Source organism: Melopsittacus undulatus, chromosome 1 (assembly GCF_012275295.1).
Source record: "Melopsittacus undulatus isolate bMelUnd1 chromosome 1, bMelUnd1.mat.Z, whole genome shotgun sequence".
In the NCBI taxonomy this organism is placed as follows: domain Eukaryota; kingdom Metazoa; phylum Chordata; class Aves; order Psittaciformes; family Psittaculidae; genus Melopsittacus; species Melopsittacus undulatus.
The window spans coordinates 38,815,657-38,887,745 of NC_047527.1; the positions used below are offsets into that span (position 1 = coordinate 38,815,657).

At 37.9% G+C, this 72,089-nt stretch overlaps 2 protein-coding genes across 2 annotated transcripts in view; one reads left to right on the forward strand and one right to left on the reverse strand.

Annotated features, from left to right (window-relative positions):
- The first annotated feature begins 21,555 nt into the window (after positions 1–21,555).
- On the forward strand, positions 21,556–59,696 carry NSMAF (neutral sphingomyelinase activation associated factor). The gene is made up of 31 exons (XM_005152738.3): positions 21,556–21,843; positions 32,730–32,819; positions 32,917–32,995; positions 33,085–33,152; positions 33,233–33,269; positions 34,913–34,963; positions 37,351–37,422; positions 37,805–37,852; positions 37,949–38,001; positions 38,460–38,589; positions 39,539–39,610; positions 40,446–40,554; positions 41,805–41,981; positions 42,753–42,832; positions 44,549–44,639; positions 44,728–44,791; positions 44,913–44,964; positions 46,003–46,123; positions 46,420–46,551; positions 48,219–48,261; positions 48,706–48,869; positions 50,372–50,480; positions 51,947–52,005; positions 52,681–52,748; positions 54,373–54,440; positions 54,674–54,797; positions 55,522–55,605; positions 56,615–56,765; positions 57,148–57,250; positions 58,230–58,339; positions 59,342–59,696. Exons 1-31 carry the CDS (start codon positions 21,791–21,793, stop codon positions 59,434–59,436), a joined length of 2,757 nt encoding a protein of 918 aa, XP_005152795.2. The 5' UTR covers positions 21,556–21,790; the 3' UTR covers positions 59,437–59,696.
- A 3,115-nt stretch (positions 59,697–62,811) lies between these two features.
- The window catches only part of SDCBP (syndecan binding protein), a 15,573-nt gene continuing 6,295 nt past the window's right edge, over positions 62,812–72,089 (reverse strand). The window contains exons 3-9 of the mRNA XM_005152523.3: positions 70,014–70,092; positions 67,897–68,006; positions 67,418–67,576; positions 66,184–66,359; positions 65,044–65,215; positions 64,409–64,500; positions 62,812–63,530 (exon numbers count right to left, since the gene is read on the reverse strand). Coding sequence (XP_005152580.1) covers positions 63,476–63,530; positions 64,409–64,500; positions 65,044–65,215; positions 66,184–66,359; positions 67,418–67,576; positions 67,897–68,006; positions 70,014–70,092 — 843 coding nt within the window. The 3' untranslated portion in view covers positions 62,812–63,475. The remainder of the gene's footprint in view (positions 63,531–64,408; positions 64,501–65,043; positions 65,216–66,183; positions 66,360–67,417; positions 67,577–67,896; positions 68,007–70,013; positions 70,093–72,089) is intronic.

Genomic DNA, 72,089 nt, shown 5'->3' on the forward strand with positions numbered 1-72,089 from the left:
AATCAGAGATATGTCACTGTTGTTTACAAAGTCAAAAATCTGTGTTAACGTATTGCATAGTCTGGTTCTTATTTATGCACTGATTTTAAATAAGACAGCTACAACATTTTGCTGGTGAATATTTTTGCCTACAATTGGCGTGCCTGATTTATATAACCCTGTATGTTGCATAGATATTTAGAGTACCACAATGTGAATATGACTTGGCTGAAATACCATTCTGTTTTGGCTGTGTTTGGCATTTGCTTTCACATCATGTGGTCACAAAGAACAAACCTGATATAGCCCAGGTATTTCTTGCCCATTTGGTCTGTTGGTGATAAGCAGCACTATTTTCCACAGATTGTGATAGAAATATATAGCCATCTGTTGTTCTGAAAGAGACTGCATTTAACTACTGAAGTTTAAAAATTAACTGGAAGTCAACAGACATGGCGTATATTCCTGGTTCAAATAAAGACTTTCTTTGTTGGCAAGTTATGCAATACTTTAGTATGTTGCTTTCTGTGGCTGTAAAACAATAATAGCAGGATTTATTTCAACCACTCTGGAACTGCAAAGATTTATAAAGATCTTTGAGAGCTATCTGTCAAATATTTAAAGGATAATGCTTAGCATTATACTATACTATACATATAGTATGAACATCTGCAGATCCACGCCTATTCATCTGCACGTTTACTAATGCAGGCAGAGCCAAAGAGTTTTTCAGGTCAAAGGACAGAATTATTTCAAAAAACAATTAAATGCAAGAACCTTTTGCACAAGCAAGGTACACAAAAGAAACACCTCATTATACCACTTGCTAGCTGAAGTTTATGCTTTGACTTTTTTCCAAACAGAGGCTGACACAGAGCACGATGCTATACACTGCATACAAATGTATATATGTACATATATATGTATGGGCATACTGAACTGTTCTAAGAGCTGAAAGGAAAAGTTACATTCCCATAACAATAGACCACCATAGTAGTTTATTCTTGTAACTAGAGCTAAAGTACTGGTAACTGGACAGATTTCCTACTTCATTTGCAACAGCTATAGAAAACCACAGCTCAAATTTCACTTCCCTTGTGCCCTTCTGGAACTGCTCTTATCCAGTGAACATCCTGTAGCTCTGTTGCTTGAGTCTTATCCAAGCAATCACTTACCTAGTCTGCAGCCTGAGGGGAGGTTCACTTACACCAAATTGATGTCATATGCATACTGATGGCATCAGCTTTTGAGGGTCTTGTTTAGGTCCTGAGAACATTTCTATATTTACCTGCCTGTGTATCTATCTAACAGACTTTCACAATTCATATCACTGTAACACCTCTAACTTTGTAACACCTGAGCAAACATCCAACTCTAATTTCTACATACTCTTGAAGAAAAGGGGATCTGAAACCATTTTCATAGGTCCAATCATCAATGGTGTCAGAGCAGCTGATGGGCTAGCTTCAGCTGAGATGAACTTCCCTTGCTCCTAAGTAAAAAACCTGTTACTCTGCAGCCATGAAATAGTGTTTCCTAGCTCTCATAAAGTCCCTTGGAAGTTTCAGAAAAGTAACATACTACTGAAGTATCAACATACAGGATCTTTAAAGACTCATTTCTTGTTAAGCTGTCTCAGCTTCAGCCTACCAACTGAGCCAGCCCAGCTTGGGTTATATTTCACTCACTTTTCCAAAATCCACTACTGCTGAGTCCTGGATTATCCCTGTCTAAAAATTCAGTCCCCCTGCATCTGAAGGTGAAATTTGGTTTAGCAGCAGGAAGGTGTTAACACAACCGCATTGTGGAGATTAACGTTACAGTGAATCCTCAAAAGAACCAGAAATACCCAACACACTCAAGATATCTATTTTTGATGAAAGCTTCAAGAAAGTAATAAAAGAATAGGGTTTTATAGTAGGTCAGTTATTAATTTTTCTTGGAACACCAACAAGAGCTTGGCAAGAAGCAACATGTCTGCAATATAATCTTTTACTTTTTATTCAATGAGAAGGTCCATATACCATTTACTTTCTCATATTCAAGCTCAGTGTTTATTATTTCACCTGCTTTGAACTAGGAACTGTGATCCCATTCATAAAAGGTTAGAAATAGTGTTTAGTTTCATTGTATTTCCTGTAAGTATCCCTGTATTAGCACTGAAAAAGGAGCATGTGATACATGGCAGCAGCATTTGTGGTGATTCACAACTTATGCCCCTCTCACATCAAAAGATTTATAACTACCCATACACATATGAGTGAGAAAGGGTGGAGGGGTTCCCCTTTTTCTGTGCTCAGATCCTTAACAGGGACACAGCTACTATCCTGGCACCTTTGAGCAATTAAGATGTTCCTGGCTGTACTTGCTACCCTGCAAAGAGAGTAAGAGCACAGAAGGTGGTAGCATCACCCTCTAACTGACCAGGTTCTACAACTGAATAGCCACTATGCCAAAAAAACTGCTGTGTCCACCATGCATGTCTAAAATGCATCAGCTCTTCCAGTGTGATAGCGTGGCAACATGACAGACAGTATGATTAAATGACTAGCTTTACTCATATTAGCTTTAATGTAACAAAAGCTAAGGTAAAAAGAGCAGTGATACCTGATGAGGGTTCGAAACATGAGCAACTCAGCAAAGGAAGAGCTCATTTCAGACAAGAGTCTATGTCATACCTTATGAAGTGTGGTCTCCCTTTTTCTGCTAACACGTCCTGTGCTGCTACCCCACTACAGTGCTGTCTGCTCAGCTTCTTGGCAATATCTAGTTCTCATAAAGCATGCTTACTTCTTCACTATGCTATCAACAACATAAGCAGTTTTAGTATATAACTACCGTCTCTGGTGAGTTGGTGTGTGTAATGTCCCACTACACTAATGGTGAGTCTGGAAGCATTTCAAGAGAGTCTGAAAATCTTTTAAAGAACCTGTGGCTCCATCATCTTTCCAGTCATTTGAAATAATCCCATTTAAAATCCAGTTGCTTAAAACGAAACCACCAGAAAGAATATACTAGATGTAAACAGATATATTGCTGGGAAAAATAGTAAGCAGCTGATAGAAAATACATGATTTAATAAGGGATATGCTGTCTGTTGTATTAATCTTTGATCCATATGTTTAAAACAAAACAAAACATTTGCATCTGTCAGCTACAGACTGTTTAGCTCTCACTGGCCACACTTAGAGAAGAGGTTCATGCTGTAGAATTACTACCTTTCCTATTTAATCTGTCAGAACTACACGAGGTAGATTGGAGAGGGAAAGATCGTGCATCAACTGCTAGGCAGCAGCCCAAACAAATGGCTGTGCAAAGTGAAGTGGCCTTGCCCACCTAAGGTTTCAGACATACATTTCATTGGTATCTAAACTTCATACATAGTCATCCAGTTTGAAAATTTTCCAATCTGAGCTTAAAGGTTTCACATTAATACTTCTGTTACTGTAAGAAATCAAAGCAGCAAAGAAATAAGCCCCTTTTCCCTAAAGCCTCTCGCAGAGCTATCATTGCTGCTTCACACACAGCAACAAACCAAACTAAGATGTGTTTGGAACCACTGACTTAAAATCTGAGGTATGTGCACTCAAGTATGGGTGCTAGTCATGCATGTGCATAATCATGTTAAAACTGCGAACCCATGAGCCTAAGCTCAGACTCAAATCACAGTTCTCTGAAATGACTCGAACAACATAGGGAAGAGCTTTTCCTGATAGGTTCTAGCTCTTCTACATCTTATCCTCATATACTGTGTTGGGGGATGAAGAAGAGAAATATGATTAAGGTATTTCAAGCCTGACATGAATATTTTTTCCAGTGGAGAGGGTTTTGATAATGTAGGCTTGTGGACTGAATTTGGAATTTGCTTTGCTTCTGTAATTGGGCTTCTAATGCCAGCCAAAGAATCAAGACCTGAGACGCAAACTAAAAATACATTTCAAGGGAATGCACACATCTGTGGTACGGTAAAACTATTAGGTTACTGAATGCCTGTTTTGAATTACATCAAATCACCTGAAGACCATATGGCTAATAGAAATTTTTAAGCTAACATTTACTGCCTTGTACAGTACCAGAAAAGTTTGTTTTGTTATTTTAGCTAAAACTATATATGTAAACTCAAATGCTTTCAACTTTTTGTAATCAATAGCTGAAGGACAAATGCAACCTGCTATAAATGCATAATCTGCAGAACGAGCCGTCTCCTAGTGAAGAAGCATGTCTGCGTTTTTAGAAGTGGGGTGAATAAAGAACCAGTCACCTAATCCCTAGACAGTATCACCGATTCTTCTCAGATTCACTAGGGGAACCAGGACTAAGAATCTTAGAAGCAGATGCTGAACTGACAACTCAGGAACCTAACTTTAGGAGCCAGTATTTGAGAACACTGACCTGTATGTCTGTCCCTATAAGGAGAAAGCTCTAGCAAGTTTAATTTCCCTATGCAGTTTCCCATGTACATCCCACACTGAGGGTTGCAGACCGGGAGAGCAGATAGCAGTCCTAAAACCAGTTTTCTTGCAAAGTGGTATAAGATCTTTGATGAAATGTCAAAGAGAATTTTGTCATTTTCTAAGCACATTCCCACATATACATGCAGCAATTATCCAAATTATTGCCCAAACCAGTTGTTTACCACAGCTAGTGAGTCTTTGTCCTTACACTGGCAGAATATGACTTTGGCTCTGTATTAATGTCAACATCATTTCATCAGACTAGCATGGTGGGGAGCAGTCCCATAGTCTAATTTTTTTTCTGATTCCTAAGAAAATCTGACCCTTTTAGACTAGGATGTCCATCATGATATAGACTAATTTAAAGTTTGCGTTGTATCTCAGGCCATTCTGGATATATATTTCTCATTGCTGGGATGTTTTGTGCCTCTCCTGACAGGATTTGTACTGTTTGTTCACCTCTGCTTGAAGTCGTTTTCTGTAGTGAGTCTTGAGTAGTCTGTCTCAAGAATATTTACTCTCAGTAACTGAACATGAATATGTAAGTGTTGTAGTGCACATCTCAACACTAAATACACATTTAAGGCAATAGGAATTGATGGGTAAGTAATGCCGACCTGAACATACAATTGTACCTAATATTTTCAAAAATAGCCATTTCTTACTTCCAAGATGCTTTTCCTGTTTTCTCCCTAACTTCCACAAGAGAGAAAATGCACCAGTCTCTCGGAGCTACCACTTAGTTTATTATTCATATTCTTGCTTCATCCCAGTGAGAAAAGAGGAACCTCTCTAGACGGAAAAGGTTGCATTATGCATTCTGTGTAATAAAACATGGGGTTTTATTACTAAGTTCTGGTTTGTTAGGAGTAATACAGCATATTAATGAGTTGCACTTGTCTAAAATTGAGGACACTTTTTTAAAGAATCATTATTTAGAAGAATTACTGTAATGAAAAACACATGCCAGACAGATATATACTTTGATACTTTATTTTATTTCTATATCTTTACATTAATTTCCTTACCTAAAGCATGCATAAGATAAAGGCTTTTCCTATGCTTGTACCTGCTGTGTTTTCTGAGGTGGCCTTTCAGTTTGCAGCAGTATGTTGCTCTCCAGCACAAACATTTGTTATTTGAACCTGATACTGCAGTTGCTGTGGCTATGGCTGTAGTGCTGAATAACACCTGTTCAGGGACCATCCTCTGGCCCAGAAGCAAAGAACTGGCCTGATGCTGTCTGCACTAGGTACCACCTGTCCTTCAGGTGTCCTTCAGGCCCAGCATGGTATCCCTGAGACTCTAACGTATAATTATCACTATAGTATGCGCTCAAAATGTCCACAGCAATATAGAAGTGAATCACAGCTTGTCAAAACAGAGATTTTGTAGCATGGAAATAAAATTAGGGTTGCATGCCTTGGGTTTGATATGCTGACATGTTTGAGGTACAAAATCTGCTAGTACAGTTTTGGAGAACTGAAAATGGTGGAGGGAGCCAAGTCTTGTCATTCTTGTTCATATTGCCCTTTTGGGAATGGTCCTTAATGCTCCCAAACCCAAAATCTGAATCTGATCATTATGGCAGAGCACGCTAGTTGGCACAGAAGAAATCACACCAGCAGGCTACTGGGTAATCAAGCAAAGCAGATGATCAGAGTGTAAGTTTCCTCCATGATGCCTGTTACATAGCCAGGTTAAACTCTTCCATGACTTCCAATGGTTGAAGAGTGCAGGGTTCAGATGTGTATGTTTATCTGATTACGTACATCTGCTGTTCAGTTTTCCACCTGAGACTGTTAACTTTAATTATTCCTGACTTGTACCGCTGACTGAAAAGTCAAAACTCACGTTTTGTAATACTTAACCCATGATAATAGGAAAATCACCCCTTTTTCCAGCTCTGAGTTATGGGGCTGTACATGGCCTCATAGACATGCCCAAACCTGCGATCCATAGCTTGGCAGGTCAATTCATCTTACCTGTATAACATTTCCAGGAATATATTCTTTAGAGAGCCTTTGTGCCTGTCTACCCTCAGGCGTGGTCTCTGCTGGGACCCCACAGCCTCCAATAAATCTGGTAGGTGGGGCTGCAGAGGAGGGCTCCCTCAATAAGCAGAGCAGCTGCAAAGGTAGAGAGGATGGTTCTCTAACATCGACACACACAACTATAACTGCACCTTGTGAAAGACTAGGTCTTTCCAAAATTGCACACATTATTCAAGGCTGGAATTAAGAGATTAAAAGGAAAATGAACAGTTAGCAAAGATGGGAACGGAAATCTTAGCTTCTGTTACCACACTTAGCTGCTGAGGGAAGACAGCTAAATTAAGTCTGACTTCTTGAACAGATGATCATGCACACAGCTGTTAATTTGGGATGAAGGAATGCACTTTGCATGAACTTCAAAGCTGTCTTTATTTTAATTACTTTTTTAAAACTTTTTTATTAATTTTTTTTTTTAGAATTTACAACATGTTTCTGTTTCTTTCAGAGAACAATATAAGCACTTTTCAGTGGCCAAAACCAATATGTCTAAATTCCACTGGATTTTAACCAAAGACTGCACAGAACAATGGGTAAAGTGTCTGCCTCGTATTTCAAACTGCAAAGTTCAAATTTAGTAGGTACTTGTATTTTTAAATTTTAACAGGCCAGATTCTCAGTTTGGGTAAACCAGCAAAGCTCTACTGACGTTAAGGGAACTATGCCAAGCTGCATTAGCTTAGTATCTGGCTTCACAACTTTTTTTCTCTTTGTATTGGATTCCATCTTCAGTAGTCACGCACAAATAATTCATTTGAAGCCTATAAGTGGGTTTTTTTTCTTTTATTATAAGTAAAAATATAGTCTGTGAATTTGTGAAAATGAGTAGGATCTGTGAAGGAAAAGTTGTAGGCATAAAAAGATATTAAAGCTGGACTTCCCCAATTTAGACTTTTACTGAAGTCAGTAGAAATGTTGACAGAGCAGAATGAGCAAAATCATATGGACAGAGTGTCTTCTGTCTCTGCAATCCAGAGAGGATGCAATGATTTCCTTCCCTCTTTTACACTCAAACACAAGGCTGTTCAGAATTAGAAGGTGACAGCAACATGATTTTTGCATCAATCTCAATGCCTACATCTCCCAAGACCAGCCTGAGGCTACACCAGACTGCCCGATCTGCCTATTCCCTGTTAACCACCCATGAACAGCTTTCACTGCCAATCCCTTTGCCATCCACTTCCTTGAATTTAATGTTAATGAAATTCTTGTGTTTAATTGTATTTAATGTTTGCATCTAACAAGCTATGCAAAATCCTGTGTATCCTGTGGGAGCCTCTGCTGGGGCCAGGTTTGCTGGACAGATGAGCTGCAAAACTGAGCCTTGCTAAGGCTGTCCCTCAAGAATCAATATGAACCTATCCAGTGAGACCAAGATTTTATCTTTTAGTACTATTATGAAACTTTGATGAGCAAATTCTACAACTATGAAGGACTGTAACTAAAACTGTTTGCAATGAAGAGTTATGTATCTGTCAGATGTATAAAACTTACCATATATGAGTGTACATAATTCTAAGAGAGATGACAGAATTGGATACAGCAGAGCTGTGGGTCTGCCCTGTTAGGTAGCTAATGGCTGTTCAGTGCTAAAAGAGATAAAGAGTGAATGAGTGAACATGAGAGGTCTCCTTAGGAGTCTTCAGGAGTGGTTTTGGTGTCACAGCCATCCCTGCATCTTATTCCATTTTATTCAGGTAGGAATGCAGTGCAAATCTGTCTGCATAAGGATCATGAAGTTCCATGAAGACACAGAGGGGCAAGGCAGGGTGCCCTTGGGCACAAAGGCAGCCCTTAGCCAGGCAGACCCATTGAGTCTCCCTGTGTCCATCTTCCCGAAAGTCTCTCTAGGAGTCCTTTCAGCAAATGCTAGATTTTTTATTCAAATCTTTACAGAACGATTAATTTTGCAATGTTTTTAAAACCCTTTAGAAATTGATAAAAGAAGAAATAACTCAATTTACACTGTGTAACCAAAAGACAATTTGGAAAATGATCACAGTCCAGCAACATAAGGGTATTTTCTGAGTTAGATACAGACAACAATAATTAAACCTTCACATGTAATTGAAATTATGGCTTTTTTTTGCCAGGCTTATAAAAACTTAAGCCATGTGTTATGTGATTACAGTACATGTATGGGAAGCCTAAAAACCCTATGATGTAATAATTGAAAACTTATATGACAGTGTGTGAGATTGAAAGGACGACCTCTTGAGCTTTTTCCCATCTTTATTTCTCTGGCAGTGAGTTTGCATGTCTGAATTTAGTCTTGAGATCCTGTTCTTTTGATTGTAATGTAAACACTAGATCTGCATCTAAAACATAGACCTTCATCTATCATTTTTGAGATCTTCATACTCATTTCTGTATTTTCATAGAGTTTTCAAATACCATTTGAATGGTACTGCACAGATCAGTGTGATTTTTTCACATGGTTTAAATTAGCTTAGCTCACATTTATCCAACTTCATGAACAGATTCAGTTTGTTGTAGCTGGATTAAATTTAGTAAGTACATAATCAGATAGGCATGAAAACAAGGTATTTTTAAGCCAAGAAAGACAAATTTGTCCTCACCTCCTGTGGAAAGCCATTAGTAGAAAGGAGGGCAGAAATTTGCTTTGTGTACTGTGGAAGTCACTGCAATGCTTTGGCCAATCACTTTTCTCCAGCTTAGCATGGTTAAGGACACACAAGATGACAAGTCCAACCAAAATTTTGACAATGGACTCACTGGCTGGCAAGTTGCAAATCTTCCATTTAACTGAAGCCATTGCAAAATCCACAAAAACTCCCAGAAAGCGCCATCCTTCTCAGAAGTTGCAAAATCATCAAAGACAGGAAATTATGAGAACATGGGAAAGTGAAGTTCATCATGACCCTCTCTCTGCAGCAGTTAGAAAACAACAACATGTCAGGCTCAGGGGAGATCTTATCGTACTTTACAACTACCTAAAAAGAGGTTGTAGTGAGGTAGATGTCGGTCTCTTCTGCCAAGTAACAGGTCATAGAATGAGAGGAAATGGCCTCAAATTGCCTACCAGAGGAGATTTAGATTGGATATTAGGAAAAATTTCTTCACCAAAAGGGTTGTCAGTCATTGACAGACTGCCCAGGAATGTTGTGGAATCCCCATTCCTGGAGGTATTTAAAAGATGTATAAATGTGGTAGTTAGGGACATGGTTTAGTGGTGGCCACGGCAGTGTTAGGTTAGTTGGACTCGATCTTAAAGGTCTTTTCCAAACTAAATGATTCTATGACTTTAAAAAAAAAAAAGGCTTAAAGTGTAAAAATTAACAGAAGTGCCTTAACATACAATGACCATGTTTCCTTCCCCATAAGATAGGACAGGTGCATGTGACATCATAGGTCTTCCCATATTCACCTCTATGAAAGCCCCTCTGTGCCAGCACTACTCCATCAGTCACCACAGCTCTCTGGTGACTGGAGCGCTGTGAGGAAGGAGGGAGAGCAGCTGCAATATGCAGCATCATTTCTAGAGCTGCCTGGGAATTTTGTGCCACTAATTGTTGTGTGGACTAATTCATTAAAACCTATTTATGGGAAAAGCTTAAATGTTATCCCTGTTTCAAAAAGAAAATCCCCTCCCAACCTTTTCAAGTGGCTGAAATATCCTTTGTGGTTGGCTTTGGAAGGTGTGAAAAATCTTTCAAAACTTTTGGAGGTTTTGAAGTCTAAATAACTTCCTGTTGAAAAAGAAGCTAAAAACATCCAGAGAAAAGGCATTATTGGAATAAAATACATTCTTTGATCCAACAAAAGTGTTTTGATTGCTGATTGGTGAAAATTTTCAAAAATCTTTGTTTTCCTCCTTTTGCGGGAGGGGAAAATATTTTGAAAGCTTGAAACTTCTGACAAATAAATAAAAATGTTCCTTTAGTACTTGAATCACATCCTGAAAAGTTGTAGAAAAGGCTCCATTTAGCTGAGGATTTCTCAGTTCTGAGATTTCTAACTGTAAATAAATATAACACAGACATTTGATGGACAGCTCATGAGAAGGTGCCTTTATGGGGAGACAGTGGACTGCAACCCCTTCTTCAGCCATCTATCACACCAGGAGCATCCTATTACATGACTAAGACCATCCAAGCAAAGCTCTCCCTGCTTCACCTCTGCATTCACACAACGAACCCAACATTTAGCCTTGAAATACTAGCAATTTCCCTCTAAATAAAGAGACACAGGAAAGGCCAAGCTGTCCACTTGGTCTGCCTCATGTAGGTGGCCATCTGATGGCCACACATTTTAGTGGAAATGCCACTTTCCAAAGTTTGCAGATATTTCTCTGAAATTTGATACTGAAAGGCTTGGTTTGGTCTTTGGTGTGTTATGTTTTGTTTTGTTTTGCTCAGAAATGCTATGTATTCCATTATGCTGTGGTATTTGTAGTATGTCATGAACTTTAACAAGACAGACAGAACACAGTCAGCCAGATTTCACAACTGCTTCTTGGCTTCATGTTTGTTTATTTTTAAATCTCTTTTATGTCTGAAATCTGCCCTTAACAAAACAAAGCACTTTCATCAGGCCAAGCCTTAAAAAAATACACTGGCACAGATGTATTCTTATGCTATTTGTGATTAATATGTATACAGTGTTAGTTTAGTGCCATCAAGTGACCAAAAATGTGAAAAAGCACTTCTATGTGGGGTTTTTGGTTTCAGATTTTTTTCAATCAAATGAAAGCTGACCTGTTATCCTTTTGATATAAATACAGGGCAATAGCTTTCACAGGCTTCTGATGGTCTAATTCTAGGGCATTTTTAGTAGGAATCTCAAGGTTATCTTCAAAATTTCTTGCATACATTGGTAAATCAAGGCCTCCTCTGTTTTGAAGAACCTCACTCACCTCTCTGGCTGAAATCCTTGCTGTATAGAATTCAAAATGAGGTCTCACTTGGGTGAAAACTCATAACAATTTTTATTGTACACTGGCATCCCAAGGCTCTGACAGAGCATTTTTTAATGAGGGATATTATGAGCTGGGTGTATAAATCCTTATTTTGTTTTCTGAAATGCAGAAGCTAGCTCTGTCAGGAACAGATATCCTAAATGGATTGGAATGATATGTCAAGGAAAAAGTTTAGGATTTAGTATGTCCACTTGACAAAACACCATAGGAACAAGCATAGGCAATGTAAATTTCTAAGAAGACATTTCTACCAACTATTTTTCCAGATTTTACCTATCAAAACCATACTTAAATTAATTTTAAACACTCATTAGTGCAGTAGATAAACACATATTAAGTTTCTGATTTTTAGGGTAGGACCAGTCTCAGAAGCATCCTTCTCCAAGGTGAAGAAAACACACTTTCTCTCGAGTCTGCCGTACTGATTTTCCACCAGCAGCGAGAGCTGTGTATCAGCCGCCAGGACAACGTACATCCTACAAGTGGAAGAAAAGCAATGCAAATACTTCATAAAATGCACCTGAGAGCAAAGGGAGAACCCAGGAGAGCCGAGCATCAGCCTACAGGACACTAAATGCAAGCATTTTAAGAATCCCAGGTCATGCCTTCAAGAATACTGGTCTGCCAGGACTTGCTGTGGTCACGAGCACAATATTACTACAAATCATGTTTGTTACCTGGCAGCCCCAAAAAGCTGAAATAATATCATAGGTGCTTTTGTAAAAGACTTCTTGTGATACTTCACCTCATCTCTCCCTTTACAAAGTAATTCCTGTATTGTGTGTAGACAGTTAGCACTTGTGGTTATAGCTTCTGCTGAAATATAAGGAAGAACAAACCTTTGTGGTGTTGCTAATTCAGAAGAGCGTGTGGTTTACAGTTACATCTATTTTGTGATAAGCCTGCAAGAACTGAAAGCTCTGCACATACCCTTTAGCCTTTAAAGTGGTTTCATGTGCTGCCTGGGAGCATCCTAAGTGCACTGGGAGCTGTGTAATCAGTATTCATATATTTAGACACTATCTACAGTTTAAATGCATATTTAAATGTGTGATAACTTCCTGTATTTTCAGTGCATTTCCTCCCACTTTGTTTCTCACTTTCCTGTGAAGCTATAAAAATTTAGAATTAAAAAACTGTTTGCTTCTTAATAAAGTTTCTGCATCCCTCTAGAAAAAGGTTGTGGAGAAAAAACGCTGTTCTATATCTGGAGACATGTGACAGTGACAAGAGCACAGCTAACAGCAGAAACCAGCCAGAGAAACACCTGTACCAGTTGGCAACAGATATGCATCTGCTGGAAAAAAACTGAAAAGCATGTTTGAAGAGACAAACTCACTTAAATAACACTCCTAAATTATAAGGTTTCAGATTCTCGAAGGATTTGGATACTGGTCTAGTGAGTAGTACTGGTCAGAGCAGAGGAAAACGTGAATGTCAACCAGTTTACAGGGTAGAATTTTACCTTGTCCATCATGACACTTCCTTTTGCTAACATGATCTGCTTATAATCTTATAACTTCATTTAGGCTTTTGGGGTCCTGCTGGTTTCCTTGACTTTCTTATGGTTCAGTTGCCATCATCATCATCAACAACTAATGTAGCTCTACTGCTGTAACTGATTTAGTGTCATGGACCACAATATCCCATGATGGAAATTATATACATATTGATATAGGCATATCCAAAATATGCCCTTTCCCAAAAAATTACTGCTTACTTAAAGAGGTAACAAATCCTTACAGTCAGAGGAAGAAAAACAACCAGAGTCAAAACCATCCAACTCACAGATACAACTGTCTAGAAAAAAAGATCCCACTTGTTGGACACAGAAGTTGTGATCTGTATAGCAACAATAAACTGTACGCTTGGCTTTTTTTTTTGTCTTCTGCTCCCTTCTTCCCAAAACCACCACAGCTCATTGCTTCAGTTGTCAACCAAAGTGCTGCATTCTTTAATGCCTGACCATTAGACCAAAATCTTAGAAGCACAGATGCCTTTTGCTTTTGACTGTTAAAAATTCTTAGTTACTTTAAGTATGCCATTGCAGCATATGAGATTTTTAAGCTTAACCACCCAAGAACAACAAGCCAAATACTGCCTCAGTGTCTAAATCATCTTTCCAACATCCTTTCGAAAGAAGTGATCAGGTACATTCAAGTTGAACAGCTTCTTCCATTAGTGGTCTTTCCCTTTAGGAATTTCTTTTTACATGTTTAAATATTGGAAGGCATACAGCATGAGGAGCTGTTCAATTTATTTTCTGCATATTGCTGACTGATTTATTCCTAAGTAGTTTCTCACACTCTATTCTGTTTCAGTTCTTTGAACAGAGGGCTATTGAAGTCAGGCTATTATAATGAGGCAGCAATATCAAGTACTGAATTCTTCTCTTTCATATCATACCAAGTGGGAACTCCGAATGTGATACTGTAAAAATTACCATATGCTTATGAGTACTAAGCAGAAATGTGAGCTTGGTTTTGGAAATTTTTCAGAGCACAGAAGAACCTAGAATTTTACTTCTGTTCCTCCTGAAATGCAAGACTGCTTCTCCTCACTCCCTCTACCAGTCCACTGATAGTGGCTATGTTTCCACAATTAAAAGCACAATTTACACAGTGTGCTTTATGTCTGGTAAACATTCCTTCTGCTATGTTGCCTGGTGGACAGCCTGCCCAAACATGTCTGATCACTTTGACTCCCAAGATCAGCATAGCCACAGAGGTTTTGATACACGTAAAACATGCTGCAAATTACTCCTGCATGCATATTATATGGTAGTTGGTGAGTCTAACCTTTAGGGCAATTTTGGGGTTGCTCTTAGAGAATAATGTAACGCAAACAACGAGTTTTCTTTGAAAAGCACCTCCTGCAGCATACAGTTCATTTTATCCAGCTGTAGTTACATTAAAATTCAGTATCTAACTTAGGGCAAACATCTAGACTCTTTCCACAGTGAACAGAGATCCTACAGAAAGCAATCCATTCTCCTCAGGTCTGATGTCTAAAGTAAGAACAGTAAATCATCCACATCTCTCTATGTTGTACAGTAGAAACATAGAAGACTACCTCAGTCTAGAAGCCTAACTTTCATGGGAATACACCCTTAGTGCCTCAGGTACAATTATTTCCTGAAGAAATTAAATTCTAAACAATTGCTCTGAAAAGTTATTTGCATTCGTCACTTCTCCAGAAGCTCTGAAACAAAATATAACCATTGACTGATTACAGAGAAGGCAGCATTTTCCAGTTCAGAAAAAAAAATCTGCTCTTGCTTTCAGAAATATATTTACAGGACATCTGTATTACACATCATACAAAACACGTCAAGTTTTCTAGATGTGAATGAAGAAGGAAGGGCTTTAACACATTTGTTGTGTGTTCTTCAATATAGGAAAAGCAGTCCAATTTGTTTATTCAGGCTTTGGCTGAGCAGATACTGTATCTCCCCAGTTCACCACACAATATTAGCTTTTATAGAACTTACCATAGGTTTGCTCTTTCTCTTTGCCAAACTGGATTCTGATTTACAGAAAGCAGGATGCAGTCAACTAATAGTTTAGAATACATATCAAAGAAATATTACATGCTGGCATGTATGTCTGAAAATTATGCATTTGTTCTACTGGACTAAAATGGAAGCATGGACATTATTCTAGTCACAGCTCTTCTTTGTAGACAAATGTTATTGGATACAGAGTAGAACAGTTAATAAATAAATGGCCTAACATAACTGGGCCAATTACCTATGGAAAAATATAGGCATTTAAAAATATTTTTAGCTGAAACCTTTTAAAAGTTTTAAAGGCAACCTACCTAAGCAAATGAAACAGTTTAGTCTTGCATCTCAGTTCATCATTCAAGCAAACCACCACCAGCCAGGGCAGGTATTTCCTAGCAGAAGTTGAGCAAAAAAGAGATAGTTGTGATTTTAGCATTTATAGAGTGTGATTTAAACTTCCCTTTGACATAGAGATGTACACACATCTTAAACGTGCAGTCATATGTACTTGCTCTCAAGGAAAGAAATAAAACAGTATTAATCTGCAAACTAATGTTCTGCAACACATACTTAGTAGTTATACAGCAGAGCAGAGTGACTTTTATGCATCACAAGACATGAAGTGGGCATGGTTGTTGGAGGGGAACCAAGCTTCATAGAGTAGCTGGGACACTGAAGGTGTGAGGAGAGATCTTACTTGATGAACATACTCAGCTGTTTCTTCCAGTACAGTTACCATGTGTTCTAAGCCTGTTTAAATAAATACATTCTTTTCTATTTAAAATTTTATTTCCAATCTTGAAATCTTACATGCCTTTAAAGAGACTAAGTTGCATTTCTCAGCAGAGCAGACATATAGAAGTGTACCAGATTATTTTTGTATTACCATATAGTCTGCACTATTTCACATGTCTTATTCAGGACACTTCCAAAATGAAGTGCAGGGATCTGGCTGAGCAGGGTATACCAAACCAGAGGCTGAGAATCCAGCCCTCAAATTCTATATGACTTAACCTATGAAAAAAGCTATTAATATGTCCGTGAAGGAATAGAGAGACATAAAGTTGTATTAGCTACCTAATCCTCCAATGAGTACTAAAATCAAAACAATGTATAGAATCATAGAACAGTTAGGGTTGGAAATGACCTTAAGGTCATCTATTTCCAATCCCCCTGCAGGTGACACCTCACACTACACCAGGATACCCAAGGCTCTCTTCAACCTGGCCTTGAACACTGCCAGGGATGGAGCATTTACCACTTTTTTGGAAACCTGTTCTAGTGCCTCAGCACCCTCACAGTAAAGAACTTCTTCCTTATATCCAACCTGAGCTTCCTGTTTTAGTTTGAACCCATTACCCCCTTGTCCTGTCACTACAGTCCCTCATAGGCCTTCTCCAGAATCCTTATAGGCCCCCTTGAGATTCTGGAACGCAGCCTTTACCATGAAGTCACCACACAGCTTTCTCCTCTGCAGGCTGAACAGCCACAACTTTCTCAGCCTGTCTTCATACAGGAGGTGCTCCAGCCCCCTGATCATCCTCATGGCTGTAGGGATTTCACCAGAAACATTAACTTTACATAAAACTGTTAATTTAAATTACTGTGTAAAATAATTGCATAAAATTCTCTCTTCCTTGTGTTCATGGGTTTACCGACAGAATAGCTTTAAATGCTGACACTGCAAATCTGCCTCTAAGATTGTTTTGCTCCAGGTGAAATGGTAAATTACTCGTTTGTTTATTGACAAAAATTGGTTTAATTAAAATTGATTTAAAATTAAACACTTACAAACTTCTTTGTGTACACACATAAATTGATTTACAACTAGCTCAAAAAAAATTAGAAGAATTTAGTACATAAGAGCTGATTGCAAACTAGTTTAAACGTGTTCACACCGCAGCTTGCAATGGTATGATTAGGTAAACTTTTTACAGTTCTTTTTAAATTAGTGGAATTTCTGCATGCACATCCAAGTCATCATCCAGATCACAGCAACAGGTAAGCCATGCCACATCTAATTGAAGGCACAACATTAAAAGGGACTTTGTTGTTGCTGATGTTGTTCTATTGTTGTTACTGAGGTAGAAGCAGGGAAGGATCTCTTTTTGTAGCCTTTGAGTGCACACACAGTGAAAAGATAGCATATGCCACAAAGAACTCAGAGCTAGCATCTGCTTTGCAGAATTTAACTTGCCCTAAATTTTTCTGAAAGCAAAACTTTTCATTTGTATCTTTAAAAAATGCTAAAACTGCAAACTTGAATAGTTAAATTTTCACTGAAAAACAGGGAGAAGTGACTACGCTATTTTCCATGAATAAAATGTGCTTCCGTTCTCTGACTACCTCTAATTACAATAAGCTAAAATATTTTTCACCAGCTTTGCTTTTAGTTAATGTGTCATGGGCTGGCCATTGACATACCTTGAAGAACAAATATATTATTGGATGATTCCTTGAAATACACCCAGGAGTCTTTTATGCTCCCAACAATTCTGTGGGAACTTCACTACTGACTTCAACAGTTGAGGTTAAGCCTATTCTGAACAAGTCTAAAAATTCTCAGTACAATAAAATGGATTGACATTGAACACTTGAGCATTGTAGTTCACAAGGCTTTTTAGGTATCTGAAAGACAAAGCTTTATCAGACAAATACCCTGAAGAATATCTGCCAGAAACTCACAATTGTAAAAACCTTCCGTAATAAATCTTTGGCACAGTCAGTATAGTACTACACCTAAGACATGAATCTTGTATTCACAATTATATTGATGTATATATTAATATACATTCATATGTACTCCCACATTCCTGAAAGAAAAATGTGCATTTTTAAGCTCGTGCTGATATGTGGGTATTGCCTGAATTAAACCCTTTATTTATTTAAGGTGGCACTACCAGTGTGAAAATATAATAGGTCTAGGTCTTGTCATTCTGATTCTTTCAATTATTTTGCTTTCCAACAATTTCTTCGGGAAAGGGAAAATGAGCAGGGATACTTACCTGGAAAATACAAGCAAAGACAAAGACATCATTAGCACAACACTGGCACAAATCTAGAATGAAGGAAACTAGACAAATTGACATTCTTTATAACAGCATTTTGACAGAAGAAAGACTAACAACTCTATGGGAAGGATTGGGTCCTGACTGCTCAATGACAAGCACTGGGGTTTATGTCCCAGTTTTGTGAATGGTTTGGCAGGGGGTCTGAACTACTTGACCAGAGGGTGTTGTTCCATATTACTGGAGAGAAATTATGTCTATTCAGCAAGGACAGGAAAAAGCATTTGAGGACATGGGGAGGTGATTTTTAACAACAGTAGAAAAGGACTTTGAAAGAAGCCAGTTACACAGAGCTAGAAATAAGGAATCTTAGGGAGGAAGAGAGAATAAAGAACTAGGCATTATGGGAGAAAAGAAAATAATAAAAAACATCTTAGGAAACTTGAAGTCAAATGACAGGGATCTAATTGTATCTACAGGGGAAAAAATGTGGGGTTTGTATCATCCCAGAGATACCGTGGCACACACCAGTGACAGCAGAATACAAGAATGCTAATGAAAACTGGCAGAGAAAATCAGGGGAGGATGATTCATACTGTACCGAATCCAGGGAGAGACAAGAGATACTCTTCTTGGTGAAAATTAACAGGAGGAAGTAAAAGTATGCCATGATTGGGATCTATTTTATGTAATAGACTATAGCTGTATTCAAAAGAAGGAAGTCAATTTTTACTCGTATTCGAAAATCTTGCCCATAAGACAATAGTGAATTTCAATTACTTAAGTACCAGTTAGAAAAATTATATGGCAGGACATAAAAGGTCCATCAAATACTTGTATTTTAAGGATGATCTTTTGCTTCACAGGACAGAGGAAGTTATGAGAGGCATTACCAAGTTGAACTGCATGATAAGTAAGGAGGAGCTCATTTTGATTTTAAAGGCAGAAGGTAAACTGGGTGAAAGTGATCATGACACATTTTACCAAAATAGGCTCTCTACTCTAAGAGGAAGAAAAAGCACGCCTGCACTGCCAGCTATGGATTGCATTGTTATGTAGAAATAGTTAAACTAGCTTTAATGAAGCTAGTCTAGGTCCTAAAAGCAGGCTCATCATAACAGCATGCCATTCTGTACAAATTAATTAACCTCCTTTCTGGTTTAGGCCTGAGCTCATTTAAAGCTAAGCTAGATTTTCTGCAGAGAAGAGACTCATTTTTAATTAAAGGTACAATACCAAGCTATATAGATGTGAACAAAAGGAAGTATGGGAAGAGTAAGTTGACTGTGTTAACATCACGTTAAGAGCTCTTCAAGGATTTGCAAAAAAGAAGTCACAATAAGGGGACATAACTGAAAAGTAACATAAAAGTATACACATAAAAGAATAAAATCATAAAGCCTACAGTACAAAATGAGTGATGGGTAAAAAAGGGTATAAAGGTCAACAAGAAAATTTTCTGGAAATAGATTAGAAGTGCCTAAATACTTAGTTAAATTTATCTTACCATAGAATTTACAGAAGGGATGAGTTCAAAGCTATTTAAATTGTATATATTCAGGTTAATAGGGCCCGAAGAAATTTACTTAATAATATAGCAAAACTTATCTCTGAGTTGCTAAAGGACTTATATGGGTCCAAGAAGAATAGGAAAGTACAAATTGTGTCTATGGAAAGCAGATAAAAAGCTATAGATTAATTTTTATCTCAAGAAGAAATTCCACGATGAAGAAGATAGTGTAAATTTCCCCAGAACAGATGCTCTTACACTAGTCTAATTTCCTTTTTTACAATCAATTTTAGTGACTCAGCAGAAAAAGAGAAACAGTAAGTATCACAGATCTTGAGTTAAGTATAACTTATACACTGTCTCATGACAATTCCATTAAAACAAAGAGCATGGAAATGTAGTTTTCATTAAACCACTAACAATTGGCATGCTCCTTGCAGAAATCAAACCTGGAGAGCATTTGCAGTGAGAATCCATAAGGTTCTGTTAGTCATTTCAATTCTATTCACTATTTCCATTAGTGATCTGTAAGAGGCAACAGAATATTGATATATGTATATATATAAAAAAATGTTTTTCACCAACCTAGGACCTAGAAGACAGAATCAGATTTCAAAACCAGTTTCATAACTTAGATAAATGTCTAAACTTGGGATAAAATCAATACGGCTTAGGCAAAAATATTATACCTGAGAACTTAAAACATATGACATAAATCGTGGAGAACTAGGTGGCAGTATGTTAGAAAAAAAACCCTGAGAAGTTTCTGTCATAGGAAGAAAAGCAAGTTATTTCTGGGATGTATTTATAGATATTCCTCTCATGTGCAATACATGGGACATAACCACTGCACTCTAGTTAGTGCAGTAATTATGGACTGCTATAAGGGGCCTTGAGATAAAAACAAAAGTCATACTGAAAAGAAGCCAGAGTAAAGCTGTTAGAATAAATCATTTATTATGGTGCAGTGTATGACAAAAGTGAACAGAATTGTTTAGTTTAGGAGAAGATTATATGCACATCTGTGAATACAAATAATTGTCTAAATAAATATATATATATTTACACACACGTTTATTAAAACATACGTGAACAACTTAACAAATAGGGTCAACTTCAATTGAGAGTATGACAAAAAGGAACACAGCAAAAAAAAATCGGGTTGGATATTGGACACGTACATATTCATAAATGCTGTCAGACATTTGCACAAGCTGCATGCGAGTATTGCAGATTTCTTTCAAATCACTGCTTTTACAAATCAATCAGACAAATAGCTCTTGAGGATGGTATCACTGTTTTCCAAACTGATCTCTCATCTCCTCAGATTCTGTGAACTACTCTTAAGAGGTCCCTGGAAGACAATCAGCAAAAGCAAAACTCTTGTCAGTACGTACAACACTTCTCAAATTCACGTTTATGGATCCACAAATTGAACTGTTCAGAATTACACAGATCAACATAAACTCAACTCAGCCTCAGCACAGAGATTAGATCAGGCAATCACTTGAGGCCTACAAGCCTATATTTCTTTTTATTCCTATGTGAAAAATCGCACCTCCTCTGTAAATAATTTTTTTTACTTATAAAAATGCAAATAGCAGTATTTTTCTACCTCACAAGAAAATACAACCTGTAAACACATTATAAATTGTTCAAATACAACGGCAGCGATACAAACTAATGGATTTTATTTACTTCAGCCTCCCACAGAGGTTTTAAACACCTGGCAGAACTTCACCTCTGCCACACACAGGGCAGAGGGAATCTCACTGCAATGGCATTATATTTACAAATTTTATTCAAACGCAATAAAAACGCAATAAATTGAGTCTTCCGCGATGCACTGAAGCGTGCGCTTCCCTCTGTGAGCACACGAGGCCGACTCTCGGCCGGGGCATTACTCCGAGCCCCCAGGAGGGCCGCGTTGCCATGCTCAGCCCCCGCTGCCATGAGCCACGGACACGGGTGGCATCTCCGTGACAAACACAATAAAAATCAAACCCACAGAAGCCTTAAGGAAAGGGACGGATGGGGGGAGTACAGTTGGATAGCTGCGTTCCCGTGAGAGGTGGGTCCTACCGCCAAGACCCGCTGAGGCACCTCGGCAGCCGCGGCCCGGCCCTGGCCTCTCCCGGAGGCTTCCCTTCCCCAGCAGTTTGTAACACCTTCCCCCCGCCTCGTATAAACGGGGCGGGCGCCCCCGGCCGGGCCCGCCAGACCGGCTGCCTGCCTGCGGTCGCGGGCAGCCCGATCTCCCCGCCTCCCTGAGGCGAGGCGCGGCCCGGCCTGGCTCGGCCTAGCCTGGCCTACTGTGTCGACGGTACCTCGGCCGGGCGGCTCCATGGCTTTCATCCGCAAGCGGCGGCTGGAACATGAGCTCTACTCCAAGGAGAGGTGAGCTCCCCTGCCCTAAGCTCGCCCTTGGCCTCGCGGCGGGGGCAGGGGGTGGGGACGCAGCCGTCTTCCTCACCGGCGAGCGAGAGCCGGGGGGCGGGGGCCTGGCGGAGCACTGCGGGCGGCGGGGCTGCCACCAGAGGGTCTGCTGGCTGGGACGGGGGGCAGCGGCTGCACGGCGTGTTGCTCACGGGGGTGTTGCTGTTTGAACCAGCTGGCTAATGATTCCCGAGAGTTAAGGCTCGGAAGGCCGTGGAGTAGACCTTGGGAAATACGAATGCTGATCGCTTTTCATAAATAGCGTGGATATAGCGTTTGTAGGTTTCTGTTTATTTGTTTATTGTCAGTTGTGTTCGTGGCATGGAGCTAGAGCTCTGCTTTACTATGAGTGCAGTTTATTTGTTGTTTGTTTTTCCGGATCATTATAATCAGTGTATCGTTAGCCCTTAAATTACAGACTCTCTGCTGGCTCTTTAAAGTGTTACATTCAATAGTCCATTCCTGCTTTCTGACTCTAACCTGTATTTTACGCTCCTGTGGGTAGCTGAGCATACAAGAAAGGCTTCTCACGCGTGCCCTAGTATAACCTGAATCGACTCTCTTATTTGTAGGTAGTGTCCAGCTTTCTTTGATGTGGCTTATCAATATCTGGCTTGTCATGAAGTTTCAAAACCTTTTGCTATGATAGTATTGCCATGTTGGGAAAGCTCTGAGGTGAGAGTGGATAGGTCAGCCTGGGTCAGGCAGTGGAGGGACACGGGCGTCTATTCTGGAGGGACCAAGACTCCCCAGTTGGCTCCCATTGCAGGTACCAAGAAGCCAGCAGGCAGAGGACAAGAGAGACTTGTTCCTGTACAAGCCCTGTGCAGATTCCTGCTGCAGGTTTGCTGGTCACACAGTACTGTTTATTGTTGGTGAGAAAAGCACATGACAAAGAGCTTGGCTCACTTTGTCAATATAATTTCTGATTCATAGCTATTCAGCCTGCGAAGCTACTGTAACTCTTGAGGTATTTTTGGAGTGCAGGCACTGGCCGGCTGGTGTGGCTTCAGTGGTGTATGAAGGGCTGCACGGAGAATGGACAAACTTCCTGCGCAGAAAGAAAAGAGAACAGCTTTTAATTTTGAAATATAACAAGTATATAGAAAGTGAGAATGACTATATTAGCTGTGTTAAGGATTTAATGTAAATAGTCTCCTTTTTTATTGAGAAGCTGAGAAAAAGCCAAAACTCATCAGACTTGTCACAAAAAAGTGGGAACTAAGTCTCTTCTAAAAAGCCCTGAAAACAACCCCAACATATCAATGTGTGTCAGCATTACTGATATGCGGTTATTGAAAGTCTCTAATGAGAAATTATTTTCTTTGCTCATAGTTGGAAACATTTTAGGATAATCTTATTTGAGTTTGTAATATGAGTACTTCATGAAAGTCTTGTTCTCATTTGCACTGGTAGCTTTTTCTATCTAAATATCTGCAATGTCATTTCTGTTTCTTCCACTTGCCAAACAATATCTGTGTGAAATAAAAGTAATTGTCTATATATGTTGTCCCTTATATGAGGTATTTCACTGTCCTCTTTCTATGCTTTTCTGAATTGGGTTATCTTGAAAACACTTAAGTGATTTAAAAGATTTTGGGCTCTGAAGTAGCAAATGAGAAGTATCAAATTTTGTCTCCTGTTTTCCTCATAGTTCTGCTTAAAACAACAGAAAAAAACAACAAAACCACAAACAAAAATCCATCACTTTATCACTTAATTGAAGGGGTAGCCTCAGAGAGCTTTTCTTGTTGCTTACTGGGTAATTGTTACAGACACCAACTCCTGTTTCATAGCTCCTCGTAATTTATGTAACCTTGGTGTAGGTACTTCCTAGTGAGATGACAAGGACTTTTTTAAACTTTGTGGCAACTATTTCTGGTGTAGTTGTTTGTTTGTTGCTGCTACTATAACAATATAAGCTGTAAAAGTTCTGGTTAAGAGTACCATGAAACTTAGTAGGCAAAAGGTAAATCATCTTATGCAGTTGCTTTAGGAGGGAAGCAAGATCGGATTGGTTTTAAGTTATCTGAAAAAAATACTTCCTCTTAACGAATTAGTTGAACTGAATTAATACCTGGTTACATAAACCTGCTTTTCTAACTGTGTGTTAGAAAACAAGAAACTACTGAAATGTCCTGTGTGTGCACACTGAGAACAAGGAGCAGGTTTTACTTTACATTTGATTAAATAAATCCATGTCTATACTGAACAAGGTTTATTCTGGCAGGAATTTTCCTTTCAAATTAATCCGTATTGTGTATCTATTTCGTCTGTGTATATCCCTGTTTACTTTGCCCAGGCGTTCAGAGTAAAGCTAAGATATTATGTCCCTTTGTGTAAGTGGTGTGTGCACACTTACCTAATTTATTTAATACCTAAAATATTTAGCATTCATTAACAGGAATCCTTTTTTACAATCAATTGTAGTTACAAAACTTCAAATTGAATGGTGTGGTGCTTGGCTCAGGAGGTTGTTGCTCTCTTTATAACTGAGTTCTGGGTTCTGTTGGTGGTTTGCCCAAACATGGCATTGATACAGAGACTCTTATAACAGTTCTGCCATTTTGTCTTGTGTGTTGCTTGGCTTCCTGTTTGAGGGGTTTATCTCTTCTGCTGGAAACATCACTCACACAAAGCAACTGCCAGCACTTGTAGGCCCTTGGATGGATCTTTTACATGATAATTGCTTTTGCATTTGGGTATTTCTTGGGAAATCTGTGGCCTTATCTTAATCTCTTGGGACGAAATATGCATAATGAAGGCTTTTATTCAGATGTCAGCAAATGAATCCTACAGCTCATCCTTAGATACTTTGCCTTCATGAGGAAGAGTTTTAATTTTTATACAGCTGTAGGCTGCAGTTGGATTGGGCTAGCACGCTTTTTATCCTTGGCAGTGTCCTTCCATTATCAGGATTGTACTTCCCATATCATGTCAAGTGATTGTGCAGGGTGTGTTGGATCAATCACTTGATATCTTGTGTCCAAGTACATTTCCATCATGCACTTTCCTGAAGTGATGGAAATGGTAAGAATTCAAAGCAGGATCTGTGGGGTACCTTCTCTGAGTGGTATAAACAGGATATTGCCAAGACACCGGCTCATGCACATTCATTCCTGTATCCAGTTTGAGCAAGTCTGGTGATTCAGTTGCTGAGTGACACTGGTATATAAAATGTGGGATTCTTGGAGGTTTTATTTTGTTGTTTAATGTCCCTCCCACCATGTGGTTGGATCTTAGATGAGATCTTTTCAAACTGGAGTATAGAGGGACAGGCACATCAAGCAAAGTAACAGTAAAATTCTCAAGTAGACTAAGCCTGATACAATGCACTCTATTTGGAAGATATTTTTATGTCATCTTGGCAGGACTTGTAAACCCCAGGGTGTAGTTTGTAAAGTGTGATTCTCTTTGTTGCATCCTCTGAACAATGCTAGGATTGTTTGGGTACCATTTGGATTTCCAAACCTTGTGTGTAGGGGATGACATCATAGGAGGTGAAGTTTTGCAGACGTTTTTATGCTACTTAGTGTTGTGCCTAGTTTTCCTGAGTGTCTTGGGTGTGTTCTTGACTCGTATTCATCAGCTCTTTTCTAAGTGGCAGTTATATGGGAGCTTTTTGAAAAAGGCAAAAATAAACAAGTAATTTTCAACTTTGTATTTAGAAGAGAGCAACCAGAGTTCTTCAGTGCTTTGTTCATTTACCAGCCTTTCCCCTGTCACTCTTATCTTTTTGCTGCTTGGCAAGGTGCATGGCTTCTTTGTCTTCCCCTGAAGCTGCTTCTTGAACCAATACCAGCTCACAAGAAAATACCTTTCATACCACTTCCATATAAACTTTTCAGAACTCCTTAGTATAATTTCTCTAGGACAATACATACAGGAATCTGAAATTAGTCTTTAAGCAAAAATGTATTAGCATGCTTTAATATACCTCTCCCCTTAAGTGTAGGTGCTTGCTTACCTCTTGAGCTCAAACAGCTCTGTCACACACTATTAAAGGATTAATTAACTGTACTCTACCAGGTTCTGTATACTTCTAACACTGGGTGGGAACTGAAGATGTTTCAACATAGAATCTGTTAAAGCCTTCATTAAAATTATCCGGAGGAGGGTGTGGAGGTCTATGTGAAAACATTATACTGAGTATCCACTGCCTTCCCTCCTGCCCCCCCCAGCATACATCCCCAGACAGACAGATACAGCAGTGACTGAACAGTCTTTGTTATGTTTCAGGGATATGTTTTTTCCCCCATAGCTTGGGAAGCTCCTTATGTTCTTTAAAGTTGTTTGCTGTGTGAATTGTTATAATAGAAAATGTTCCCTTACTTAGAATGTTGAATTGCATTGATGGAAGAAAGCAAGGATTTATTGTGAAGGTGGTGAGGCACTGGAACAGGTTGCCTAAGGAAGTTGTGAATGCTCCAATCCTGGCAGTGTTCAAGGCCTGGACACTCTGGATGGAGTCTTGGGTGACATGGTGTAGTGTGTGGTGACCCTGCCTGTGGCAGGGGCGTTGGAACAAGATGATTTTTAGGTCCTTTCCAACCCTAACAATTATGTGATTCTGTGTTCTTCTCCCCGCCAATCCCCACCCCGAAGCTGCTGCTGCTGTTGGTTTTGAATACAGGGTTTGAATTACACCTAAGATGAACAGCCTAATTTCCCTTCCACCCACTGTAAAGCTCACGGTCTTGCCCTGGTGGCAGTGGTGATTACCGATTCATTTAATTCTGGAAAGTGCAACTGCCTCTTTCTCAGTGTCTCTTGCAGCAGAGCTGGCCATCTTGTCCTTGTCCCAGACCTCTTCATGTTGTACCATCTCTGGTACTTCATATTCCCTTCCATGGCCTGATTGAGGTTACTAAATCTGTGCAGAACTGTCCTGGAGGGGGACTCCACAGCTCTGAAAAGAAGCTTGTGTTCTGATCTGTTTGCTAATGTGGTGGGTTTTCCAGTCAGAAGTGGATGGGCTCCTCAAGTATAAGTAGTTTTTTGAGGTATAACAATTTAGTGGGCTAGGTTGGACCAGGGAGGCTACCCTTTCCACCCCACACTCTCCCCCCCCCCCCCAACAGCCCCTTAAATTCCAATTTTCAAATTCACATATATTAAGAAAATAACAATCTTCTTAGACATTTTCTGGAAGCTTGTTTGCTGTTGGAGAGACTGAGGATAAAGTTCAGACTGTTAAGAAGCTATAATATAAGGCAGTAAGCATCTTTCAGACTCTTGCCCTTTATAGGTACTCTCATGTAGTTTGAGTTTTCTTTGAAAATCTTGTCTAATTTGTCTTTTATTTTCATTGTCAAAATAATATTTTTTAAAATAGTCTAAAATGTCAAGCTCAATATACAAGAGAAAATGGTAAATGATCCCTGAAGATATGATGTGGCTTACTAACTTCAGTCTGCTGTGAGCCACTAAGACCACAAAATTTGTGAACATAAATCTGTGAAATATGTCTTTATTAGGAGACCAGCATAAAAATATCCTGTAATGCACATTAAGGTGTGAGCTTTATTGCTTATTTTAAAGGATTTTGTGTCAACAGATACTTGAGTTGCTTTCCAAAAGAAGATATAGCATGACCCTTCTCTAAGTAGATTTTTAATAAACACTGATTAAATTATTTATACTTGGGAATTTTCAAGTATGTTGGGATATACATTTTGAAAATAGATTAAAATGAATCACTTGCTGATGATAAGAAAAATATCTCAAATTCGATCTCTTCTATTTGCCTGAAACAATAGTTTCTGGTATTTGATATCAGAATTGACAAAATGATATTTGTGTTGTAGGAATACAAAGTTTGAGAACAACAGGCAAATGTAGAAGATTTCTTTGATTTTTCTTAAACCTACAACTGTTTGTGTTATTATCTGAAAAAGAAAACCAAAAAACAAACAAACAAAAAACCAACAAGACAACCAGTTCTGTTTCTAGTTCTTGCTTATAATTTAAAAGGAAAAAAAAAATCTTTTTCATTTTTGATAATGATAGTTTTTTTTATATTTCCCAGCTAATACTTATGGATTGCTTTTATATATAGACATATATGGGGTTTATCTGGGGGAGGATTCGAAGGGGCCAGTTGCATTATTGAAGTTGTCCATTCATTCTCTCTGGAAGACCAGTTTACCTGACTAATTGCTGAGGTTAAGAGAGGGTTGGGGGGCTATGTCCTGGGGTCAGACTTAAAGGCAAAAGAGGGTAGACTGGGAACAGACTTTCTTGGTCTTACTTGATTTGACACTGGCTTTGTGATCCAGGCTGTTTTTCCAGGGCAGTGTGCGAGTCACAGGTTTACAATATGTGCTGTTAATTACTCAGCACAGGGAACACTGCAGCTCTTCAGTGGCTGAAAACCAAAGTACAATTCTCAACTGTTACAGATTTAATCAGTTTCTCATAGAGGGTATCATGCATTCTCCTCCTACTGTTATATGCTGGTTTTCTGGTTTGTTTTGATTTTGCGGGATTTTCCCTTCTGTCATGTGCATAAGAATTCAATCACTCTTTTAGATCCACACTAAGTGCATACAGATTCCTATTGTAGAACTACATAGCAGTTGATAGTGTATAATTTTTGTATGTCAGTCATCTTGATATCACAAGTGTCTTTGGAATACCTTGTCTAAGCTTTTTGGAAGACAGTCACCCTGAAGTCCAGCTGCTTAGTTGCATGTTGAAGATCCCCACTGCTTTTATTGTATAGCTATTGTGATTGATTTCCTAGTTTTTCAGACCTTCACAACAGTGTTTGCCTGCTCATGCAACATACTGGAGACTGATCTGTTCTCTTGCTATCTGTAAACACTTGTTAAACCTCTTGGCAAGCCTGAAGTATCATCCTGTGTAGTGATGGTTCTCAAGAGGGACCCTGTTGATACAATAGCTATCAGTGGCTGTATTTATTTACATGGAAGAAGTCTGTTCTGTGAAGATAAGAAGCTCTGTCTGTATTCTATCTGATGAAACTCTACTTTTCCTTTTTTTTACAACTCTGTGGATCATTAACAAGACAAATGAAATTTAAATACTTAAGCAATAAGGACTGAGATAAATTGAGAGATTCTAGAAGGTTATACCAGAGATCATGCTTCATAATCTCCAAAGTTCATAATTAGCAGTGACTTGAAGTTGTCTGTCATTGCTAGCCAGTAGTTGAGATGCAACTCTGAAAATTTTTGTTCCGCTTCTGGTATCATAACTAGAACTTGAAAGCATATTTGTAGAAGTGAAGGTAAGAGGGACTATTCTCATGAGCTTCAAAAGAGAACAACAAGAGAAAAGGAGATGTGAAAAGCTCCAGGGAGCTGGAACACACTGACAGTATCATGAAAAAGAGTTAATAATAGACTTGGTATGTGTATGCAAACAGCTGGACTGCAGGAAAATGTATAGAAATATTTCTCCTTAGCTAATAGTATCTTTGATCATACATTCTTTTGTCCTGGTGGAGAAGCAGACATTTCAAATCATGTGTCTTGAGGGGTATGATACTTTATGGCCAAGAAAAGTAGATTTTTGAAAAGTGAAGTTTTTGTGACAGGGTCTTTGGACGGGCTGCAATTTCATCCCAGTTGCAATGGGTGCTTGAGAAAAGTAGAGATAAGTAATTGTACTTGTGGAGATTTGATGTCTGGCTCTGCCTGCAGAAGTGACTCATCAGCCTGAAAATATAGGAAAATGTGGTTAGAGTAAATGGACTTACAAGTAGGAGAGTAGCAATAAGCACAGAAATGCTTGTAAAAGACTGCAGGACCACCTGGAAGGCTCTGCGGAGAATGTGGGGTGAAGGTAAAATGTGGAAAATGTACTTGACCTATATGACATACAGTGTTTGGAGAAAGTGCTTTACTAGCTGCCAGCCTTTCTCAAGATGGCAAAGCAGAGATCAGAAAATGATCATGAGATTAGAGCACAGGAGGTTGCTGGTCTCCAGCAAGGAGCTCTAACTGGATGCTGTAGTAATATGGGAGAGACAGAGTCTAGTAGCAAAAGGGTAAACTGGATGCTGCTACTAAATACTGTATTTTAAAGGGAAGAAACCTGTAATTTCCCATAGAACCTAGTTAGCCTATATGAAGAGCTTATCTTGAGTTTTTGTGTGTAGCTTCATGAAAGCATCTCATTCAGCAGGTGTGAGGAGTATGCCAGGTAAAGTGTACCTCAAATCCTTCCCAGTAGCTCACAGCTTCTGCTTTTAGGAAGGTGAATTGTTGGGTCATGTGTTGAATATAAAGATAGAGTAGTTTCTGGGGGTTGGTTATCCTGAAAACTTTGAAAAAGAGCTCTAGCTTTATGTATTTTGGCTTATGTAAGCATGTTGTAGTTACTGTGAATAACAGAGGCAATGTTTTGATCTAAATGTGACTTATCTTGAATAGATGGATTCTCGCATTTACCAAACACTTAAAAGGGAAGTCTATTAACTACCAGTGCTGCCAACTTGTGGATTTAGAAAGAATATAAAAATATATGGAGTTTGTCAAAAGAATGGGTGGAGACAAAGGAAAGAGACCGAGAATGAAGAACTTTAGAAATTAGTTCTGTTGCCCACATGTTAACTTGGAAGTTACCAATTTCCTTGGAAGAAAAATTGTGTGCCCATGAAAGTCATTGCTGTGAAGCTGATTGTTCCCTATGACAATAGTGTCTGTTCCCTGATAAAAGAAAGCAGAAGAATATATATATATTAATATCTATATGTATTTCATAGATATTTATATATACGTAAATATACCATAGTCTATAGTACATTTACACTATACGCTACTTATATAAATATATATATTTCAAATAAATTTGTATATTACCTTTGTTCCTAACCTTTTTATATTTAAATATTTTGGCTTCTGGCTAATAAGCTGGTTGTATATACTTACACCATCAGAATGTTTTTCTTTCTAGTATATTTCTCTTTATATATCCTAACATAGCTTTACTAAATAGCTTTAAATGAAAATGTGATAGTATTTGCTGGATCTGAGTTTGCAAAATCCCCAAAATTTTAAGTTTATCCCAGATTATTTCAACTGTGTGATGTGTTGAAAAATGGGATTTTATGGTAACCGTGTGAAACATGCTATGGTTTCATACTCCTCTTCCCCCTTAGCTTGTAGACTGTTTCTACCTCCTGTTTTAGTTTCCTGAAGGTGAGTGAGCAAAATAAATATGAAAAGGACAATTTGGCCCCTTCAAAAGCCCCAAGGCCTCAGAAACTTAGAAATTCAGTTTACACCTGTTTCTGAGACATGCTTTCATAGGTGGCAAGAATTTTGAAGAAGAGACTTTGGTGAGAAATAGAAAGCAACTGAAGTTGTTTCAAAAAGGATATGTGAAGGCATGGCCCCTATAACCCTACTTGAAACTGGAGATATTCAAGAACCTTACAATAACAGCAAGATAGAGGGATAGAGGCTGAAGAGACTGAGATTTGTGGTGAATTTTCTGAAGGAGTTTTGTATGGGAGATATTGTTCCAGCTTGTATGTTTTGTAACATTATAACATCATTTGTTTCTTAATGGCATTGTAAAATACCTGTTTTCAAGAAAAAAGAGGTAAAGACAATGCCGTTTTGAAAAAAGCAGCAGAGCATTAGTACAGAATGTCTTGGACACACAAGCAGTTTTGAGTATATTGACCCACTGTTACTTGTATTTACAGTAAACCTTTATTGTTGTGTTCTGTTTAATATAACAGTCACAACACAAATTGTGGTGGAACAAAATGTATTTTCCAATAACCCTGGTTTTTTTTTCTATTATGAAATATGCTTTCTTAACGAGCAGGCTATTAGGTACATTCAGTTCATTTTGTGAACTCTTGACATCTTTACTGCTGTTTGACTACTGCTTTGGGGACATTTGATGTTTACTAGCATTGTCACGGGCATTTCTTGTGAAGCACATCATGAACACAGTACAAAAAGCTCAAAGAGTGGATGTAAGTAAACGCTAAGAGCTTCTGCTGATTGTGCCTCCGCTGCACACAAGCTGGTGTGCTTCCAACTGAAGTTATAGATGTTTCTGGTCCTCCTTCTGTGCCATTACACAGTGCACTCCCCACAGCTGAAAATATAGGTGACCCTGTGTTCACCCTGTTAGTATTGTTGGTGTGTTTTAATCACTTGCAGCAGTTTTTTAAGTTGTTAGAGAACACAGTTTCATGTTGTATCTAATCTAGCCTATTTGCGTTTGCCTCCTACCATGCATTTACCTCCTCCTTACTATGATCCTGCAGTTAAATACTTTAGAAGATTTCAGAGGTTTTATTGTTATTATTTGATGTTGTTGAAGTTTCTTGTCTATTGGATTAGTCCATAAATTTAATCTTCCTGTGGGGTTGAAGAGGCACTGGTACAGAGGAAGTGCAGAAATGTGGTTACAGAGAAAGATATTGTTTCCTCAGAGGGTATCCATTGAGCGGCTCAGACAATGGCTTTTCTTCAGAAAGATCTGATCTTCTCCATTCCAAGCAGTTAGTTTCTGCCTCTTTTTTGTTATTGCATATTTTGACAGGCATATGCTGGTCTGGGCTAAACTAATGTTTAATGGGTGGAAAACCTGGCTGTGTTAGGGCAGTTCCCACCTAAGACATATGCACAGAATCGAATACCTAACTTTATACATATTTGAAGAGCATCAGTCAGTCTTCCTCATGCATATACAAATTTTCCATATGAGTTTGTTGTTTTAAAAAGTTAATGTATTTTTGGGGGATGTGGCACAGCACAGAAATTGGTGAAGATTTCCCAAACACTTTATAAAATTTCTTAAGAACTGTAACTGTTACAGTGTTTTCTTTTTTAATAAATATTTTTATTTATTTGTAGGTTTTCACTGCTTCTTCTTAATCTGGAAGAATATTACTTTGAGCAGCACACAGCTAATCATATTAAAAATAAAGGTTGCAGAGATGAAAGGTACAAAACTCTTAATACATTCATTTACTAGAGTTGTTTTAGTCTCTTGGATCTCTAACACATACACAACTACTTGCTTTTTTATTATTCCTTTTAGAAAATTCAGAGGATCTCTAAAAATCTGTTCAAAGTCAATAATTTTTGAACCTGATGACAATAGCCAACCTATTATAAAGGTAAGTAGTGTGAACTTATAATTTCTTGGTAATTTAAGATTCTCTTTATAAAGCTTTTAAGAGGTATGCATTTTTATAACTTGCTGCAGATACCACTGAGAGACTGCATTAGTATAAAAGCCCCAGAAGATAATGAAGCAAAGAACCCTTTCACACGGTACGTGACTTTGAGTTACATATTTAATTCCTTTTAAAGTTGAAATGGCCATCACTTCAATTATCTTATTTACATTTTAGGGTTACATCTGGAGGGATTTCTGTTGTATGTAATCAGGTAAGACCTGCATATAACAGATTCTTGATGTATAAATGAGCAAGGTTTTGTTCTTTAATGGTATCTTTCTCAAAGCTGGTGTCTTTCTCAAAGTTGGAGTCTTAGGGTGGGGGGTTAACTGGAAACAAAACTAATCAGTGTCAAAAACTTAGCATTAATGTGAAGCTGTTGATGCCAGGAATATTAAACTGTTAATGACTTCATTAAGTCATTAATTTGATAAAGTGAACTTTTCACACTGTGCATTTTATAATGGTGCTTAGGGCAATTTTAGAATTGAATTAAAAAGGAGAATAGATTGAAATAAAACTGGTTATTAATCATCTTTGTCTTGCTATATTGCTTTCTTTTACTTCATGCAGTGTGTAGTGGTAATGGCAAGACCATTTTGATCCTTGTGTTTCAGCTTTGTGGAAACATTGGACTGTGCTGTATGTCCACAAAATAATTTTTGGTAGCTGTCCTGAAATACTGGGTTGACGTTTCAATCATAAGTTGAGATTAATATGGATATATTCATACTTAACCAAGGGAATATATTTCAAACTTTGATAAATTGCAGCTGATAGATATTCCAAAGCTATACAAGTTTCCAAAAAATGTTCATGTTTTCATTTCAGGAAAGAACAGAGATGAGGTGGGAAATATCCTTTTAAATATTCTAGCATCTTTGTAAAATCTATCTTTAGCAGTATCTAAAATTGATAGCTTTGCTTAGTTAAGTACTGCTGCAGTCAGAAATGAACTCAAGCATTTAATATTTTCTATGCTGGAGAAGTTTGTGGACCATGTTAAAGTATTCAATATGTTTAATTTCATCTTGAAACTGCTTCTATGAAGGGTATTGTGTAGTCAAGTTTTCTTGTGTTGCAATTTTTTTGTGTATTGAGTATAATTAGAGAAAGTATTTCCCATATTAAGATACGCTAAGAAACTTACGACTATTCAGCCTGGAGAACAGAAGGCTGTGTGAAGACCTCATGGCAGCCTTCCAGTATCTGAAGGGGGCCTACAAGGGTATTGGAGAGGGACTCTTCATCAGGGACTGTAGTGACAGAACAAGGGGTAATGGGTTAAAACTAGAACAGGGGAAGTTTAGGTTAGATACAAGGAAGAAGTTCACTGTGAGGGTGGTGAGGTACTGGAACAGGTTGGCCAGATAAGTGGTAAATGCTCCATCCCTGGCAGCTTTCAAGGCTAGGCTTTACAGAGCATTGGGTGACATTGTCTAGTGTGAGGTGTCCCTGCTCATAGCAGGGGGGTTGGAACTAGATTATCTTAATGTGCTTTCCAACCCTAAGCATTCTATGATTCTGTGTAATAAGTAAGCCTCAACTGAATTGGACACTTGCCCCCTTTGCAGTTAACTGCCATAAACTAGATGATCTTAACTAGGTGATCATAACTAGATTATCATAAAACTAGGTGATCATAGCTAGATGATCATAAGGTCCTTTCAAACCTTAATTATTCTATGATTCGATAAAAGGTCATTGTTTTTCTGCGGTTTCTCTGGGGTAGCTAAAGCAAGGTATTGAAACCCAATGTTTGCTCGCTTAAGCAGCATTCTGAGCTTTGCATTTGCCAGTTCTGGTTTTATTATTTTTTAAAGACTGAAACTGTAACATTTCTTACTCTTCCAGGTTTTTCTCATTAAAGAAAGAAACATCATTGCACCGTATAAAACAGTAAGAGTGAGTATATATATTTTTTTCCTATTCTTAGCAAACTAATATTTTGCAAGAATTTATGTTCTCATTTCTGAAAGAGTAAGATAATTATTGTTTGAGGACTATAACCATAAAGCTTTTTAAAAAGGTAATTGCGCAAACAAGTGTCTGGATTCTTCTTTAATGAGTTTGTACTATTTCTTGGAGTGCAGATGTTACTCTTGCTATTTGCCTCGATGTGCAGCTCTGGGCTCAACAGTCAGAGCTGGCTGCTAGTATTCAGTGGATGCTGCATCCTGGATAAATGGCAGCTTCTCAGTTTTGCTTACACCTGAGATGAGAGATTGCTAATTGATATTTCTCAGCTGGGTGTTTCACAGTTGAAAGAAATGGCAGATGAAGCTTCTCACAGCAGAAATCAGAGCTTGCTTCTGGTTGCATTCTGCTAATGGGGTGGCTCTGCTCTGATTCTGAGCCTGGATGCTGTAAGGCATAGAAGCAAGAGTTTTTCAGCTGGAGTGTGTGACGTCTTGACACACAAACACAAAATGAAAACACAGGGTCATTAAGTACCCTATTTGCCTAAGAATTGAAACACACAGAATTGTGTTTCTTCGTCTTACTTGTTCAAGTAAAAAATATCAAGGGTGATGGAATCCATAAATCTGCATTACTGTAATGAACAACAAAGAGGCAATGGATGATCTGTTCTTTCAGCAACTCCTTTAGATTGGTTTTGTAACTAGATTTGTCTCTAAAGTAGGATTTTTAAATGTTTTTGTTTCTTTGCTTGCTTTATGCCATTAATTCTTCATGTTTAGAACATGTTTTCTCTTCTAATCCTTCTATTCTCTGTTTTGCCTCCATGTGCAAGATTTATTAAGTATACAGCTATCATGGTGCCAATACAGTGAAAAAGAGTCAAAAGGCAGTTTTGATGACTTTTCACATTATTTTCCTCTAAGTCAGATTCTGGCATACCTAAAACATTCCTGACAGTAAACTACTACAATTTACTTCACAAAAGTTCACGAAAGTTTGCCTTCAATAATTTCAGATTTTTTTTTTCTGTTACTGTTAAATAATTTCTGTTTGAATTGTTGCCAGTTCCAAATATGTCACTGAGTGCTGAGATTTGGTAGCACATTTTATCTTCCATGTCTTGCATTGGTTGTTTCAGATCAATTATAAAATACTGAGCTGTTGTCTTTGCATATGACTGGAGAGCTACAAAGAACCACTCACAAAAGCTTTTACATTGCTGGCTGTAAGGAATCCGTGTAGACCATCCACTGGGTTTTCTGAGAGTCATGCTTTCCATGATGACAGAAAATGGTGCTCTGGGTGACATGTTAAAAGCATTTTATCTAGGTTGCTACTGAATTTTATGACTCCCTTTACTCCATCTCTATCTGCTTCCTGAAGCATGCTTTCCTCTTGGGTTTCTGTCAGTTCAGCTGGATCATACATTATACTGAAGATCATCTAGATTTCCATGTCTTCTTTCCTTCAATTTTAAATTAATCCCATCATATCCACTGATCAATGTCTTGATGTAGTCTTACTTATAAATAGATTTATTTGTTTATTTATTTATTTATTTATTAGTTTAGCCTAAGAAATTACAAAACCCTCCAGGAATGTGTTGATACAGTCTCATACGACGTTCAGGGGTCACCAAGGGATCTCACCATCTTTGCTAAATATGAGTTATGTGTAAGAGATCAATGCACATACTTTTAATGTATTACAATCAAACCCAGAAATATGTGTTATAAAACAACAATTAAGAAAGCTGGTAAAACTTTGCAGGGGAAAATTGAGTATGCCATATATATTGGGTGATGTGTTAGTGAGGTTTTTATTAGTGACTATTCATAACAGGTTGTAATTGGATTTGGGATCTTTTCAGCTCAAAACTGTTTATGTAGAGAAGAATGTTAACTTTTATAGCCTAGTCTTTAAAGATTTGATGGTCTAGTATCTTTTGTCTAAAAGATACACAGTAGCTGGCTTAATGTAACATGTTATTTACTAGTTCTATATTTACATGTATTTACCTGATATTAAAATAGAGCAGATACTAGTTCTACATTTACTGATGTTTACGCTACATTTATCTGTTCACTTCAAAGCTGTTATGTTGCATTGTATTAAATAACAGACTAAATACTGCGTAAAGAGCTTATCACAGGGAAGAAAAATTTGTAAAGAAAAAAAAATCAGGTTTAACATCTGCCTTTGGAATATTTCAGGTATACTGCAACCTTTGATAGCATACTTTGACCAGGTTTTAGAGTATTTTGATTTTAGTTTTAATCTTTTCTTCTTTTTTTAATTTAATTTAATTTTATTTTATTTACTGAGCTTTATTTTAAACTCGTTTGTGGTAAATGTACTTTTGGTTTTAGGGTAGAACAGAACACTTGTTCCAACTGGATGTTGCTGGAAAGCTAGAAGATGTTGTGCAAACTCTGCATCAGGTATGTGGTTATTTGATATCACTAAACACTTTATTTACAGCTTTTTTTTTCCTTTTAATATTTAATGGAGAGCTTGCTTTATTCTCAAGGTGAGAAGCTTGGTGAATCTATTTTTTAAATGTAGCAGTTGAGCACAGCATCTAGTTCTGATAGCTGTTGTAAGATACTTGTATTAGCTTTTACTATGCAGGATGGTAGTATACAGACAAAGTAATAACTTGGCAGTAGCAATGAACAAGCATGTCCTACTGTAAAAAGAAATAATAATAGCTCTTTTAGTACTCTGACACCAAGAATGCTCAAAGCCCCCCTGGTTTCTATTGGCTTCTGAGCTGTGTAGGACATCTCTGTGCTGTTTCACTTACAGCTCATTTTTCTTCAGCTTTACAGGGCTTCTTGTCTAGATAAGATGGGAGATCAAGCTGCCATGGTAAGTATCGGATGATTCCTTATATCACTGTTTAATAATGAAATTCTGAGTGCATTTGAATCTTAGATATTTTTTATTTTTTTCCCTCCACATTAGATAACCGCTATATTGCAATCACGCTTGGCTAGAACTTCATTTGATAAAAACAGGTATCTTTCTAAGTACTTTGTACTGGGAAATTATTCTTCTTGTTGGTTGATTAGTCTGCTGCATCACATCTTCTTCTTTGGGGTAGCATAAGCTCTCTAATTCAGAGAGTTGTGTTCTCTTGTATTCAGAACTACCTGGAACAGAGAATGGGAAATTCTGTGTTGTGAAGGTGAATGGATTCCTTTGTCTCCAAACCATTCTGTTTATGAATTTGTTGCAAATCAGGCATCAGTAAACGCCAAATAAAATTCTGTATAAAACAGTCAACGGGTTTGCTGCTCTGAGGCTGGTGGAGTATGTGGCAACTTTCTGGAGTACCTCTTAAAGTAGAGGTCTCGACAAAGAACTTTCTTTGTGTCTAAAATAGAATTAGTGAAGTCCCCTTTCTGAAGAATTTAAGGGTAACTATACCTAAGTAAGAACTGGAGGTAAACTTACTCCTTTTCTTCACTTGTAGATTTCAAAGCATTTCTGAAACGCTGCATATGGAATGTAAAGCAGAAATGGTGACACCACTGGTGACTAATCCAGGGCATGTGTGTGTTACTGATGCTAACTTGTACTTCCAGCCTCTTAATGGATATCCTGTAAGTGCCTCATAGATGGTCTTGCATATGATATGAGCACACTGCCCCTCTAGTGGACAGTTTTCATTTTCTGATTATTCCTTTTAAGTGCACATGGAGCACATCTCCAAGACTCTGTTTTCATTTATAATCAAGCTCCTAGATCTCTGCTGCTATGTTGCATTCAAGCATATCTCTGATTCTGAGGCTTTATTCTATGCTAATTTGCTTAAACTTGACCTCCTCCTGACAAAGCACAAAATGTCCTTTGCTCGTTCCCTGTTGATATTTTTAAAGATCACTTTTTGTAACACTTAATTTGAGATAAATTTCTTAATTTTACTCTGTGATACAATTCCTACCTAGTAAGAGCTTTATATACATTTATTTCATATTGGAAGATCTTAGCTAGGTTTTATATTAAACTAATATTTTTTTTCTCTAAAGAAAAACTGCATGCATGTTGCAGACATTACTGCTTTGGAGCCTTCTGACAGAAAAAGCAGCGTTAGTCAGCAGGCCACTGATATTTGTGCCCACACAAGAAAAAATGTATTTCACAGCTGATGACAAAATGCCATTCAATTTCTGTCCACCAGGTGACACCATTGGCAAACAGTTTGCCCAGCAGCTCAGTGTCTTCCTTAACACAGTTTATTGTGTTCTGCTTTCTCTTCCATGATTATTATAACTGGTGACAGACTCGGCTGATAATGCATTGCTCGTTCTTTGTTATTAAACTGCTTTGCTACTCATACAAGAATCAACAGCAAAGACAAGCTTTCTCTTTTTACTATAACTGCTTAGAACCACTGTTCCACTGCTAAAATAACGTGGATGGATATTGTTTTCATATTTCTAGTCTCTCTATTCAAGAGAAATTTCATATTGACTGGAGAGGTTAACATAGAAGAACATAAACCTTCTAGAATATCTCCATCTTTTCTTCCCCCTCCCTTGTTCCCCACAGAAACCAGTAGTACAAATAACACTGCAAAATGTGCGTCGCATCTATAAAAGAAGGCATGGGCTAATGCCACTGGTAAGCTCAAATATTATTTTCATTTTAATATCCTGCTGTATATATTGTTTCTTAAAATGACCAACTGAAACTATATGTATCCTTAGTTAAAAGCTATGCATTTTTAAAAACTCTGGATTAAATAGTGAACAGCACTCAGAAGATCCTTTCTGGCTTTTCAGTGTTTTAGTTCCCTGTGTTGTTAAAAAGTTGAAAGCAGGAAGAGTGAACCCTGTCAAGGATGAAAAATGCCTTTCATAAGCAGTCAGTGTAGGGGAAGGTAGAAGGGAGTATCTCCGGGGAGTGATTCGTTCCATTTATCTCAAACACCTATCTTCGAATAGAATAAATTGCTCTCATGGTGTATTTTCTCTCTGGGTTGATTCTTGGAGGGAGTTTGATCGCCAATTTAGATGAGACTAATGTGGAGTGATGAGTCCCCCTGTACATGACTGAAGAGTAATGAGTGCTGCAGTGCAACCTCAGTTGTATGCTTTCAGTGTCTGTGCTTTAAGCCTTGAACAAAATTTTTGTCTCAAAACACGTTTAAGCTAAATAGACATTTTACTCTGTCTCACTCCATTCACTTATGATATTGCCTGTGCTTAATCAATTCAGACAGAGCCAATCTATGGACAGCTATAAAGCTATTTGCTCAACTGGCTGTAAACTGAATGCTTTTATGGCTGGAAATAGGAAAGATCAAAATGTTAAATTTTGTAAGCAAAATTGTTATGCAGTTTAGACACTTAAGCTTTAGATGCTAGCTACTGGAATATTCTGTTGAAAAAAAAATAATATTATAGCTTGTCAGTAATTGCTCTCATTTACTTTTTCCTTCCCTTTAACTTCTAAGGGACTTGAAGTATTTTGCACAGAAAATGATCTGTGTTCTGACATCTACTTGAAATTCTACAACTATCAAGATCGAGATGAGCTCTATTTCCTCATTGCAACATATATAGGTTGGCAGTATTTATTTATTAATGTAGTTTGTAGTACCTTGTGTGGGGAAATTTGTCTGGGCTTTGCTCTGTTGTTATGTGGGAAGAATGCGAAGAACAAACAGATGTATTAGCCCTGAACATTTTTTAGAAGAAGCAGCCAAGTTCAGAATAAATATTATGAAGTTACATATATTCTGTTTGTGTTTGAAGAGCCGAGTTAGAAAGGTAAGACAGCATTATTAAAGTGAAACTAATTCTTTTGGTTTGTAACTTGATACGCACTGTCATTGAACACCTCCTTCTAACCCCACGCCACCACCACCACCAGCCTCCCTATCGCACTCGCCCCCCAAAAAAACAACGCAAAACACTGTAAGGGGTAAATAAGATCCACTCAGCTAAACTGTGTTTTGCTGAAAGAATATAGACTGCCTTTTGGATGGATACCCCTGGCACCTGCTAAAGTCCAAGTAAAAAATCCTGTTAAGAAAGTTCTTGTAATGGCTGGATTCCCAGTGCACACATAAATATCTGAATTTTCCTCAGTCTTAGAAGTGGTTGATGAAAATTGCCATTCTGAACCGGTTAATTTCTCAATTTTATTAAATCTTGTATGCATTAATTCCAAGAAAGTGATGGAGATCTTTTGCAGATCATGATCAGAAGCTAACAGGCTTGCATGGTTCCCAGAAAAACAAGGAGAAAAAGCAATCTGACTACAACTGAACATTGCAACTCCAGTTCACTGCTAGTATTGAAAGTGTTTAAATTTTGTACTATTTTGTTGCTGTACCAGAACTCCAGTTCTGTTTTATTGAATTTGCATAAATATCCATTAACATTTTTCCCACTTCACAAAGCAAAGTGGAAAGTCCACAAAGAAATGATTGCTTCCTCTGAGAATCATTTTAATCTTTTAGATTTTCCTTTAGGAAGTAGATTTTGACATGATTTTTTCTGTTATTGAATTAACTGCATGCTGTTACCCTGCTTTAAATGCCATTTTCTAGATAACTTTCAGAGGTGGAATTTCAAGCTGCAGGTGAAGATGGTGATGATGATGATGTAGCTTAGTTCTGTCTGAATAGATCTTAAAAAAAACGTATGAAGTATGGTAGTTTTTGAAACATGAAGTTAATATTTAATTCTGACTTGTTCTTTTAAGCACCTCTGACCTTAATTATTTTATATTGCATAATACTTATCATGGTATAATTTGGGAATGGAACTCCAAACCTCAAAACTCTTAATGTTTTCTTTTGTTTTAGAAAATCACATTACAGAGCATACAGCTGAAAGTTATATGTTGCAATGGCAGCGAGGACATATATCAAATTATGAGTATCTTCTTCATCTCAACAATCTGGCTGACAGAAGCTGCAATGATCTCTCTCAGTATCCTGTATTTCCCTGGATAATAGCAGACTACTCTAGTTCAGTATTAGGTATGTGTATACAAAAAGGCATGTTAGTGTATCCTGTCCAACCTGAAATGTTTTGGAGAGGAGGGTGTTTACACTTCATAAAGTTCATGTTACATCAGAATGAACTTGGCATTAGTGATCTTGGATGTTGTACAGTAAAATGGCTTTTTGTGGAACAAGTTGGTTGCATTGAAATGTATAGAATCTAGGTGTTCTTTTACAATATTTAGCATTGTAAGTTGAAAGGAAGAGTCTAACAAGGCTTCTGCCTAAATTAGGCTCCTTGATGAAGGGTCTTAGTGCAATTTGTGTTGGAAGCTTTTCCTGTTGAGAATTGTGTCCCTATACGTGGAGTAGAGTAGGGGAATCTCATGCTATTCATCAGCACCCGCTCAAACACTTCAGTCTCATAATTTGGTGGGACTTAACTGTATCCTGACAGAAGAGTGAACAAGTAGGAAGAAGACGATGCCAGCTGTTTTTGTGCCTTAGCTAGTGGGACCTGTATTGACTAGGTGATGCTAGTTGCAATAGCTGTCACGTATGTGTAGCTACTTGTTCTTAAGCAAGAGGTATGAGATTATACTTACCTGTAAGAAGAAATGAATAGCCATTTACAGTAAGATGATTCTTTTGCAGTAATGAAGCAGAGAAAATTATTGGAGAGGTTTTGTATTGGTTTTTGGTTTGGGTTTTGTTGTTCTGTCTTTTTTTTTCTTTTGTTTTAAATATTGATTATATTCCTGTCTAGTAGAATACATAGAGTCTAACTGTTGGTTGTTTTTTTTTTAGATCTGACAAAACCTGAAACATTTCGTGACCTTAGTAAGCCAATTGGTGCCCTGAATAAGGAAAGGCTGGATAGACTATTGGTATGTATATCTTGGCTTTTATGTGCTGCACTTTTTTTGCCTTATACATGTTGTTAATAAAAGGGCCTTTATCAAGCAAGGGAATTATGTAGATATCTAACGCTAACTATAAACTTTATCTAAGAAAACTTCTAATAAACATACCACATTTATTTTTCAATTTAGTTTCATCAGTACTGATTTTGTCAGTATTAATTTAAAATTATTTTAATCTGTTTTCTCTCCCTACTGTTTCATATGTATATGCTTTTAAATGCTTTTACCTCACTTTTAAAATAAAATCCCTAAATCTGTTTAATTATTATGTTTGCATTTGTATGGCAGGCACTGAGGTGCTGCAAACATATAGAATCATAGAATAGTTAGGGTTGTAAAGGACCTTAAGATCATCTAGTTCCGACCCCCCTGACTGTTCCAACAGTTCCATGTCTTTATGTTGAGGACACCAGAACTGCACACAATACTTCAAGTGGGGTCTCAGAAGAGCAGAACAGAGCAGAGGGGCAGGGTCACCTTCTTCAACCTGCTGGTCACACTCCTTTTGATACAGCCCAGCACGTGGTTGGTTTCTGGGCTGTGAGCACATACTGAAGTGGGCTCATGTTCAGTTTCTCATTGACCAGGACCCCCAAGGAAAAATAAAACCTCAAAACAAACAGATTTAAATGTGTAATGTAAAATATGTATTTGAATTAAACAAGGCAAAGTAACAGAAATCTTAAGTGCTTCCATTTAAGAAAAATTATGAATTTGAGAGAGTACTTCAGATGGAGGAAATCTGGTTCCATGGAGATTATAGCACCAACCTGAAATTTCCACATGCAGGTAATAGTGCACAGTCTTATTCCACTTCTCAATGTAGGCAGGCTTTCTTTTCATAAACAGTTAAACAGATAGTTACAGACTTAGAAAGTCCTCAGTTTCTTGGCTTTTTATTCTTTGTATAAAATTGTCTATTACCGCAAGTTAATTATTCCAAAATCATTTACAGAATGTAAATTAATTATTTAGTAATTATTCCACAATCATTTAAAGAACATAAATACATTTAATGTTTTGGAACATTTATTAGTTCCTAGTGAAGCATTAGAAAAAAATGTTGCCAGACTAACTGCATTATATTGACAAAAAGGATTAAATGTTTCAAAATAACAGGGCTTCCTAAGACTGTAGAAGGGAAGAACATGATCAATATTATGTTTTCAGTAATGGTGAACAACGTTTTCTTTCTAAGATATGACTGTTTCCTCAGGCTGTTGGCTGCCTCATGCTTACTGCAGTAAAAGTCATTTTATTCAGATCATGATAGGTTTTGGGAATAACAACTACGAGCTTCAGACAGGAGGGAATCTTCCAGGCTGAATTAAGTCAGTACATTATTCTGCACTCTCATTACACTTCATGTGAAAGATGAAAAGGGAGCACTTGTTTGCACTCCTTTGAAGCTGTGTCACTTCAGTTACATATGAGAGAGGAAAAAAGATTAAAACCTGGTAATTCTGGATTCAAAGTTGTAGAGATTTTTTTGCCTTATAGATTTACTGATCTGATTACATCTGCATGTTTATTAGAACATAGTTTGTTTCATTGTTTAAAGAAGAAAAAGAGGGTAGTCCTCATGTCTTTCTTTAAAAAAAAAAGTGTGTTTATGTTCAATATTGGAGGAAAGCAGGAGTGCAGATTTTAAAGACCTCTCTTTTTCTTCATATGTTGCAGACACGTTATCAGGAAATGCCAGAGCCTAAGTTCATGTATGGGAGCCATTATTCATCCCCGGGATATGTTTTGTTTTATCTTGTTAGAGTTGGTAAGACAGTTTTTACGTTCTCTCTGAGCAGTTACCTCCGAAGTGGACAAGGTTTGGAGCAAGCTGATGGCTTTCTCTTTCTCCTTAGCTCCAGAATATATGCTCTGTCTGCAGAATGGAAAATTTGATCATGCTGACAGAACATTCAATAGGTTTGTTTACATTTTGTCTATAAGGAGCTTGGGTTTGTTTTCAAATATGCATCAAGGGAGTGAAAAGCTTTAAAAATTGTAGGGGTTTTTAACAAATATGTAATTGTTATATGTTATGTAGCCTTGCAGAGACCTGGAAAAACTGTTTGGATGGTGCAACAGACTTCAAAGAGGTAATTGATGGAAAAATTGTTCTAGTCCTTCTTGGTAATCTCTGCTAAACTTTCTGTTCTTCGCGGTCTCCTGTTGATTTGAGCGTTTTGGGTTGGGGGTTCAGTATGTTTGACTGGGTTTTTTTGTTTTGTTGTTTGTGGGGTTTAGGTGTGTGGGTGGTAAGGCAGTTGACTGCGTTTTCTGAAGCCTTTAACATTTTTAACTACTTCTTTCTATTTAATTCCATAATTGCTTTTCTGTGTCTGCTTTTTGGCTTTTAATTTAACAGAACTGTCATTGTGAATGTTACTGGAATACATAAGAATTACCAGAGTGGATTAAGGCTGAAAAGATGCAATTTTATGTATTGTTTGCTGGAATCCTGTAAGGATTTGGCTGTATTAAAACAGTACATCTGGAAAGGTTAAACTATAGAAGTTTTGGGGTTTTGAGCCTTATAGAGACTATAGCTTGTATATGTTCAGAATGATTAACTGTCAGATAGTGGGTGCTGTTAAATAAGGTTTCTTTGCTAAAGGAGTTCAATATAGTGATTCTTTTAAAAAAAATAATAAATGGTTAGCTACTGTGGTCTTTAAATTATTTGCTTAACCTCTGAAACTTTTCTATTTTTTTGCCTTGACTCTCAGCTGATGGCTATGCAATGAGAGTTCTGAAGATACTCATATATTATGGATTCATGTGTCACATATTACATGTTAAAAATATTTATGCCACTCTGAATTTAGCTTAGAAAATCACTTTGTAGGTAGTCAAGAAGCCTAAAAGTAGTTGGAAGGATAATGGGAGGAAGCTGCCAGTCCTGCTTTACTGACAGAGGATAAAGCCTGGAAAAATTACTACCCAACTTTAGGGCTTGGCATATAAACCTTGGTAACTTCTAGTGTTTATTTAAGTTATTAGTTATTTTATTAAGTTATTAACTTATTAAGTTATTTTATTTAAGTATTTAGGGTTTTTTTAGTATTCTACTAAAGTGATGAAATCCCAGCTAATCTCAAAGCTTCCGTTTGGTTTTTTTTTTGTTTGTTTTTCAGTTGATTCCAGAATTTTATGAAAATGATTCTAGTTTTCTAGTGAACAGTTTGAAACTGGACTTGGGAAAAAGGCAGGGTGGAAAGATGGTTGATGATGTAGAGCTTCCCCCTTGGGCATCAGGTAATAATTCATAATACAATAAGTTTGAATATTAATTCAAGATGATCTGGATTCCTGGGATGTCAGTTCTTCTCTCAGAAATGCCTGTTCTATTTTCTTCTGAAGGAATTTTTCCTTCAAAACATTGACATAATTAATAGTTATGTTTAATTTTTAAAGCAAATTTGAGGTTTGGTGGGGGTGTTGGGGTTTTCTTTGGTTGCTTACTTTCTCAAGAGCAAAGAGGAACAGAGATGGATACCAATACTGAGTGGTATATCTTCTCCTTTAATTAACTTTTCTCTTTCTCTTGCCAGGTCCTGATGACTTTCTTCGGAAGAGTCGAGAGGCTTTAGAAAGTCAGTACGTATCAGAACACCTTCATGAATGGATTGACATAATATTCGGCTACAAGCAGAAAGGAACTGAAGCAGTTGCAGCTCACAATGGTAAATATATGTATTTTAGAAAAAAATAAAAAGATGCTTTAATTAGGTAGGAATGGTAAATAACAGCATTTCTAGTGTCTGATTTGTTTTGAGCATTCATAACTGTCCTTTGAATGTTTGAGCCTTACAGGAAATGCAGTTCTTCATTACTGAAGTAACATCTTATCTAGTAAAATCTATTGTTTTCATGGAGATTTGCATCTTTGAAGATGTACTTAAGATGACAGCATACAACCCCCATGGCGGGGGGGGTTGGAACTAGATGACCTTAAGGTCGTTTTCAACCCTAACTATTCTATTCTATGGTAGGTAAGAAGGGTCTGCAGCATTACTGTTATTTGCTTGCACCGCATGGTGTGGCAATGTAGTGTGGAATTGCTGTTTCCCAATTAAAAATGGGAGTCTGTAGCGTCTCTACATGAAGACATATTTAACTTTCCTATACTGTAATTGCAGTGTGAGAATTTCAATGCAATGTTTTCCTCTCCTTCTGAGAGAGAATTGGCAGGTGAAAGAAGGGGCCAATGGGCTAAAGCTCTTTAGGAGCAAGAATGTAACAAAAAAAATCATGTAGGTGACTAAGTTTGTCCTTGTGTACATGTATGCAACTGCAGTAGTATACATATTTCTTACTGTACATGTTGAAAGCTTTACTGCTTGCAATATTATTCTGGGCATGTATGTAGTCATTGTAAATGCTTACAAAAGGGGTAATTGCTACGTGGATGTGTTAATTTATCTAGACCTAACAGTAATGACAATGATTAAATTATTCAGCAGTCTGATATTTAGCTACCTGTGTTACTACCCAATAAGGAAAAGGTAAACGAAGATTAGTCAGAATTTTAGGGTACTTATTCCAGAAGCCTTGATGTTTTTGATAGATTGGAAGTAACAGACAATGTTGAGGAAGTTTGCACTTTTGAAGATATGATAAGTTTGAAAAGAGAACTTTCCTACAGTAGTGGGGAGGGAAGGCATATGCAACTCTTCATTGCAGTAGTTACTGCTTTGTACTTCCTGGGTAAGATAATGTGATTTGTTTCGTGGTGGGTTTTTTGTTTGTTTGTTTTCTTGGATTTGGTTTGTTGAAGATTTTTTAATATGCTTCCTGACATGTTCTTAAATCATTATATTTTAGGCTTGCAGGGTTTGGCATCCACTCATGCTGTGACCCTAAGTGTCAATTACAGTGTGCCAGAGGTTTTGAATATGGTAAATGAGCATTTAAATTATGGCACCTATATTTTTACCTCTCAAACGAGAGCCCATTTTATGCACAGTGTGCTGCTTCTGGTGCAATATGGATTTTTATTAGCGTAATAAATTGAAGACGCTTAAGAATATCCAGTTAATGCAACTGTGCATTTTTTTTTCTTTATTGGGTGGAGGGTATTTAATGAAGCCTAAATAAGTAATTCTTCCTTTATGAAAGGACTGACTTATTCTGAAACTCTGAGTCTCTTAGAAATCCTAAACTTTCTTCACGTAAGAAACCCAGGATTAAAGCACAAGATCTCAGATTCTATAGCCTGCTGAAATAATGTAGTTGCTTAATATAACCAAGTTGAGTAAAACATACAGCTTTTTTTATAGTATGTATGCAAGAAAATGTTCTTGTTTATCTACATAGTACAAATAAACTTTTTTTTTCCCCACCCCTCCAGTGTTTCACCCATTAACTTATGAAGGAGGAGTGGATTTAAACAGGTAATTAAAAAGAATCCGAATGGTTTTATTAAAGCAGTTAGCTGAATATCTCCGTAGCCCTCCAGATTCTCTGGTGGCTGTAAAAGTGCTTTGTATGTGAATGGTGTAGCTCTTCCGTTTCATACTCCCAGATATGCAGAGAACCAGGATCAGTTTCTTGGTTTTATCATGTGTTGAAAGATTGTTATTTGAAAATTTCTTCAGTCTGGCTTTTGTAAAATTGCTTTATATTTTTAGTTGATGAGTGTGTTGTCATCGTACATTAGCAAAATCACTAAGCTGTCTTCTGACTGTTTTTCACATCTGTGGTAAATCAGTTTTGTAAGAACTGCAATGGCCTCTGCTGCTGTAGTAACTGCACAGGCAGGCCCATGCTTTCAGGGGAGGAAAGGAAGAAAAAGTACTTGTCTATTTGGCTTAATTAAGTATCTTGTTTTTGGAAAGTATTATGGACCCCAACGAAAAAGTAGCCCTGCTGACACAAATCTTGGAGTTTGGACAGACACCGAAACAGTTGTTTACAATTCCTCATCCTCGAAGGATAATGCCGAAGTTGAAAAGCTTGTCTCGAACATCTAGTCACAATGTCTCCATAACTGAGTCTCCAGGTAAATGTCTACAGATAAACTGGCAGTGTAATGGATTTGTAATTTTGACAAGTTCTGTGTCTTTCTCCCACAGGATCTTGTTATACAACTCTTGGACACTTTCCCAGTAAGCCAACTCAAAATAAATCCATGAACTAATTGTTAAACTGGCAAGACCAATTTCATATTTGGAAATACAGGCATTGTCCTGCCTTTTGCTTTCTGTCGCTGTGATCTCCTGTGGAACTGTTCAACCTCTGCTTTTGAAGCTGTGGGAGGGCTGTCATCCCTGTTTTTTTATGACATTTTAAAATCAAGCTGATATGATGACAGCTTCAGTGACCATATCTGCAGGCATTCCAAATGATGTAAGGATTTGCTCAGTTTTTGAACAGAGGTGTCTTTAGGGTGATCGACTGGCTTGGTCTAAATAAACCCCAAGAACTTATATTAAGCAGCTAAATTTTGTTGCTTTTCTATGACTAAAAATTGTAAAGACTTTAATTGATTGAATAACTTTCAGCTAGGCTGAAACCAGGGCACTTTATTCAAGAAAAGGACATGGAATGCTATCACAGGCTTTTGTTCAATGCCGAACTTACACCATTTCTCTGAAACATAGATGCTTTGGTCCTCTTCATAAATATAGTGGTCTAACTATAAATAGAGTTGGGTCTTCAAGCCAGGTATCACATAGAAAGGTTTTTCTTGGTTGTCTTGAATTCACTTACCATTTGATGGCTTTAATTTTTAAGCACAGAAGTGAAGATGAGTGGTACTTAGAGTGGCAACCTGTAGCATGAAAATGGCAAGAGTGGTTTTGAAAGTTGTATGTGGTAATAATAATGTTCATGTGTTTAAACAGGTATGGTGGTATGCTGCCTAAGTCATTCATTCACAGTTCAGTGGTTCCTGTTGGGTTTGGCTTTTTTATAGTGAGTGAGATCTGATTGCCTCAATTTTGTTGCATTTTTTTATCCTCACAGTGCAGCAAAATGAGGTTATGACACTCCTAATAGAATGCAATAGAATAATTAAAAAGAGCCTGCTGTATTGTAGCAGTAGATGGATATCCTGATATTTTTCCATTTTAAAAGCTCTTGACATAGCAACAGAACACCAGAACATCTCCGCAGAAAAGCCTATGGGTTTTTTAGTTTGGTATTTTTGTTTGGTGGGAGTTTTTTTGTTTGGCTTTAGGGTTGGTTGGTTTGAGTTTATTTCCATTTTGAAATGTATTCCCTCAAGTCTTTAGCTTAAAAGCCCTGTTTTGGGGAAAAAAAAAAAAAAACAAAAATAACAAAAAAAACCCACAAAACATATATTTGACTGTGTAAGCCTATGCAGGAAGAGATCTGACAAAAAGTTGGTGAACTTGTCACTCTCTACTTTAGCTAAAAATTCTTATTCCTGGATCTCTCCATGATTTCTGTGCTTTCATCTTTGTAACTTCAGCTACCTAATTACTTGAAATCAGTCTTTTTCTGTTTGTGATGGAGCTTTATTGTGGCATTTTATTGCAGTTTCTCCAAATGAAGAATCATTTGAAGATTTGACAGAAGAAAGTATAACACTTTCTTGGAGCAACATTGCCAAACTAAAATTAGATGAGCAATATAAAATTCACAAAGAGTAGGTACTATTCTTTTCACAGTCAAAATTGTTCAATTTAATTTTGGGGTGGGGGAAGTATTTGCATGTCAATCTGAATGATGGGTTGGGGCTTAAGGTAAATACATTTCTTTGTGAGACAGCTCATTGATTTGATTATACAAGATGGTTCTGAGTATACATTGGGTTATCAATCCAGAAAAGGTATTTGTCAGCTTGTGTTTGTTGTTATTGTTCCTTGCACAGATCTAGAGCTAAGTTCCTTATTGTTTTAGTAGCTGAAGCAGATATTGATTACCCTTCTCTAAAACTGTGATAGCAGCAGCCAGATAAATTTCATTGAGTCATAGAATGGTTAGAATTGGAAAGGGCCCTCAGATCATCTAGTTTCAACCACCATGCCTCCATTTATATATTTGTAACCCCAGGAGGACCTAACTTATTCATTCCATTTGATTTTTAAGGATAAACATCTTAAGTTCAAGTACCGTACACCTTGAGCTGCTGCTGTATGAGCAGTTTGCAACATCTCCAGCTATAGGCTTTCAGTTAATCCAGGTATCAAACTACTGTTGTGATGGTTTCCCTGGGAGTCTTGAGTCAGCAGGGGCACTTCAGGTGAACTTTGAAAATACCTAACAATGAACAACAGCTATATTTTAAAGATTTTCCTTTGGCCCCATCCCTTGTGCTGGTGGCTGAACTAGTAGGAGGATTTCCTACTGCTTTTGAGTGCAACTACTTTCTTGGTGTCTGTAAACAATATAGAAAAGAACATTCCCTTGTCCAGAAAACAAGGTAATATTTGTAGTGAGAAAGGGCCTCAGATATCGGATTGTTAGGTTTAGGGAAATCCAGAACCTGAAAAGAGACTGAATTTCAGTTTCCAATCCTTTGCTTGCCTTGTCTGGGCTTGTTCATTTGTTTGTTTGTTTGTTTTGTGGATTTTGTTGGGTTTTGGTTTAAGATTGCTGAGAAAAACTAGAAGTACGTCTGCATAACAGAATTTTACTGTGCAGAGTGCTCTGTGCTTCCTAACAACTAACTCCCTGATATAACCTGTATGTCTAAATTTCTGGACTACAGTGATTTTGCCACTGTCGAAGTTGAGGAGAAGACATGCAAGTTCTGATTCCTGACACTTCAGGCATTCGGTATCTGCTTGTAGGCATGTTCCTGATGCTTTCTGTAGCTAATCCCAAATTGGGAAGACTCAGTGTGAAACTATTTGTCCTCTCATTGGACATGTCCTTTCTGATGCGGATAAAGTTCTTGCAGAACAGTATGGGGAACTTGTAGTGATGTTTCACTTTTTATATCAAGATGTATTTTGGTCTCTAGTTATATAAAACACCACTGTAGTGCTTTTACACTCCTTGAATGTCTTAGCCCTTGCAGAGATCAAATAACAAATTTAAACTGTAGTCAATTTACAGTTAAGTTTTAAAACCTATGAAATCACCTATAAGCTTCCTTGTATTAAACAGGGCAATTACTGGAATAGCAGTCACTTGCAATGGGTCTTCTGTTTTTACTGCATCCCAGGGTAAGTATTATTGCAAAGGTATTTACTAGACCCTGCAGTGTAAATGCAGGTTGATGTTTTGTGAACGAAATAGCATGAAACTCTGCAATGTAGTTAAGATTGAATCCCATTAATATCTTCACTGACAGCATAGACAATGTCAAATGCGATATTTATGGAATCACTGGGTTTTTTAGAGTCATGAAAATAGCAGCCCTAATCTTCTGCCAAATGCATGATCTTTGTTTTCATTTCATATTGTTGTAAACCCAGGACACATACTCAATTCCTTCTTACTGTTTGAGGGTATTCATATGCGAAGGCTAGTTCTGTTTGGCTTTTGGATTGTCACTTTGAAAGTCTATTATAAAAACTAAGTTAAAGGTATGTTTCCCATAATAGTTTAAGTACATGAACTTGTTAAGTTTTAGATCACTTTGACTCAAAGATCTCAATATCATCTATGTTTAGGCTTGGGAAGGTGGTAATTTCTCCTTCTAGATACAGGAGTTTGATGGGCATGGGGGAGTCTGTCTGTAGCTGGTGTCGAACAGGATAGTTCCAGGCTCCAGTCACAAGCTTTATAAAGAGTTTAAGACTATAAAAAACCTATGCGTACTTTTCATAGTAAGAAATTTGAATATTCAAAAAGGACTAAAAAGTATTTTTATCTTCTATTTTGTCCATTATCCCCAGATTCAACTTTGAAGATGTTTTCTAAGGAATCAAAAACAATCCAGAGAAGTGTGTCCTTTTCAAACATGGTAAGCTGCTGTCAAAATCAAGATCATTGGGAATCTTCGGAAAGCTACTCAGAGAAATGGCTCTTAGTACACATCAATGCCTCTTTTCTTCCCCTGCCTACTCAATTGTATTGTGTGTGAATAATTTAGCAGAGTGAATTGAGACTCTGTCAGGCCTCCAGGGAGACAGAATGCATTCTCCAAACATGGGAGTATTAGATGGTTGCCATTCTGTGCTAGCTTTGTTCTGAGTTACCCTGCTATCCAGGAAAGGGCTTGCAGTAGACAAATAGCCTGGCATGAGCAGAGGAGTCTTTCTGAACAACCTTGAGCTACCACTGGGATCAAAATCACAAAGCTTAAATTCCACCCATGTGCTCACATCCAGCATTGCCTTGCTGCTTCCAAATGTTTGAAGTCTGTGAGTCAGCTAGCAGAGGAAAACCAACCACACAGCGTGCAGTCTCTGCTGGGTGAATTTGAGCCATCTTTCCTCAATAAGCAGTGACCTCTGCAAGCTCTGAACAACTTTTTTTAATCTGCTTCTAAAACAGAACTTGGAAAGAGATTCTGTATTTGATTTTCTGTGCTTGAGCCCTGTGGGCAGACCTGGGTCATAGGGATTCCCTCCCAACTATCACGTTCACAATCCTTTATTGAGGCAAGATACTAAGATATAACAATCTTCTCTGTACCTTCATACCCCAGGGGGGCGGGGGGGGGGAATAAAAAAGGCAAAGGGGTTGCCTACATAGAGCATGCTATGGTTTCTAACAGGTTGCCAGGTACGGTGCAGAATCAAGACCCTATGGCCTGCCATAGCACACACTAGGTGGTGAATCTAGATACAGCAATTCCTAATGCTTTAGTCAAAGCAAAATTAGGATAGGTTGTTTCTTGGCACTGTAAAAAGGGAGCTCTTGACTCCTAAGCCAAAAGTCATTTTTTCATGAGAAGGCCTTGTATACCTTTTCTTTCTTTATTCTCCTCTCTGTAGACTTAGTGCTGATCTGTTGCAGCAATGCCAGAAGGAGTAGTCTTTTTACAATCCAGCATCTTGCTGGCTTTTTTTAAACAGATGTAAAACATGACCAGTAATGATACTAGTAGAAGCACTGGGCTGATTTTACTATTTTTTCCCCCTTTGCTGCTTCAATTGATGGTAATGTAACTGAACATCTGTCTGTAAGGAATGTTCTTGTTGAGAAATGCAGGACTTAGATAGTTACACTTGTTGTTTGAAAGAGCTGAGCTGATAAGTAGCTGTCATGGAGAGCAAACATCAAAGGAAACCTTCATTTTTAGTTTCTGTTAGGTGATTGCATCTAGAATTGATAGTACCTTACAAGATTAAGAGCTGACCCATTTTCTCCTGAGTGAGGAATTACATACCATGTCCTTGAGATACCAGCATTTTGAAAAAGGAGCTCCATCAGTTCTGTATGTATTTCTGAACTTCAGTGCCTCCTGTACATATACCAGGGGTTAAATATTCTTGCCATTTAGTGTCCATCCTATAAAGTTGGACTTTCTTGTGTTCATGTAACACCTGTATGTTGTGTGTATAGAAGATTAAGATGCTTCCTGTTCTCCAGAAGCACTGGGGTAAGAGATTGAATACTGCTTCCTTTTCTCTTTCTTACAGGCTTTGTCATCTTGTCTAATCTTACCAGGAGATACCACTGTCATAAGTTCTTCATGGGACAATCATATGTGTGTATTTACTACTTACTGACTTTATTGAATTACACTGAGTGCATTGGTTGTTATGCTTATGGTTTTAGATAATGATACAAAAATTCATTGTTAAGATGCAGTGTCTGCATTTCTACTTGATTTCCAGTAGATTTGTTAGAAACTGTAGAAGCAAAGTTACTTTCATCTATTTAGAAAAAAACCCTGAAGTTGTCTGAAGACATAATGCTTTTATAACCTTCTCCTGCTAGATATTTTTATTCAATTGCATTTGGAAGACAGCAAGACATCTTAATGGGACATGATGATGCAGTCAGTAAGATCTGTTGGCGAGATGGGCGTTTGTATTCTGCGTCTTGGGATTCCACTGTGAAGGTTTGTATATGGGTTTGTTGTACTTCAATAACTATTTATCCCTAGTGCTTTATAATACTCAGGCAGCCGAATGCTTTGGAGTGGATGTACCTGTTGTGCTGGAATAATAACTTAGTGTCACAGTAAGTTTGTTTCTAGAATATCTATCTTCTTCATTTAGCTTTATCTCAACTGTTTCAAAGATGAAGTGTTACTTTAAATTTCATTTCTTCTAACATACTCTAAATATAGGGGTTTTGGAGGCAAACTGTATTTGTTAGAGAAACTGGAGTGTTCTGTGACCTTGACTGGTGACTTTGTTTACTGAGTAGAATAGGCTTCTGAAATATTTCAGTTGTGTAATTTATGTTCATCAGCTAAGCGGACCAGGAACTTGCTAATCTAAAGAGCATGCCTACAGTTAGGTGGAAAGGTAGTTTGGAAATTAGAGACAGGAAAGGATGTATATGGCTTTTTGGTAAGCATACATTCAGTGCAATGATGTACCTGTACTTAAGCAGGCTTCTGTAAGCTATCTGGAATTGGCATAGTCCTGTTCAGTATGTGGCTCTGCTTAGGGTAAATGAGTTCAGGTGCCATTTGCTGTTGCTGCATTCTGCCATGCAGGCAAGGTCCAGAGTTCACACAAGCAGCTCTCCTTGTAATGTGAGAATTTGCTACTGAAGAAACTCATCCAGGGTTATACTAATGCTTCCTTGAGCAAACTGAAATATCTGTGTTGTAGGTGTGGCACTGTGCTCCTGGAGAGACCTTGAGCAGTAAAAAGCACCACTTTGAACTGCTGGCAGAGCTAGAACATGAAGTTAGTGTAAGTATGTGGATAGAGATACGGTATCTCAGAATATGAGAATTAACTGCTCATTAAAATCGAAGTCAAGATCTGGTACTAAAGCACAGGGATTGGGTTGGGGGCTTGGGGTGTGTTGTTGGAAGTGTGTGTGTAGGGTGAGGGTGATGGTTTGGTTTTGTGGGGTTTTTTGTCTGATGCGTCCTGCATCAGTGTCCCCTGCTTCCCTGGTTAAGGTCCATTCCTGGGGACTTTTTAATTGGTCTTGCTTAGCTTGTAAGCACAAAGTTCCAGGGGAGGAAAGGGAGGACTGGGGACTTTTTGTCTGCTGCTTTGTTTTCAGAAACAGGCTCATGTTTTTCGGGTATTTACATTGTTACAGCTCCTTCTTAATGCAGATTTGCCAAAGGCAAGCAAATGAAAAAGAATTCCTCCAAGTTCTTTACCATGCTCTAAAATACATTAGTGGATTTCACTGTAACTATATTAAACACATTGTGTGAAGTGAATCATAAATGTGTAACTGCTAACTTTTATTTATAGTCTCTAATGTCATTCTAGTAGTATATTTAGAATATACTGTGTTTTAAACCTTATTAATATTTAGTTTTTTTAACAGGTCACATAATAGGCAAATACTGAACCAGTTCTGATAACATTTAAGAACTGTACCCAAAAGAACTGGAAACAGCTGGGATATATTTTAAAAGTAAAGAAGAATTTCACCCTTAAGGGCAAATTCTTGCATTTAGATGGGGAGGGCATGGGAACTAGAAATAGTCAAAAATGGTAATTTCTATTTATGATTCTGCAAAGAAAAAGCATTTTAAAATAATATCAAAGAGACCTATCTTTACTTTCTACAGGCAGGATTTGTCATAATTAAGCATGTTGCAGAATCAAATGTAAAAGCTTTTTGAAAATAAAATGCCATCTTACAGATAATGGCCTTGCTTTATGTGTGCTTAAAACCTGTATCAAGTTGGCTCACGTGAAAGAACAGAAAATCATGGGATGTTTAACTTCTTAGGTAAATACAATCAACCTTAATGCTGCAAATACCATGCTAGTGTCTGGAACCAAAGAAGGTACCATTAGTGTTTGGGATGTTACTACAGCAACAGCATTGCACCAGTTACCGTGTCATTCTGGAACTGTGTTTGATGCTGCTTTTAGTCCTGGTATGTTGGATTTCAATTTTTAATATGTGTCATTGGGAATGTCAAAGGGGATTTTGTTCCTCATATCATGTAATACACCCTTCTTGTTGGAATTGCTACTTTAAGGGGGATTGTGAGATGTTTTGGATTGCCACTCATCTCCATTATAAAGAATTTATTAATTGTAAACCAGGCCATACTAGGTTGTAAACCAGTGGTCTCAACACTTAAACCAACTTTGCTTATCATTGCTTGTTTAGATAACATATTAAAAATTCTCTATAAATACATAGGTCAGGCAATGCCTCATCCAACATGCTCTGTCGCAGACTGCTTTGGGAACTAGGACTGAATGTCTAAACCTGCTTTTTTATTGTTGTTTCTTTTGTTTGCTTTTGTACAGACAGCAGACATCTACTAAGCACAGGAGAGGACTGTTCTTTTAAAGTAATAGATGTACAGACTGGAATGGTTATATCTTCTGTAACCACTGATGAGCCACAGAGGTAATTCTGACAACACGTGGATTGTGAAGCTGCATGGGCAGCTCTGGAGATGTTTGATGGTTGGTGATAGCAGAATGGAAAAGGCAGTAATACCAGCAACTTTGTTTTACTGAATTGCTTTTTAAAGTGCAAAGGCTGATATTCTAGCATGTTGTGTGCATTAAGATCAAGCTTTCCAACCTGGGACAAAACCAGTCAAGTATCTAAGTAAATAACTCATGTTTTTTCTTAACAACAACTTTCACATCCATGAAAGATAACAGGCACTGTAGCTAAGTATGCAGTTTCTAAATCTCTAACAGAGACAGTTCTCTTGCTTGTTTCATCTGTCAATGATCTTTTTAAAATACTTTTTGCAATGCTTCCTTTTTGTTTCAATAATCTAAGAAAAGATTAACTATTATGAGAAGAGTGACCACTTTTTTTTTTTACAAACCAGTTCTTTATGGTTTATCAGGTAAACAGATGGAATCCTTATTCAGTTACTGAAGTAAAAACATAGCAGCCATACATGGGGTACACTTGTTGGTTCCTTTTGTGTGTGCATACATAGCTATGTATGTATATGAATGTGTATATAAACCTTTTTTTCTTCAGTTACTTCCCTGAAAGTTCTCTTTGCATGAATTTTTCAGGAATATGAAGTGACACAAGTGAAAATGGTGGTTCATGAGAGCCCTTGGGTACCATAAACATGTACAGCTGACTGGGTCCCCTTCTAATACAGGAATAAGTTTCATCCTTCTGCTAGGGAAAGGTGCAGTTTGGTCTAGGGTAGTCAAGAGAAGCAAGTTTGGATCATGACTCCTTATAGACTAAAATGGTTTGGGGAATAACCTTTCCAGAAAGATTGTGTTAGACAGTAGTTTCCTTCAGTTTGGTACCTCATTTTCAATTCTTTTTGGCTTAGTCAATTTGGAAATACTTGGCTCTCATTAAACAAGAGCTTGAAGTGAATTAATTCCAGACTTGCTTGCAGGTGCTTCAAATGGGATGGAAATACCATCTTATCAGGAAGTCAATCTGGTGAATTACTGATTTGGGACCTTCTTGGAGGAAAAGTTACTGAAAGACTCAAAGGACATACAGGTATGCCTGAATTATTCCTATTCTCAGATTGCATGGAAGATTCCTATCTTCAAGCTCCCTTAGTATTGAAAAGTTTGAGAGTCCTCTGCAGTCAGTGAGCTGTTCTCAATGTGTTATCTGGAACACCAGAACTAAAAGTAGGTCCCCATGGGCCTCCTAGGAAATCTGTTAACAATGCAGAAATATGACTGTTTACAAGACTGGCCAAAGGTAAATGACCTGGGATTTTTATAATCCATACAACATTACAAAAATTATCAGTTTTCTATCTCATAGCCCTAAGTTTAGTATATTTGTTGAAGTCCATCCAGACTGAGAGCCTAACAGCAAATTAACTAGCAAAATAGTTTTGTGATGGGGATTTATAGGCTTCTTAAATGTACGTGTATAGTCTTCAGTACATTACTAACCAGGCTGTGTAAAAGACAAACTATCCTAACTATTCTATGATTCTATCTATCTGTTTTATTCATTTTGGTTTTTCAGGCTGCCTTGATTAACAGTTACTTCAAACTTCCCTATTACAATCTTGTACTCTGGAACTTGACCAGTATAGAGATCATTCTGTAGCTAGAGAAATCATTAGAATAGATTGGATTAGATGTGGGCTTCTAGGCATATTCTAGAAAATGTAAATATACTTCTAATAAGAGAAGGCCAACTGTTGGAGAGAAAAAAAAAATCCCACTTTCTAGAAAAACCTTCTCTCCTTGTCCCCATGCTTCTTTCTGCCAATGTGCCATCTTCATTCTGTACTGCAACTGACATTGTCCCTTTAAGTACCCAAAGCCAGCTGAGGCAATGTAGCATGCAGTCATTACTGTGAATAAAGGTAGCCACCTTGAAGTTAACTAACATTCTTCATAGCATATGTAGTCTCAGTGTAAGCCAAACTAATGATCAGGTGATCCTAAACGCTTTCAAAAAGACCTGTTCCATAATCTTGAGTATTGCCTCTATTTGCATTTGGATTTACTTGTTTGGTTGGTTTTTATTCCCCAGGTGCTGTAACGTCCATGTGGATGAATGAACAGTGCAACAGTGTTATTACAGGAGGGGAAGACAAACAAATCGTATTCTGGAAACTGCAATACTAAGTGCCTTTCCCTCCAGCTATTTAAATGAACTCTTATTTTAAACAAAACCTTTTAAAGGAACTTAACTGCGTGCAATGATGGCTGCTGAAGTTCAACCAGATAGGAAGCTTTGTTCAACTACATCTTCCTATGTTACGGTGACTTCACTGAGAGCTCTTAACTTCTGTTGTGTATGCATTTGTTTTTCATGGACTTATCATACTGAAAATGCTTGTCTAAAATGATAGATGAAATTAAAGACCTATTTTTCTGTAATTAAAGAACTCTTCACTTGCAATCATTGTTTGATTTACATAGGATGCATCATAGCTAGCTGTTTGAACTAGTTTCAAAGAAACAGCATTTGCATTAAGAAGTCTTTAAGGATGCTTGCAGCTTAGTGCCGCATCTCATGACACAATGTATGTACCTCTTCTCTAGTCCACCTTTCTTCCTAGTGAAGGTGCATATGATGGTAAATACTGTTTTGAACACTAAGGCAGCTGTTGCTCTGCACAGTGGTGGATCTAGTCTACTGTCTAGTCTTCAAATGTGTGTGTTTGCAAAGGCATAGAGGAGAATAAGAATATATTTCATATTGCTTTTTCCCCTTATATTAGCCTGAAAAGAAGCCAAGCATAAAATTGATCCCGTGACAGAATAGTTACATATACATGTAACATGTAAATCTTTCCTCATAATGGACATTAAGCTAGTCTTAAGCTGAATTACTACTGCCTTCCATCACTTCTATTACTATCCTCTTAATCTTTGGCATCTTTATGCTTTGTTTGGTGTTCACAGCTTCTTTCAACTCAATCTTTGAGATGGAATTTAAAGGCAACAGTGTTTAAATAGAGCTGTAGCTTATAGGTTTATCCTCTCTGTTTTAACCCAGTGATAAAGCAGTGTTGGACTGGACTTACCTTCTCTGTAGAACTTCAGGATATGTATGACTCCCTGCAAAGAACTGTTCTGAAGTTAAAGACTTGAATTAGTCTTTGAATGGCTGATTACAGCACCAAACAGCTGCAGTTGACATTGCCCCAAGATCAATATTTATTTCTCTGATTGTACTCTCTGCTGCTGGTATTATGATGTGTCCAAGACAGGCATCCTTTTAAGCTACATTCAGTGAGTCTTTTGTCTGTAGGTATCCTGCCTTGGGTTTGACACCTAACATCAATGTGGCTTTAGCACTGTAGAACAATTGTTTCATGGTTAAGGGATGTTTTTTTATTCCCTCAACTTTTAATTATGCTGGAGTTTTATTTTTAATAACAACGCTAGTATGGTAAAGGAAACTGGTATTCCAGCTGCATTACTCACTTGGTTTAGCAAATACTTGAATCTTTTTATTTAATCCATGAGTGTGGTGAAAGCACATGTGGCAAAAGATTAACCCATATCAGCATGCCTGCTGTTACCAGTCTTAATCATGCAGCACAATGTTTGGTGTCTGCCTTGTTTCTTCACCTTTTAGTATATTTATTTCCCAAGTATGACTGTGTGTAGGCAAAGAGAGAGAAAAATACTGTATTTTACACTTGCCTGCAAATGTCTTGGGTGATTTTGGGCACAGCTGTGCTCCTTTGTCATGAGGGGGCCTCCTATTGACCTAAACCAGAGGAACACCAGCCTGTCTTGAATTACCCCAGACAGAAAATACCCTCAACTTTCTTTTGGTTAAATATGGGTGCCAGATCCTGCATCTGAGGTTTGCTTTCTGCTATAAAGCATGCTCACACAACAGAGCACTCAAGCAGCTGCCTCAATGCCTAAAGTTACCTTAGCTTTATAAGGGGGGAGGTGGAATATCAAGTTAACCTTGTTACTGGTCACATTATCAATAGGCATCAGTACTACATTGTTTTGGGCTCTAGGGATTTCATAGCAAAGCAAGCTGGCTTGTCAAGGAACTTAAGGATGCCACCAGCCCTGTGCCCATAATGCTGAACTACACCAACGCTACACGAAGCCACTAATTACTGCCAGTAAGCACTTGCCCCAGTGGTTCCAGAGACATATAATTTAGTAACCAAACAACCCAATTAAAATGGCTCCCAAGATAAATCCAATCACCACTGCAGCCTGAGGTAGTGTAATGGGTATCTCTCAGTTACAGTACTGCCAGGAAGAAGAGTACACTGCAGCTCAGATCAACAACTGCAATTCCCAGCCTTACCCCCATTGCTACTTTTCCTGCAAACTGGAAAAGGTACAGCTAGCTACACATGCTAACGAGGGCACATGAGATGTATTTATTACTAAGTAAGTGCCAAATGCTTTGCATTTTGATGCAAGTAAATGATTAAGATAACACCAACTTCAGACCAATTCTGGATTCAAATTAGTTTCAGAAGAGCAGATGAACCAATTCCTCATACCCATGTTACAACAAATACCTGTACTAAGCTGAAGTTACTTGCTTTTTGACTTTAGGCTATACCCAGAAGAAGACTGAAATCCAATAACACTGCAACAGAAGCAAAAAAAAAAATAAAGCACTCAGTAAAACTGGTATTTAACTTGAGGCCACTTTAGTCTCACCTGAACATGCCTGTGACCTACTGCAGCAGGTTGACCCTAACCATCTGCTGAGCGCCCACGGAGTTTCTCACTCACCCCACAGCAGGATCAGTAACAGAATGAGAAGGGCAAAAGCTGGGAAAATTTGCAGGTTGCAATAAAGATAGTTTACTGAGTGAAGCTGAGGGGGAGAAAGAAAGAAAATGTGATGCACAGACAATCACACTGCCTCCCACCAGCAGACTGATGCCAGCAGGTCTCCAAGCAACAACTACTTTGGAAAGGCTCCCCGCAAGTTACTGCTGAGCGGGATGAGTCTTTGATGTCACAGTGTGGAATTTTGCCTTGCTCAGTCTGGGTCAGCAGTCCCAGCTGTGTTCCCCCTCAGCCTCTTGACCACCCCATCCTACTCACTGGGACAGGGGACAGAGCAAGAAGGGAAGGCCTTGACACCCTTCAAGTGCTGCTCAGCAATAGGAAAAATATGAGTGCATTATCAACACTTAGTCACAGCTCACAAACACAGCACCGTACCAGCTGCTGTAAAGAAAGTGAACTCCATCCCAACCAGACCCAGCACACTCAGCAAGCTGCAAACAATTTGAAATGAAAAATACAACTATACAGTTTGTACATGTTGTAGAACAGGCAGGCTGCTATTCCAGCTATTAAAGTGAAAAAAGGGAATTAAGCATCTTGTCTAAAGTATCCTAGATTTACCCTTCAAAACATTTCAACACTATAGGCAGTAAGATCATTTAGAATGGATTTTTAAGCTCTGTCCTATCTTGTCTTTGTTGTTGGATGAAACCGACCTCGACAAAACAAGCCTGTCTTAGCTCATCTTAAGTACACACACAGAGTACCTAAAGTTTCAGTCATTTATTTGGTTATTTCTGAATCCTTAAGAACATGGTTAAGGCGAGAGATAAGCATATTAGTTACAATTTGTATAACAAGTAACAGAATAGCTGTACACTACTTTTATTTAATACGCTTACTTACTGAATGATGCCTTTAGCTATATTCAGCTTAGCTGGCATTCTCATGTAAACAGTATTTACCAGAACAAAAAGATTAACTAGTACCAGCCATATTTCTAAAAAGCTATTTCAAATCTACTCTTGCAAACAGAAAGCAGTAAAAATACTCATTTGTCTTAGACATACAAAGCACAGCATTGTCTCAGATAACAAGAAGTAACTTTGCAAGTGACATCTGGTTCCTTTAGCTGCAATGGCTTATAATAGTACTAAGCTAAATAAAAGACCTACGAAAAGAAGTCATAACAATTGGAATTTCACATTTGTCAAGCATGTAAGGCTACAAGTTTTACAGTTTGTGAATATAAAACGATATGTTGAACTGTAACATTCCCAGCCATTATAGATGCAAGTGCTCAATGCAGCATATCTTCTCTTAGCCTCCAGAAAGGCTCATGTGCAGAAGAGAGAAATCACTGAGTATAGTAGCCCAAGTTTTGTGGAATCATCATTATGTATATGTACACGCAAACATACATGATGTAAGTTTAAACTTCAGGAACGGAGTGATCCATCAGGCTTTTCATAATGCTAGTTGCCATCCTAAAGAAAAGGGAAAGGCATTCAGTTTTAAGAGAAAAATGTGAAAGACCACTAAAGCTTCTGATCACTATCTTTTAAATTGTATTAAAGGGCTGGGAATGATGAAGTTGCCCTTTTCCTCCACTGTTCCTAAAAGTATGTTGCTACCGAAAGCTGCAACAAGCTGCACCCACAGAAGAGAGGGTCATAGAAGAAAATCCCATAAAACAAAATGGGTTTATTACTAACCGAGGTGCATCACCAACATCTTTTAGGATGTGGGCATGTGTGCAAGCAGAAGAGTACCACAAACACAAGGAAAGGAGGGCAGGAGCAAAGGTGGCTGTTAGACCAAACTCCATTTTTTAGGAAGAGCGTACCTAGGGGGCGGGGAGAATGGAGACAAAAGCCACATCCCTAAATTATACATGAAGCATTATTAATCTCTAGTAACTTCAAAAACGTTTTTGCAGGAGAGACTTAGTTGTAGAAAACCTCTGCTGCCAGCAGATTAGAAAGAATTATTATGGGAATTACTATTATTCCCAAGAACAATGTTCACCAGAATTTGTTGCACTCGAAACAATATTTTAGTTTCAAGGTAACCAATACTTGTGTTATCCATGTACTGTGAAGTTCTTGGAAATTCAAGTATAGTCAGATTACCTTTAGAAAAGGGTTTTTCAAGAGAAGGGAAGGCAAAGGAGCATCGCTTACATCTGAATAGTTTAAAAACAGAACCAAAACGTGGTGGCTTGACTACAACATCAGCTTAGTGCTTCCCCTGCCCCATTCAAGCCTTCATGGTAAGTTTGTAATTAGATCTTATCACAAGTACAAAGATCAGTCACTGTCAACCTGATTCTAACACCACCATAGCTGCATTGTTTATTACCTACCTCTTTATTATATAGTCATAAATACTGGAAGGCATGACTGTAATGGTCACTACATTTCCAGCTGTTGCCAAGATGTCTGCAATCTGGGGGTCCTGTTATTAAACAAAAAGTTATATGAGCAACATTACCCAAGCTGACTAACAAAGCAGCAGTTCAAGAGCTTTCCTATACACATTTCATGCAGCTTAAGAGACCCACAACTTCTTGGAGTATTTAACCTTCAGGGCACATCACCCAAACTGCAATACCTTTTCTGCATGTTTGGTTATCAGTATCTTTCATAAAATGACGGGAGAAGGGATATAGACATTATACACAGAATTCCTACTAGAGTTTAATGCAGGCTGGCAGGAAGAAGCTTAAGTTTTTTGCCAGCTATGTTAGACTAAAGGTAAAATCTGAGTGTTGGAAATGGAGAGGCAAAGGAAGGGAATGACTTACCCTGCCTACAGCTACAAAACTGCAGAGAAGCCACAAAACATTTATGTCTCTCCAATCAAGTGAAATTATCTCTCATGACTTACTTTCTTATTTTATGACCACTAAACAACATATTACAATCCTCTGCAAACAATTACTATATGCACACAAAAGGCTCACAGCTATCCAAACCCACAGCATACTATTTATTTTACCTTCAATCCAATTACATTCTGGCCATTAATTTCACAGATGTTGTGTTCTGTAAGGAGTCCATTTCTTGCAGCAGAACTGTCCTTCACTATTGAGGTTATTTTTCCATTCTTGAATATGAAACCAACATGCCCTGTACTGTCCTTATGCATAGTAATAATCCGTTCAAAAGGCCTACAAGACATTTAAAATGCAAAACCATGTTTTAAGTGTCTTAAGCCACAGAAAGAACCACACATACTATATCAACATTTTTGACTTACAAAGATCTAAGAGACTCATAACATTACCTACAATGAAAAGTAGTTGGGTTTAACTTCATTTTGTTAATTTTGTTATATTAATATATACTTGTTTATAAACCTTACATGTCTTCCCTGTTTTACAAGGAAATCCACCACCTGGATTAATAATAACAACACAGAAAACCCATACAACATCCACCCACCCACAATCACCAAACAAAACCACCAATGCCCACTAAAAACTAAGTTTTCTCTACAAACACTGCAAGGTAGATAAAACAGAACAGGCAATTCAAACTGCTGTAGTAGGCCACAGGATTTTGGAGTACGAGACTTCCCCAACAATATTTCTACTGTTCTACACACAAACTTTAAAATTGTGTCTTAGAAAGCTAGTGAATCATTAGTTAATGTAATTAAAAGTCTGTATTGATTCGTCAAGCACACTTTTTAGTGAAACTGGCTTTAATTCATATATAAGCAAGAGTTCAAAGAAAACTACCACTGTACAAAATGCAGATGTATTCACTAATACAGCAAATATTTTGGCACCATCTCTTACTGCTTTTTCAACTAGTATAAGCAGAAGTCAAGAAAGCATATAACTCTTGAATTCAGAGTTTAAACCTGATTTGTTCTGTGGCTTCTTAGTTTACCTGGAAAAATTTTATGCCCCATCATGCACACCCATGCAAGCATGCATGGGAAGTTTGTGAGTTGACAACTACTTGGTCTGTTCTCCACAAAAGGGAACATCTCTTAGGATCTTTACTATTGAAGTACACGGACAAACAGATTGTGTTATGCCTGCAGTCCTGCTCAAGCAAAGGGAGACCCAAACCCCACAGAATTACCCCAAGACAGATGATGACAATCCATATCTGCAGCTAGCTTTACCTGTCCCGAATGATCATTGAAATCCTTTCTCCAGAAGCCTGTTTCAGAACTTTATGTGCTTTGTCAGAACTCCATCCTGCACAGTTTTCACTATTGATCTGCAGAACTTGGTCCCCAAACCGCAGACCAGCAAGGGATGCTGGAGAGTTTGCCTGAACTAACTGGACAAATATACCCTATAAAAGGGGAAAAAATAAAATAAATGAAAATAAATAAAAAAATAAAACACAGAAGTTCTTCCTTAAGGCTGAAGACCAGTGACAGAATACACAGTCCTGTGACTCTTCCCATTCTCTGTGTAATACTAACCGGACAGAAACACTTGGTAACTACCTCTCTTTAAGTGGTAGCTTTTGAAAGGTCAGTTTGTTTCTAGGTGGTTTTAAGGGACTGACAGATAATTAATGCTAGAATGAAGTTCAGAAATAGGCAAATCTGTTCTGTCTAGATCTCTAGACATTAAAGAAACAAGCATAACATTAAAGCCTTAGTTGAGGGGGTAAATACTGTTCTAAGAAGAAATCTGAAAAACTGGATCAAGACAGACTACTGGTAAATTTGTGTATCTCCTTATGCATTTAACTAATAATTCTTTTACCAGACTTCAGAGTCTACATATAGCTGAAGAAACAGATCAGCAATGCTAGGAACTCTATAGCAGATTTTCCTTCTTTCACAACCACATTAGTATTCAAATTTTTACCAATTTTGATTTGTTAGCACCTCACATAAGAAAACAAGGCATTAAAAAGTTATTCCTAGACAAATTACCCCTAAAAACCAAGTAAAGTATATCCAGGAAAACTGCAGACAATACTGTGGGAAGAACAGAATAATGTCTTCCATGCTGAGAATCCAAAAGTGCTGAAACACAGAAGCTGTTAAGGGTCTTCTTGCAGCTATGTTCACATCAAGGGAAACAATCCTACTTCATAACTACTCCTTACAGCAACCTGCTGCAAGAATTAATAAAAGACAAACTACTTCTAAGCCATTGGCAGTTCTCTGCACACTGCTGAACTTGAAGCACTACCCAGTGTTTCCACAAAGCTAGAGACAAGAAGTCTTGAACTGCTAACAAGTATCACAGCTGCTCTGAAGGACAATATCATATTCTGAAGTAAAAAAATAAAATTACAAGTAGAAGTCAATTTTGTGACCATACACTTACTTCGCTACTAATTTAAACCTGCAGTAAGGTCTTTACAAGCAAAAAACAAACTTCTGTACTTACATTGTCAACTGACTTCAGGCGAAGTCCAATTTTGCCATCTTGATCTTTACATAAGATGACTTCACGGATGCCTTGCTTAATTTCTGCTCTGCGAATTCCAATATCATTTCCAGTCACTGGAGCTACCATGTAATTAGTAGAAGGTCGTGTTACCAGTTGCTGATTAAAAGAAAATAGCCAGACAACTTAGTTTCAGCTTCTTAAAATAGTTATACATCAATTCAGATGAAGTTATATTAAAAAAAATAAAAACAAACCCAACAAAACACAGTCACAACACCAGCCCTTTGCCCCTCTCCCCAACACTGGAAATTTACTGCTTAGTTTTAAGAACAGATTAAAATAGGCACTATTACTTAAAACAATTTATTTATCAGTTGTGTATGCTACTTAAGACAAATAGTCTGGTCTCTAGAACACTAGCTATGCATATTGTCTTTATACTTTTGCTTTCTAAAACATACTTGACTGGTACCTACACCCTGTGGCTGAGCAGCTGCTGCCACTGGAAAATTTCTCTGCACCTCTTCCTCATTGAGGCTCAGGCCCATATACTGAGAAAGTTCTGGATACAATCTAGGGTACAAGCCTATAGAAGGAAAACAGAACAAAAGTCAGTACAATTGTTGATTTAACAGAACAAGTGGTTACTACTTTCACATGTACAATTACAATAACACGAGACTTGAAATAACATTTAATTTGAAAATTAAGATGGCAGACCCACTTCAATTATGACTGTTATTCTGCCCAGTTCAGAAAAGTCACATGGCTTAAAACATCCAGCAGGAGATTTCTCTACACCAGAGAGGAGTGGGGTGCAGGGAGCGGGAGGAACGGATGTTAAACCAACAGACTTGTCAGACCTTGAGTGGAAGCATTCTGGAAATAAGCTTGATATTGCTCTTAAGATTCCACAGGTGATTAAGTGGTGCCATTTAGCAAGAGGCAGTTCAGAGGAATCTTAAGAGCCCATCTTCTGTTCTCACAGAACTGCTGGGGACAGAAAAGACTGCTTGGGAAGCTAGGTGTTGCAAGGGACAGCCCTGGAAGCAAGCAGGCTCCACAGTTCACAAAGCTTCAGTTTCTAGTGTTCATTTATGGGTACATGCATAAAACTTTAAGAATCCACATTTGACCAGAAATGGAAAATAACTTTTCTGGGAAGGAACAAACATCATTGCAAGGTGAATTTCAGTATAAATGCAATTATAATTTCACCAATATTGATTAGTAAGATTTTAATTAACATTTCTTCTACTTTTGCGTGTGTTTTCAAGCCCCTAAAATTATACACAACTAATGATGCACAACATTTCTGCAGCTACTTGATCTCTTATTTCTCAACAAAGACCACAATACAGGATGCATCTTTACTTGCAGTATTACATTCTCATTCAAAATAGTGACCTCCAAACAGCAGAACAACATCCAAAAGCTCTTGATGTTGAGTATTCTCCTGCCTCTGCTAGCACAAAGGGATTCCCAGCAGATTTGGCACATCCAATAGATGGAGTAGGCCTTCCTTTTTTGGGATATATTGAGCAACTAATCACTCTTCAGCCACACACAACTCCTGAGCAATCCATGCAAAGCTGACATCAAAATGATGGCATTTTGCCAGCACACACAGAAACTGCAGGAGAATTAAAATTCTGGACAGCAGGAAGAATACTGCCAAGAAGGGAACTGAAGCTGAAACTTTTTGGTTCCTCATCCTGTCTAATAATACAGCCACCTTCTGAACCTCCAGAAGGTTGCTGAAGTGAACTCAGATCTGGTGAAGTTAGGCCAGCTAAGTATCTAGTCCCAGAAGGAACTACAACAGGCAGCTCTCTGGTGAGCCATACAAACTCCTGCCTTAAAGTCACCAGCATCCAGAGGGTAATGACAGACAAAGTTATATCTACCAAGCTTTAATATCCTATTCACCAGTATTCCTGGCAGCTGTTCCAGCACTGCTGCTGATCATGCTAGTTAGAGACTTTAGACTTTTTAGACCAAGTGTAACTTACTAACCCAGAGCTCAGACCTAAAACATACTTGCCCACCTTTGTAGAAGTACATGGGAGAAAAGGGTACAAGTCATTCAGCTTTAGGTTTGATGGATTACAGACCAGACATTTGATCCCAAAATCTGCTGGAAACTAATGTTGACAAGATTAAGTTCCAGCTTCCTTGGCCCTTCACTGCTGACATAGATTTGTGCCTGTCTGCTCCTAATTAAGATTATATGAAGAGGAAAGGCAGAAGCATGCTGCCCAATAAAGTTTACAGACAGACATGTGATAAATAGCAATTAAAGCAAGAGTTAAAATGGTACCAACAGCAAACCTTGTTACATCAGGCTCACTTTGAAAAGGTTTCAAAAAGGTGGGAGAAGAGCTAGTCTTGGTCAAAACTTCCTTTTATACACAAACACTGATTTTGACTCCTCTAGCACCTTACAAAGATGGATACTGGCATTTCCAAGAGGCATGGTCTCACCCTTTGTAAACAGGACTACATATTAATAGGCATTTTTGACTGTTTTGTTAACACTGGGATTTCATAACAACTATCTGCAACATTAGGATACTAGAGCACATGAGCTTACCTCCATCATGAGGAACAGGAGCAGAAGCTTCAGACAAGATTGCTGGATTGGCTGGATTTGAAGAAAAGGCAGTCTGAGCCTAAAAGCAAAGAAACTCATATTATCTTGTACAGGGGGTGGGGGGAATAATCTACAAAATCTTTATTGTGCAGACAGGAAATTAAGTTATTTATTTTTTCTCATACATGCACATTATTAATCATCTTGAAGTTCTAAACAAATCTTTCTTTCAAATACAGAACTTCAAGACAATATGCTGTAGTAGCATAAAACTACTTTGGTAGATCTGAGATATCTTCCTCAGAGACAAGGCTACTAAATAATACAGAAAAGCTTTACTATCAACCTGTTCCATTTTTGTTATTAAGCAAGTTAAAGAGCCTTAAAAGATACATTAAACTTGGCTGACAAAGCTTTAGAACTTTAAAATTTAAGGTATGACCTTTGACAGTGCTTTGCAATTACTTTTTTTACCTGAATAGCCGTAGCTTTACCACTTCACCATATACAAACATTATTCATGACTTCTGCCATAGTCCATTACAGGCTGCAAGTTCCACACAATCCAATGCTACTACTTTAATACCTTCTGAAAGAAATGGACCTTCTAAGATCACTTTTTTTTCCTACAGAAGTTGCCACTACAGTATACACACTAAGCTTGATTTCTGTATTGTTTACTGACTCACAAACAGAACAGACCATACAAGGCAAGCCAGTTTCTTTCCTTCTCAATACCTCAGCTACTACTTTTTTGGCCTTGTATAATCATGACCAGTGAAAAACACTGCCCATTAAGTGAGATGGAAATAGCTATTCCAGTAGCTTTCCTGAGATTGAATGTCAAAGGTGGGAGGGAAATTGCTAAATACACAAAGATTACGCAGAACAGGACATATAAATCATCTAGCATAACATGACGGTCAAATTACTTAATGTTTTTAAGGAAATCATGCTTAAAAATAGAAGACTTCATAGTCCTGCACTCTCCAGGAAGTTGTTTTTAGAAAAATGTTTCAGAGCAAGAATGACTCTATTTAGGAATGTCAAATGTATTTAGAAGAATAGCCTCCAACTGAAATGCTGGACAAAAAAGAACAAGCTAGAATATTTAATGTACCAAGCCTGTCTGTTTTAACTAGCAGTCATTTTAATCTCACTCACTTTTGTGGATACAGACTTTGACTTTTAGTACCTGAAAGGGGCCTATAAGGATGCTGGGCAGGGACTCTTCATTAGCGTCTGTACTGGTAGGACAAGGGGTGACAGGTTCAAACTTAAACAGGGGAAGTTTAGACTGGATATAAAGAAGTTCTTTACTGTGAGGGTGGTGAGGCACTGGAATGGGTTGCCTAGGGAGGCAGTGAATGCTCTGTCCCTGGCAGTCTTCAAGGCCAGGCTGGACAGAGTCTGGGCAACACAGGTTAGTGTGAGGTGTCCCTGCCTCGGGCAGGGTGGTTCGAACTAGACGATCTTAAGGTCCCTTTCAACTCTAACTATTCTATTCTGCTCCACCCCCTTTTCTTCTAGAGTGCTCTCAAATGTATTAAAAGAGGCATTTTTATAAAGCACTTTTGGGGAGAGGTAAATAATTCAGCTTTTGCTGCCTGATGTGGCCAACAGGTCAAGGTAGGCAATTCTCCCCTTTTATTCTCATCAGACCTCACCTGCAGTACTATTCAGCTCTGGGGCACCAAACACAGGAGGGAGCAAGTCCAGATAAGGCCACAAAGACTATTAGAGGGTTACAGCACCTCTCCTATGAGGACAGGCTGAGAGTTGGGACAGTTCACAGAATCCCAAGGGTTGGAAGGGACCTCAAAAGATCATGTAGTCCAACCCCCCTGCAAGAGCAGGGTAACCTAGAGTACATCACACAGGAACTTGGAGAAGGCATTGGAGAAACATTACAGCAGCCTTCCAGTACCTAAAAGGGGCTTATAAATGGGGGCAAACTTTTTAGCAGGGCTAATGTGATAGGACAAAGGATAATGGCTTTAAACTACAAAACAGTAGATTCAGATGGGATACATGGAAGGAAATTTTGGAATGGTGAAACATGGAACAGGTTGTCCG

Excerpts from the sequence above, each read along its gene's own strand:
- NSMAF (XM_005152738.3), top strand. The coding sequence starts at position 21,791 with ATGGCTTTCATCCGCAAGCGGCGGCTGGAACATGAGCTCTACTCCAAG. Across the intron at positions 21,844-32,729 it reads GAGCTCTACTCCAAGGAGAG|GTTTTCACTGCTTCTTCTTA; the intron begins GTGAGCTCCCCT and ends ATTTATTTGTAG. Across the intron at positions 34,964-37,350 it reads CACCGTATAAAACAGTAAGA|GGTAGAACAGAACACTTGTT; the intron begins GTGAGTATATAT and ends TTTTGGTTTTAG.